This window comes from Oncorhynchus masou, chromosome 1 (genome assembly GCF_036934945.1).
Source record: "Oncorhynchus masou masou isolate Uvic2021 chromosome 1, UVic_Omas_1.1, whole genome shotgun sequence".
Lineage (NCBI taxonomy): Eukaryota > Metazoa > Chordata > Actinopteri > Salmoniformes > Salmonidae > Oncorhynchus > Oncorhynchus masou.
In genome coordinates, this window is record NC_088212.1 from 27,376,771 (window position 1) to 27,448,859 (window position 72,089).

The 72,089-nt window shown below is 46.9% G+C and overlaps 1 protein-coding gene across 1 annotated transcript; it reads left to right on the forward strand.

The window, feature by feature from the left end:
* Positions 1-16,927: 16,927 nt before the first annotated feature.
* LOC135558623 (nascent polypeptide-associated complex subunit alpha, muscle-specific form-like) lies at positions 16,928-44,325 on the forward strand. The gene is made up of 13 exons (XM_064992997.1): positions 16,928-16,957; positions 17,374-17,431; positions 17,705-17,930; positions 26,775-26,848; positions 26,931-27,047; positions 27,558-27,749; positions 28,034-28,629; positions 29,322-30,206; positions 30,315-33,728; positions 33,868-36,802; positions 37,050-37,718; positions 37,780-38,331; positions 44,060-44,325. The coding sequence occupies exons 1-13, from the start codon at positions 16,928-16,930 to the stop codon at positions 44,323-44,325; spliced, it is 10,014 nt and encodes a 3,337-aa protein (XP_064849069.1).
* Positions 44,326-72,089: the final 27,764 nt, after the last annotated feature.

Consider the following 72,089-nt stretch of genomic DNA (forward strand, 5'->3'; position numbering starts at 1 on the left):
ATGTAATTGAGGTAATATGTACATGTAGGTAGAGTTATTAAAGTGACTATGCATAGATAATAAACAGAGAGTAGCAGCAGCATAAAAGGCAGGGCAGGTGGCAATGCAAATAGTCTGGGTAGCCATTTGCTTAGATGTTTAGGAGTCTTATGGCTTGAGGGTAAAAGCTGTCTCGAAGCCTCTTGGACCTAGACCTGGCGCTCCGGTAGCAGAGAAAGCAGTCTATGACTAGGGTGGCTGTAGTCTTTGACAATTTTTAGAGCCTTCCTCTGACACGGCCTGGTATAGAGGTCCTGGATGGGAGGAAGCTTGGCCCCAGTGATGTACTGGGCCGTACACATTACACTCTGTAGTGCATTGTGGTTGGTGGCCGAGCATTTGCCATATCAAGCAGTGATGCAACCAGTAAGGATGCTCTTGATGGTGCAGCTGTAGAACCTTTTGAGGATCTGAGGACCCAAGTCAAATCTTTTCAGTCTCCTGAGAGGCAATATGTTTTGTTGTGCCCTCTTCACGACTGTCTTGGTGTGCTTGGACCATGTTAGTTTGTTGGTGATGAGGACACCGAGGAACTTGAAGCTCTCAACCTGCTCTACTACAGCCCCGTCGATAATAATGGGGGTGTGCTCGGTCCTCCTTTTCCTGTAGTCCACAATCATAATAACTCACATAATAAGTTGCATGGACTCACTTTGTGTGCAATAATAGTGTTTAACTATGACGACCTCATCTCTGTAACTACACATACAATTATCTGTAATGTCCCTCAGTCGAGCAGTGAATTTCAAACACATATTCGCCTACAAAGACCAAGGAGGTTTTCCAATGCCTCGCAAAGAAGGGCACCTACATTATTGGTAGATGGGTAATAAAAAAAAGGCCGACATTGAATATCTCTTTCAGCATGGTGAATTTATTAATTACACTTTGGATGGTGTATCAATACATCCAGTCCCTACAAAGATACAGGCGTCCTTCGTGACTCAGATGCCAGAGAGGAAGGCCAATGGTGACTTTAAAACAATTACATAGTTTAATGGCGGTGATAGGAGAGGATGGATCAACAACATTGTAGTTACTCCACAATACTAACCTAATTGACAGAGTGAATAGAAGGAAGCCTGTACAGAATACAAATATTCCAAAACATGCATCCTGTTTGCAAAAAGGCACTAAAATAATACTGCAAAATACGTGGCAAAGCAATTCACTTTTTTTGTGGTGGGGAGTTTTTCAGGATAAAAAAGGACGGAATGGAGCACAGTCAAAATCCTAGCAGAGAACCTGCTTCAGTCTGCTTTCAACCAGACACTGGGAAGTGAAGTCACGTTTAAGTAGGACAATAACCTAAAACACAAGGCAAAATCTACACTGGAGTTGCTTAACAAGAAGACAGTGAATGTTCCTGAGTGGCCGAGTTACAGTTGTGACTTACAGTGCCTTTCGGAATTTATTCAGACCCCTTGACTTTTTCCACATTTTGTTATGTTACAGCCTTATTCTAAAACTGATTAAATATATGTTTTTCCCATCAATCTACACACAATAACCCACAATGTCAAATCAAAAACAGTTTTATAGAAATGTTTGCCAATTTATTAAAATTTAAAACATAAAACACCTTCCATGTCATAGCTTGTTTTTTTTGTTTTTCTGACATGCATTGTCAACTGTGGGACCTTATATAGACAGGTGTGTGCCTTTCCAAATCATGTCCAATCAATTGTATTTACCAAAGGTGGACTCCAATCAAGTTGTAGAAATATCTCAAGGATGATCAATGAAGACAGGATGCACCTGAGCTCAATTTCAAGCCTCATAGCAAAGGGTCTGAATTCTTATGCAAATAAGGTATTTCTGTTTCTTATTTTTAATACGTTTGCAAAAATGTCTAAAAACATGTTTTCGCTTGGTCATTATGAGGTATTGTGTTAAGAGTTCTGAGGATTTTTTTTATTTAATCCATTTTATAATAAGGCTGTAATGTAACACAAAACATGTGGAAAAAGTTAAGGGGTGTGAGTACTTTAGGAAGGCACTGTAAATCTGCTTGAAAATATATGATAAGACTTGCAAATAGTTGTCTAGCAATGATCAACAACCAATTTGACAGAGCTTGAAGAATTTTGAATATAGTAATGAGCAAATATTGTACAATCCAGATGTGCAAAGCTCTTAGAGACTTTCCCAGAAAGATACACAGCTGTAATCACTGCTAAAGGTGATTCTAACATGTATTGACTCATGGGTGTGAATACTTATGTAAATTAGATATTTCTCTATTTCATTTTCAATACATTTGAAAAAAAAAACATTTAAAAAAACAGGTTTTCACTTTGTAATTATGGGGTATTGTGTGTAGATCGGTGAGAGAAATAATATATTTAATCCATTTTGAATTTAGGCTGTAACACAACAAACTGTAGAATAAGTCAAGGGGTATGAATACTTTCTGAAGGCACTGTATGAACACTATTATCTAGAGGTTATCCTCAAGCAGTAACATTCTGAAAGCAGTAGGAAGCACTGCAATAAAATACAAATAGCATTATGACCCAAATACCATAATTTCCATGCACCTTCTTTCCTTGGTAAGCCTCCCCATCTTTTAAAAGCTCATCTTCATGAAACACAGTGATAATAGGAGGCAACTGGGCCAAAAGTGGAGGAAAAGGTAAAATTATTAATTAACCTTATTAAAAGCAACCTTGTAGAATCGGACACGTGCTGGAGAGCACATAATGAGACCTGATCCTTTTGAAATGAAACCACGGTTACCCGAACACTGCGAGAAACCTGAGTAGGGTGACAATCATGGAGTGATACTGCAAACTTGTTAATAACAAGAAAATTAGAAGGGGCTCATGCAAAGAAAGCAGATTAATTTAGCTGGAGTCCAACCCACACAAATTGCAAAGTTGTGAATATGTTCTCAGATAATGAGCCTTCCTACTTGTCAGCTCACTTGTCATTTTCTATAATTAATGTTAAGGAAGACTCCTTCCTGATGGTTCGTATTACTCATGTACCAAGAAAATTTCTTTGGAGAAATAATTTACATTTATTATCATCAGTCTGTTTTTGTGGTTTATTCCACACCGGAGTAATTTATTGCAGCACCATTTCGCTTGCCTTGATTAGTCACTCGTCAGACTGAGATGTAATTTTTTTCTTCAGATGTCTGGGCCGGGGAAATGTAAAGTGTTGCAGCATCACGTGGGTTCCTAGATGCTTTATCTTCCTCCTGCTTCCCCCCTCTCTTTGGGACACACACACATATACATTGTCTTGCCACCACTCTGTGCGAATGTAGTGTTATTGTTTCTTCCAAAGACGCACTTCATTTCAGAATAGTCCCAATAATCAGTCTTGTGAAATTGTAGGTTTGCAGAATATAAATACAGCTCCGAGAGTAGATTATGAAACAAAGCTTTGCAAAGCTATCATCCCCTAATTGATCATTAACCTGCTGGAATGATTGACTCTGGATTACATGAATACTGCTAGCTATAAATAACACAGCACACTGTCAGTATAAATGACTGAGGAGAGAGAAGAGGTAAATAGGTTATGGCCAGGCACAGTTGAGCACAGGTGATGAGGCATGGCTAAGATCTACATTTAGAATACTAGTGATAATTATAACGGTCTGTTCCTTTTATAACGTTGAATAAAATCAATGTTCTGTTGTGTTACTTTCAGAATACATTTGGTCACCATGGACGGTACCTGAGGCAAATCCATAACGGACTAAATATTGGACGAACAAACACAGACATGATATGTAAAAACTAAACCAACGATTTACATTGAAGGCTAAATCACATCACATAATCATATACCACAGTAACATATTTCTATTTTTCTTTAGACTATAGTTTTAACGGGTGATTTGTAAGGGGGAATGTATCTATTCCCCTGTGTTTTACTGAGGTGCAGAAAAAAATGAGTGCTCCCACTCTGCTGTAACCATAACTCAAATAATATCCATCAGAGACATATATTTAAATCAGCCTTGCTTTGATTCTAAGCTTTGCTTTGCTTTGTGTCGTTAAATTTACAAGCCTACTTCTTAAATGTATTATTCATTGAAGCGTGTAAATAATGCATGCTTGGTTCATAGTAAATTAACCCTTTACCTTACCAGGGGTACAGGAGTCATTGTTTTGAAAGGCAATTATGTCATTTAATTAATGCTGTAATTAATACTGTAATTAGCTTAAATACCCTGAAACCGGTGCCACCACTAAGCTGTCTTAATTAAACAGATTGAAAGGTTTTATATATTTTTTTTGCACAGTCAGTTTACGTGCAGTATAGTAAATCCTTTGGTTCACTAAACATGTATGTCGACCTACAGTATGCAGTAGAGTCAATTGTACCTGTCTGTATCTCACTCTATCTTTTTACAACATGCAACCAAACTGAAACAAAGCAAAGAAATCCCCGTATTTGATTGTTCAAGCCAGGCAATTACCAGAACTGGTGTATTCAAGCCTTATTCAAGTATGAAATAATTATGCAGCTTGATGGACACCCGCAATCAATCTGATTCTAGGACTCCTTTAGGGTCACAGGCATGAGATCTATCACCACGAACTCAGTTTGTAGTTCAAAAATAATCAAGGAAAATACATCAAGTTTCAGAACTTTCAAAATAAAGGCCTGGTGCAGTATAGTAGAAGATAGTGTAGTCCAGTATTTTATTACTTGGGGGCAGCAGTGGAGCAGGGAGACAGATAATCCACTAGTGGAGGTTTTTATCCTTGCCCAACCTGACAGTGATAGAAAGTGTTTTCCCCAAACTAGAAAAATAGTTGAGAGAAGATGAAATAGCAGAGTGGTCAGTGAATACTGAAGGATTTCCAACCCACTATACTCCACTACCAGAGTTATCTTTGTATTCATAGCTTGTGAGCCTCCATAGACCTTATATTGTACACATATGTCAGAATCACATATAAGGAGCGCTCTTATAATTGCTTAGAATGTGTAGGTTCTCCCTTTTAAAACTATGCTAAATCTTTCAGACCGACTTAAATTAACATTGGGAGAATATGCTAACTCAGTAGCAGATTAGCGTTTTCATCATGAACCTTGTTCTGGAGACAGTTTTGCAGAGTGGTCACTAGCTGGCACAGCCATAAAGCCATAAAATCAGGTTTAAAATCAAACCCTAACCTTAGCCCTAACTTTAACCGCATTGCTAACCATGAAGCCCTAAGCTTAAATGATGACAAAAAATGTACAATAAAGCCAATTATGACTTTGCAGCTGGCCCATCTAGCGGAAATCACTCAGTTCTGCCTCAAGTACAAGACTCACCCCAATAAACATCAACCTGCAACTCAGTAGGCTATATCAGACTATTAAAATGGTTGTTGTCTTTTTGCCTTTTGTTGTTACTAAAGAATTTAAATTGCGTTATTACTCTGCAGATATTTGAATATCTTTAGGTCAGTCTAATATGTGCATAAACATACAGAAATAAAGCACTAAACACTGTGCTCTGGTGCACAAAAAAATACATATTATATAAACTTGTTCTGTTTACATAAAAAAAACGACTCGCCATCGCTGGGTTACCAATGCCTTCTATTTGGTTGCAAGGGATTTTATCAATGTCATTAGAACATTCATTGAACTAAGTGAGGAATCCATCAAAGCTGACAGCAAGCTGTAGACTAATGCCTGTTAGGCTATAATATTTTTTAATATGATTTTTATTTCACTTAATTTCATCTTCTCTTAACGGAGGTCCCAAGTCAGTAGAGAGCTGCTCAGAGCAGGGAGTTTATTTGTGATCTGCCCCCTACAGTTCCCAGTTACAATATGTCCCCCAACACAAAAACTCTATGTCAGGGCCTAGCCAGAGGATGGTTCTTGTTCACTTTGTACAGTGCCTTCAGAAAGTTTCACACCCCTTAACGTTTTCCACATTTTGTTGTGTTAGAGCCGGCATTTAAAATGGATTCATCTGAATGTTTTGGTCACTGGCCTACACACAATATCCCATAATTACAAATTAAACATGAAAAGCTGAAATATCTTGAGTCAATAAGTATTCAACCCCTTTGTTGTTGCAAGCCTAAATAATTCAGGAGTAAAACTTTGCTTAACAAGTCACATAATAGGTTGCATGGATTCACTCTGTGTGCAATAATAGTGTTCGACATGATGTTTGTGTGTGTACCACACACATAAAATGATCTGTAAGGTCCCTCAGTCAACACAGATTCAACTACAAAGACCAGGGAGGTTTTAAAATGCCTCGCAAAGAAGGGCACCTACAATGTACATGTAGGTGTACAGGTCGAGAGATATTTGAGTAATCAAGGTGACAGACATTGACACAATCAATGCCACCTTGCACAATCTTGCCTGCATCTAGCTGATCTATGATGTAATCATTAGTCCAATAGTTGCAAAAGAAAGACATATTAGACAAATTCAGGTAGATAGGAAAAAGAACACAGACACTGGACAGAGGAACTCTGCCTAGAAGGCCAGCATCAGTCTCAACGTCAACAGTGATGAGGTGACTCCGGGATGCTGGCATTTAAGGCAGAGTTCATCTGTCCAGTGCCCATCTTAATCTTTTCTTTTTATTGGCCAGTCTGAGATATGGCTTTTTCTTTGCAACTGCCTAGAAGGCCAGCATCCCGGTGTCACCACTTCCCTGTAGACGTTGAAACCAGTGTTTTGTGGGTACTATTTAATGAAGCTGCCAGCTGAAGAGTTGTGTGGCGTCTGTTTCTCAAACTAGACACTCTAATGTACTTGTCCTCTTGCTCAGTTGTGCACCCGGGCCTCCCACTCCTCTTTCTATTCTGGTTAGAGCCAGTCTGCACTGTTCTGTGAAGGGAGTACTACACAGCGTTTTACGAGATCTTCAGTTCCTTGGCAATTTCTCGCATGGACAAGCCTTCATTTCTCAGTACAAGAATAGACTGATGAGTTTCAGACGAAAGTTATTTGTTTCTGGCCATTTTGAGCCTGTAATCGAACCCACAAATGCTGATGCTCCAGATACTCAACTAGTCTAAATAATGCCAGTTTTATTTCTTCTTTAATCAGACAACAGTTTTCAGCTGCGCTAACATAATTGCAAAAGGGTTATCTAGTGAAAAATTTGACCTTTTAAATTCTAAACTTGGATTCGCTAACACAACATGCCATTGGAACACAGGAGTGATGGTTGCTGAAAATGGGCCTCTGTACGCCTATGTAGATATTCCATTAAAAATCAGCCGATTCTAGCTACAATAGTCATTTACAACATTAACAATGTCTACACTGTCACGAATCCCGCCGAAGATGGTGCCTCTTCCTGTTCGGGTGGCGCTCGGCGGTCGTCGTCGCCGGCCTACTAGCTGCCATCGATTCCCTTTCCTTTTGTTTCTGTTAGTTGGGTCTAATTGGTTACACCTGTTTTGAGTTTAGTTTTGTTTGTAGGCTATGTAAGGGCACTCGGCCCGCTGGGTATTGTGCGGGCTTGTTCTCTGTTTATACGGAATTACCTGCTCTCTGCGCTTGACTCCTCCACCCACCATTCACAGAAGTCATAACATACACTTTATTTCTGATCAATTTGATGTGATTTTAATGGACAAAAAATGTGCCTTTCTTAAAAAAAAACAAGGATATTTTTATGTGACCCAAACTTTTGAATGGTAGTGTATATATTTGTATATATGTATTTTTTTTAAACATAATTCCTGTTTATGTCCTTTGTTGTTTGTTAGGGTAATTGCTTGTTTGTTTGCTGTTGTGTGTCTACCAAAACCAAGTAGTGGGCTGAAGTGGGATGTCTGTGGGAGGTGTGGTGGGGAGTCTGGGGGAGGTGTGGTGGGGAATCTGGGGGAGGTGTGGTGGGGAGTCTGGGGGAGGTGTGGTGGGGAGTCTGGGGAGGTGTGGTGGAGAGTCTGGGGGAGGTGTGGTGGGGAATCTGGGGGAGGAGTGGTGGGGAGTCTGGGGGAGGTGTGGTGGAGAGTCTGGGGGAGGTGTGGTGGGGAGTCTGGGGGAGGTGTGGTGGGGAGTCTGGGGGAGGTGTGGTGGGGAATCTGGGGGAGGAGTGGTGGGGAGTCTGGGGGAGGTGTGGTGGAGAGTCTGGGGGAGGTGTGGTGGGGAGTCTGGGGGAGGTGTGGTGGGGAGTCTGGGGGAGGTGTGGTGGAGAGTCTGGGGGAGGTGTGGTGGGGAGTCTGGGGGAGGTGTGGTGGAGAGTCTGGGGGAGGTGTGGTGGGGAGTCTGGGGGAGGTGTGGTGGGGAGTCTGGGGGAGGTGTGGTGGGGAGTCTGGGGGACCATGAACCTTTATCACCCACTTTCCTATTGTAGGATGGTCCTCTGTAACGGCTGTTAATGGTATGACATGCCTACAACTTTTTTTTAAGTGACTTAAAAAATAAATAAAGGTATTTGATACAAAAGTGGTTGTAGGCTATATTCAGAAAATATATATTTGTTCAAATAATGAGGAGTTAACTTTTGTGTGGGATAGTGATGTACAAATGCTAAGCATGCAGCATACTGGGTGACAGTTTTATATCTGCTTTGGAACTGTGCTTCCTCATACACCATGCACTCTAAATTAAAAAGTACATCAGTGGGTTTCAATTTTGCGCTGACATTAACCTAAAACCTCCCTTCAGCAGTTGCCCCCGTTCTTACATTTCTTATCTCCTGAAACAACCAGACACCGTACTGAAATTGCCTGAAACATAACGAAACAAATGAAATGGAAATTAATTTCTCGCAACAGGATTATCTGCCCCTGTGACTTTTATTTTTCCTTGTTGTTTACTTGTATAAGAAGGAGAAAGATCATTTTACAATTAATAGTAGAGAGGTTTCAGGACTCCTTCTATAGTCATTAGATGACATCTTCAAGAAATACCCTTAAAATATCCTAACCTCGGGTTTCAATGATCTTGATCCTGGATATATTAATGGATGAGTTAATGGCCTGCAGAAATCCTTTAATTTATGGTAAGGTGAATTAAGAAGAATTAATGGATTTGCTTTTTAAAATGACCAGACAGGCATTTCCATTGAGCTTATTTGAGAAATCAAATGATCATATCTCTTTGAATGGGCCTTCTGAAGCCATTTTTCACACCGTCTGATGGGAATAGTTCTGGCATTCATTACATGACTCTTGCTTTATTGTGGCTTGGTAGTACATGCTATTACAAAGGAGGATAATCATTTTTGAGCCCACAGTGAAGGGGACGACCATGAATAATAACTCGGGATAAAAAACAAATCAAACATTCAGCAAGTAACCCAATGTAAATACAAATTAAATGCCATAATGGAAGGTATAATTAAAAATCCAGGACTTTTTAAGACGGGGAACCACAATTTTTCTTCCTGTAGCCCATTCCTTTTCGTGAATATAAGGATATAAACTATGCTCCCACATGTGTTGTTGATATTGATGAGAAAGAGTAAGAAACTACCACAGTATAAAATACAACAATCCATTCCAATTGAACAGCTTTCTCCTCTTTTTTTCTTTAGTAGGTAGCCAGGAGAACTGGACAGGGTGACGGTGTGATGAGAAATATGATAATTCTGTTGCACGTTAATTTCATCTCCTGTTGGTTCTGCAAAATATGACTTATTATTGGTAACTAATTAAATCCCTGTTTTACAGAGTATCACCCTGTGTATCAAATAATCATCTTCACTCCTGATCAAATTAGCTCTATTCTTACTCCCACACACTGGTTAAGTATATCATAACATTTCCTTGGAATTGTAATGGGTGTGAAATTATATGGAGATATGTATGACAGTACATAGGCTCATTTTTCAAAGTGCCCTGTGACGATGAAGTCATCCTTATATGCTTGAGGGAGACACTTTTTTTTAAAGAGACCACCTTTTCCTGCCACCTAATGTTGTACTCAACCCAGGGTTTCTTATTGGTATTATAAGTGAACTTGAGCCCCCCCTGTCAAATAGCAGTGCAACACTGGCAGTTATTTGGGGTTTGTTTGTAATTTTTCCAGGCGCTTTGTCAGGCAGGCACAGTGATATTAGTGCGAGTGCACAAAATCCCCAGATTGGTGTCAGGTACAATTAATGTCCCCAGGTAGCAACTACATTAGTCTTATGAACTCGAGTCGCAGTGGGGAATGCTAATGGTGGAGGTGCCGTAGGGCATTAGGAAAGAGTTCAGAGAAAGCCCCCACATTACCCCTTCTACTTGACCAACCCCCCCTGCCCCCCCCCAACATTGTGCGACCAAGTTCAGCATATCAGTGAGATGATGTCGAACAGCAATCAGAATGTAAGGAGTTCACATACAGTACAATGAACCGAGCATTTGTAAATTATTCAGACCCCTTCCCTTCGACCACATTTTGTTACGTTACAGCCTTATTAAAAAATGTATTAAATAATTATTGTTCCTCATCAACACACAGAGCTCTGAGACAGGATTGTGTCGAGGCAGAGATCTGGGGAAGGGTACCAAAAAATGTCTGCGGCATTGAAGGTCCCCAAGAACACAGTGACCTCCATCATTCTTAAATGGAAGAAGTTTGGAACCATCAAGACTCTTCCTAGATCTGGCTTGCTGGCTGGCCAAATTGAACAATCGTGGGAGAAGGGCCTTGGTCAGGGAGGTGACCAAGAACCCGATTGTCACTCTGACAGAGCTCCAGAGTTCCTTTGTGGAGATGGGAGAACCTTCCAGAAGGACAGCTGCAGCACTCCACCAATCACACCTTTATGGAAGAGTGGCCAGATGGGAGCCACTCCTCAGTAAAAGGCACATGAAACCTGGCACCATCCATATGGTGAAGCATGGTGTTGGCAGCATAATACTATATGGATGATTTTCAGCAGCAGGTACTGAGAGACTAGTCAGGATCAAGGGAAAGATGAACGGAGCAAAGTACAGAGAAATCCTTGATGAAAACCTGCTCCAAAATGCTCAGAACCTCACTTGGGTGAATGTTCACCTTCCAACAGGACAACGACCCTAAGCACACAGCCAAGACAACGCAGGAGTGGCTTCGGAACAAGTCTCTGAATGTCATTGAGTGGCCCAGCCAGAGCCCGAACTTGAACCCGATCGAACATCTCTGGAGAGACCTGAAAATAGCTGTGCAGTGACGCTCCCCATCCAACCTGACAGCGGTTGAGAGGATCTGCAGAGAACAATGGAGAAACTCCCAAATACAGGTGTGCCAAGCTTGTAGTGTCATACCCAAGAAGACTTGAGGCTGCAATCGCTGCCAAAGGTGCTTCAACAAAGTACCGAGTAATGGGTCTGAAAACTTGTGTAAATGTGATATTTCAATTAGTTATGTTTCATATATTTGCAAAACTTTCTAAAAACCTGTTTTTGCTTAGTCACTATGGGTATTGTGTGTAGATTGATGGGCGAAAAAAAACATACCTTTCATAGAATACATCTGTAAAGTAACAAAATGTGTGAAAGGTCAAGGGGTCTGAATACTTTCCAAATGCACTGTATATTGTGCATAATTAAAGTGGTTTTGGTGTTATCGAAGCCAATGATACAATTCAACCAATGCTTCAAATAACAGCTATTCCTCAAAATCTCACATTTTATCCAAATTTCCCCTAATCAAGTCAATAATGCCCTCATGGCCTCTCTCTTAACGCTGTATGATTTCATCCAATGGCATGTTCTTGTAAAAGCCTCAATCTATTTTCCATGCGCTTTCAGTGAGAAAGACCTTCATGCGGTTAATCAGTGTCAGGTTTCATAACATGTCAGGTTCCATCGCTATGGTTTCCAATCCCACTTGGGCACATGACTTTCCACACTGACAATTCCCACGCTGACCTTGCTCGTGTAGCCATATCCACTGGTTGACTTGATCTAACAGGCCTACAGCTGCGCTAGCTAGCCCCAAGGGTAAGGCATGTTTCCCTGCACTGTGCCCGCTCTAGCATGTATGTATTTAGGACGGCTCATAACTACATATATATCACAGCTCAATAAAATGATGTTGCCTGCAATCGTACATGTCAATTCTGTGTCACGCAGCCTATGAAGCAAAAAAAAGAGACTGAAGTGGTCTCAGATAAAGCAATTAACGTGTGAGCTGACAGAAAGCAGAGCAAAATAGTGAGGACAGTAGAAACTCAGTAGTTTGGGAGACTGAGCCACAACATCAACCTCCATTCATAGATGAAAAATGTATCCCTGCAAAGTCACTGCAAACCCAAAGAAGTCACACTGCACTTATTCAAACCCTTTATTATATTATCAATTACACATTATAAATATACTCCAGACGATTTTGTTTTCTGCGGCTTACTCCATCATGTTGTTCAGTCATCACTCAAGCTGAGGCCCACACCTTGGGCTCCCTCTCACCGTTGCTGCGTGGAACGCAGTGCCTGCTTTATAGCTAGTGGCAGTAATTGCACTTATGTTTGACAGTCCTTTGTTTGGATAAACCCCACAGCTAGCTTTATTTCAACTCCTACTGTAACCATACAATTGCAGTCAGCCAGCTTTTAACATTCTTTTAAAAAGTGGTTATGGTTGGTATGGCTTTGAGTTGCTGTGGTAGTTTGTTCCACTCTGCAAAGCCGGTATATAAAAATGTGTTCTTACCAGATAGACTCTAATATTTAATACAAAAGTGAATGTTAGCCTATCTGGTATTATGCTGGTGGACATATCAAACAAATGAAAAATATGTAGGTGTATAGGTACCTGTATATTGGGGGCTGAGTCTGTGATCATTCTGTGGACCAGACCAAGTTGAATTAAAACTACTTTTTTGTCTACAGATAGCCAGCCCAGCTGCTTAAAATGCTCGACCTCCAGATGAGTGTGAGGGGGGAGTGGAAATACAATTCTTACAAGCTTGTTTTTGCTGGTCTGTAGCTTATTCTTTAGATGTTTGGGGCTGCTGGTGAAGCATGATGTGCTGGCATAATCAAAGTGACACTGGACTAGAGCACAGGCCAGTCTTTAGGGTGTCTATAGCTAGGTTTATATCCAATTGGCAACAGATTTTCATGTGAATATTCAAAAATCTGCAAAAACACAGTATGCACATTTTCCCATCAGACTTGTGTTTCCATTAAATTGACTTGTTGTGATAAATATGTAGTGCACATAAACATTTATTTTGCAGATAAATTCCCATGTACTGAATAGAAAATACAAGTTGAATGGTTTTCCATTCCATTTTCAACTCTAGGTCTACTGATGGTTTTGTCACAAAAAGTGTTGTGTACATTAGGTACAGTATATGTCACAGTTTAGTGTGAACCCCTTTTTACTCCAGCCAACACAGGATGTATTGTTCTCCAGCACACAACCCCAGCACAGAAGACCAGGACAGGTAAGTATGCTCAAGGTAAGTTTTATTTTAAATTCATGGGTTAACATGGACTGGACACAGGTTCCCCACCTCCCACAGCAAACTGCACGATTTCCCGGAGTGTGTCGACACAATAGAGTATCCCCTCAGGTAGGTTACATTCCCCTTGACTGCCTCAGGTATATACTGCACATGCAAAAGTGACACATTGCAACACAATGCACATTGAATTATTCTGACATGGTACTGCAGCAATATGGTGAAAGGCACTACAAATCTCACTCCACTACACACTGAGAATTATTCTGATATGGCACCGCAACAAGACAGTTATTCTAAGGGAAGGCACTGCAAACAATATGGTGAAAGGCAAAAAAATGTTGCTCTGGTATTGCACACAATATAGGACCCACCCTTGGCTCTGCTCTACTCTGCCAGCCCCTCTAACAGACTCTAGTGTTATGGGACAAATAGGGAGGGGGAAAGAAAAACAAGACAACATATAGAAAGGTTGGGGATAGGTTCTCGATTTATAGGGCCTAACGAGAACCATATCCCCACAAAATAAAATAAATGTCTCTGTATGGCGATATCCAGATCCGCACAGCTCCCTGTCCAGGAACGCGAACGGTCTGAGACTCTGCTTGGCGACGTCACCGTTGGTCCCGCCTCCGGTGCTAAATGAAAGGAAGGCAGATGGCAGGGAAATCCGCCTACAATAGTGGCTTTCAATGACATGCCAAAACTGCCCAGAGAGAGAAAGAGTAGTGTAAGGGGAATACAGGAAGAATCACATACCTTACTTGGTGAAGCTAACGCTCCTAGATGTGCGTTGTACCAAAGCCTCTCTCAGTCCTCTTCTCTCAGATCACCCTTCAGCTCAACAGCCCCTGTTTATCGTTAGGGCAGCTGCCCACTTCCTCACTCGCATTTGCCAGTAAGACTTCCCACAGACACTGTCCAGCGCGATCACAGCAAACACCCAAGCAGACAAGACATGGAAACTTCCATAGGGGACAGATCCCCACGGAGAGACATTCTCTGCTCAACTCCCAGCCCCAAACACAACAAAACACAGGGTTTTTAAAGGGCATTACAGCTAATCCCCAGTTACCTGATTGATTAGCTAACTCGCCGCAGGTCCGACTGATCACACCAGCCCCTCCACCCACTTATCAACCAATCCATCTTGTTAACTCTCCCCCCTTTCTCTATAGTCGTCCCGACTATACTGAACTAGCTAACGGCATCCGGTACCTAAGTGGGCGCCGTCAGTTCTACGGACTGGCCCACCTCCCTCCCGATCTCTGGGCCCCACCACCTCACCTCTAGCATTCTGAACCCTTGGGGGAGCAGCGGGCTCTTCTCTGGCCAGAGGACTGGCAGGCTACGGTTGCCATTGGGGGATAGTTTACCCTGATCACGTCTTCAGAAGTTCTGCAGGAGCACCCGATCATCAGTCATCAATGGAAGGTCCTTCGTCCGCTTGTCCTACTGCTGTTTGTCTCACGACTGCTGATGTCGGGTCCTTGCCTCAACCTGACTGTAGGCCTGTGTTAGCTGGTCATAGTGCCTCAACCTTCCATCTAGGTACATCTGCAGCATCGGGGCCCCCACACCTGAAATCACATCAACAGGAAGATGGGCATGCCTGCCACACATTACAAAGAATGGGGTAAGCCAGGGGCTGCAATGTTCAGTGTTGTTGTATGCCTGGAGAAGCATTAGTATCTGCTCTGGCCAATGCATCTGCTCATCTTGCTACAGAGACCCAAGGAGAGAGAACAATGTTTGATTAAACCGCTTACAGGCCCTGGTTCCCTGGGGGCGGTAGGGAGTGATTCGGATCTTGCCACAACCATACAACTGGCAGAACTGGGCTACAAGTGTGGATTCAAAAGCTGCCCCCCCGATCGGACAAAATCCGCCCAGGACAACCCCAGTATTGCACTACAGCTGACCAGAGGTCTTTTACAGGGGTCTCTGCAGTCTGGTATTTTGTGGGAACAGCCCACCCATATCTAGAAAACAGATCTGTCATGATGAGCAGGTAAGGGTAAGTTTCACTAGGCCAACCCAGGGATAGATAGTCAATTGCCAAAATCTCCAATGGGTAACTGGTAGTAATTGGCTCAAGGGATGCTCTTACCTCTGGTCTCGGTTTCCTCTGCACACACTGGAGGCACTCAGTAATCCAATGTCTTACATCATCTCCTAGCCGGGGCCAGTATAATCCCTGCCTCAAAGCTAGTTTGGTAGACCGGCAAGTGTCCAATTGAGGTGTGGTATCTCTCCCACAAGTTTTTGGTTGGAGTGTTAGGCACCAGGATCTGCCACCTCCAGGTCTCCTCAACTTCATCCTGGACTCTCTGGCCAAAAATACCATCCTGTAGGGCTAAATACTCTCCACTATCGCCTCTCCTCTGGATGGGCATCCTTCCGTGCCCCTCCACTGGGCCTTTCATTTTGGTTGACCCACTCTGCTAGTGATCGAAAGTTTGGTTCCTCCTGTTGGATCCTCCCCCAATCATCTCCTTCCTCTTCCAACTCTTGGCTCAGCCAAACCTGCCCCTCCATGCTGGGTAGATGATCAGCATTCTGGTTAGAGCAACCGGGGCGGTACTTCTCCTGAAACTGGAAGCTGGCGAGCTAAACCGCCCTCAGTTTTGCTGTGTCGAGGTGGACCAGCGGGTTGTTATGATAGTCTCTGAACTTTTTGTTCACTGCCCATACAAGGGCAAGTCGTTCAAGTTTGAATTAACTATAGTTCTGATCAATCCTCTCTGGAGGACACAGGCTCCTGCTGGCATAAGCAATTACTCTCCCCTTGTCACCTTGGACTTGAGAAAGTACTGCCCCAAGGCTCCCCAAGCTGGAATCAGTGTATAAGTGTCACGGTTCCAGCCAGTAAGCAGTTAGCCATGCTGGAGAAAGAAAGAATAAAACGTCTGTAATACCCAGCAAACGAGCGTACCAGTTGTTTCTGGTTGGACCAGTTACAGAGAGAGGCTATTCTCAGGGTCTGTGGACACCCCTGCTTGACTTATCGCAAGCCCCAAGTAGATCACCTCCCTCTGCAAGAGCTGACATTTCTTAGGCTGAGTTTTCAGGCCATGCTTGGCAAGCTTCTTGAACACCTGGTCTAGGTATTCCAGATGGGTGTCAAAGTTAGGTAAGTAGATAATGACATCATCTAAGTAGATATTTTTAAATATTTTTTTCCTTTATTTAACTAGGCATGTCAGTTAAGAACAAATTCTTATTTACAATGACGGCCTACCCCGGCCAAACCCTAACCCGGATGATGCTGGGCCAATTCTGCACAGCCATATGGGACTCCCAGTCACGGCCGGTTGTGATACAGCCTGGAATCGAACACGAGTCTGTAGTGACGCCTCTAGCACTGAGATGCAGTTCCTTAGACCGCTGTGCCACTCTGGAGATCAAAAGAAAGTTATTTACCTTGTCTCCTAGATACTTCTGCATGAGCCTCTGGAAGGTGGCAGGGGCAAAGCAGTCTTCTCCATGTCCTGGGGACTGACTTCCACTTGCCAGTAGCCTCTGGCCAGATCGAGAGTTGAATACCAGACGCCTTCTTGGAGGCATGTCAGGGACTCCTCGATGCGGGGAGAGGGTATGCAACCTTGTGGGTCAGGGCATTGAGTTGGCAGTAATCTAGGCAGAACCTCCACGTTCCGCCTTTTTCTTCTTCACCTGTACCAGTGGTGCAGCCCAGGGACTCATGCTTTCTGTGATTACCCAAGACTCTAGCATCCCTGCCAGTAGGAGTCTGAGCTCCGTGTACAGGCTTGGTGGAATTGGTCTGTGTTGCTCTCGGCTAGGGGGGGCAGTACCTGTGGAAATGTGGTGTAGGACAGCATCAGACTTACCAAAATCCTCCTCATAGGCAGAGAACACACATGACCAATGGGCTAGGAGTACATTGATCCTTTGCTCCAGTCCCTCTAACGGTGGGAGGTTTACAGGGGGTTGGCGTCAGGCTGTAGTTGGAATATCTACACATCCACCTCAACTTCACCTGGTGTCTAGGTGCGTAGCTCTCCACAGATCTCCAAGACGGTCACTGCGGCCAGAGGGTGTCACTTCGGTATCTCAAAGTGGTAAGGGTTTAAGTTCAGCAGTCACAAGGGTAGCCTTCCTGCTTGCACTTTCACCACTGTGCGAGCAACTTGCCACTCAACTCCATCACCAGGATCCTCCACCATAGCATAATAGTCTTTGGAAGAGCTCCCTCCAACAACTCTGGCCCACAGCAACTTCTCACTGCTAGCTGGGATCCCATTGGGGTCCCTCAAGGACAGGCGTGCTGTACCTGGTTCCCCCTCAGGCTCATTGCTCTGCATGACTTGTCTGCTGACAGTGAAAGCACTCCTTCCTGGCAGCTTCCCCCAAGGTGGTGCTGAACCCTATGACATCCTGGGAGACTCTTTGGAACAGCTCCTTCCAGTATTGGGCTATAACGTTCATCCCAAGGATTCATTGGTCTGCCCCCAGACAGTCATCCTTCACAATCCCAACCCCCTTGGCTGGAACTTGCACTCCTCCCACAACAAAATCCACGACCGCATGGCCGACACAGGGGATGTGTAAGCCATTGGCTGCCTTCAACGTGAAAATTTATGAAAACAAAAAATAGCTTTTTGGTCTTAATGTAAGGTTTGGGTTAGCAGTGTGGTTAAGGTTAGGATTAGGTTTAAAATCTGATTGTATGATTTTGTGGCTGTGCTAGCTAGCACTCCAGAACAAAAACATCAACCCACAAAGGAAAATTATAGTTAGACTCTAATGATGACACCGATATGATCTACCGGTTCTTGTTCTGTTTCAAGCACTTTTGAGAGACCTCCCTGCGACTTTCTGTGACATTCTGTACTGTAGGTGTATAGATGTTTGCTCATTCAGTCACATACCAAAGTCTTCTACACCCAGAGAGTAAAGGAAAATGATTCCGGTGGAACCCGATGGTAAAGCAGGGATGGTGTGCTGGAGAATTATAGCTGTGGGAGAAATTAGATGTGCTTTCAGCCCCCAGGCAGAGGAAAATAAAAATTAATACTTTAAATGGAGTGTAGAATTCATATCCCTAAGTCACATCCAATATATAACTCTTAGACAATGTGTCTAGTAGACATGGTGGTTAACATTTTGTGTTCATGTTTTGTGTATTTTTGCCATGACTGATACTTTTTGTTTTGTTTGCACATTAAAGCATTCACTTGTATCACAAAATGGCTTGCTGCATCTGATGGATGTCTTTTCCCTTGATTACCATGGTAACATTTAATAATTGAAGAACACAGCCTTTACTGAATGCAACATTTAACATGCACTGGGCTTTTAGGGAGCACTTTGACTGTTATTGTTCCTCAACTACTATGGACATTGGGCCAAATGTACTGATACAATGACTACTGAGTAATTGACAGTAAAAAAAACATCAGAGGAAGAAGTGTCTGGTGTTTGTGAGCAAAGTTTGGAAAATGGTGACTCACAGAAACAAGTTCTGGCTGCTTTGTCCACTCTGACACTGTTATTTAAGATGGCCAACAACCCGGCAGCTCTTAACTATTTTCTTGTATTAAGAATGTGCCGCAGCCTTTTATGGATCAGATAGCATCCCACTGCTCACATGTTTGATTTTACGACCTCCCTATGAATGAGCCAAACAAGTGTTCCCATTGATTTGCACATTAAACATATTAGTAATAAAACAACATCCTGCAGCAAACCAATTGGAAAATCAATTGTAATTGGTACCAAAATATTATGAGTGCTTGGTCTGCAGTCTTATTGTCTCTGTAACTGACCATTAAAATCCTGGATGTTTCCACAATAAATGTGATAAATATTGATGACAACGTCAAATAAATGTATGGGTGTAATTCTGAGAGCCTAAATATAAATTGAATAAAATCTGAAAAGGCACTCGTAGATAAAACGTTGTTTTTTAAATCAACAGAGCTGGTACATTCGACATACATGTATTACAACTGATATTGATCTGAGGCAAATTAGATTTTTTTTAAAAGGGAGAAATGTTCTCCACACATTCATCATATGGGAGATTCACAAGGGTGGTGCTACACACTATAAGGGTCTAAAACCACAGTTTATTTCCTCTGCCATCAACAAGGCCCCAGCCCTTCCCCCATGACTAGACATCTGAAGCAGTGGAGGATGAGGACATGCTGGAGGGAGAGGAGGGGTTGATGAGACAGGGTATGGGGAGAAGGAGGAAAAATCTAAATGTTTGGTCTATATTGGTTCCAGTCCTCACTGCATCAGAGCGGATAATGAAAATGCATCACATTCCAAATAGTTATGATTGGGCTTTTCAAGATAATTGTCTACGTGGAGTTTCCATCTGTTCTTCTCCAAAGCTTTTTAATGTTAGGATGAGATTGGGCTCAACTGAGCTTGGCAAACCACACGTACTACCTTGGATATCCATATTGCTCTGTAATGTCTATCACAAATCAGTCAGCTCCAACTGCATGTGGCCTATGGAGCCCAAGGTAAACCAACATTATCACCACAGAGACCAATCATTGGAAACGGCCCAGGAAATAATGCAATCTTCATTTAACCCATTATTTTATCACGGAGGCTCCTCAAGAGTAACAACATACATTTGGACGATAAGGAAAACATTTTATCACCATTTAATTTAACTGTATTTTAGGCCAGTTGAGAACAAGTTCTCATTTACAACTGCGACCTGGCCAAGATAAAGCAAAGCAGTACGACTAAAAACAACAACACAGAGTTACACATAAACAAATGTACAGTCAATAACGCAATAGAAAAGAAAAATCGAAAAATCTATGTACAGTGTGTGCAAATGTAGAAGAGTAGGGAGGTAAGGCAATAAATTGGCCATAGAGGCAAAATAATTACAATTTAGCAATAATTCTGGAGTTATAGATGTGCAGATGATGATGTGCAAGTAGAGATACTGGGGTGCAAAGGAGCAAGAGGGTAAGTAATAATATGGTGATGAGGTAGTTGGGTGTGCTATTTACAGATTGGCTGTGTACAGGTACAGTGATCAGTAAGCTGCTCTGACGGCTGATGCTTTGTCACACCCTGTCCATAGTTTATTTGTATGTTTCTATGTTTTGTTTGGTCAGGGTGTGATCTGAGTGGGCATTCTATGTTGGATGTCTTGTTTGTCTATTTCTGGCCTGATATGGTTCTCAATCAGAGGCAGGTGTTAGTCATTGTCTCTGATTGGGAACCATATTTAGGTAGCCTGGGTTTCACTGTGTGTTTGTGGGTTCTTCAATATCTGCTAGTATCTTCAATACCAGATTCTTCAATATCTGCTAGTCAACCAGACTCTTCCAGATCCGCCAGTCAACCAGACTCTTCCAGATTCGTCAGTCAGCCAGGATCTGCCAGAACTGCCACCCAGCCGGGATCTGCTGGATTCAACTGCCTGGCTGAGCTTCCTCTCGGTACTGGGCTTCCTCTCAGTGCTGGGCTTCCTCTCAGCCCCGAGCTTCCCCTCAGTGCTGAGCTTCCCCTCAGTGCTGAGCTTCCCCTCAGTGCTGAGCTGCCCCTCAGTGCTGAGCTGCCCCTCAGTGCTGAGCTGCCCCTGTCCCGAGCTGCCCCTCTGTCCCGAGCTGTCCCTCTTTCCCGAGCTGCCCCTCTGTCCCGAGCTGCCCCTCTGTCCCGTGTTATTTAGTAGGGTTACCGTGGCTAAGAGGTCACGGAAGCGGACAAGGTGGGGGAGGACTACGGTGAAGGGTGGACCACGTCCAGCACCCTCCCCGGCAGGTTCAGGTTTTGCGGCCGGAGTCCGCACCTGGGGGGGGGGATACTGTCACACCCTGACCATAGTTTATTTGTATGTTTCTATGTTTTGGTTGGTCAGGGTGTGATCTGAGTGGGCATTCTATGTTGGATGTCTTGTTTGTCTATTTCTATGTCTGGCCTGATATGGTTCTCAATCAGAGGCAGGTGTTAGTCATTGTCTCTGATTGGGAACCATATTTAGGTAGCCTGGGTTTCACTGTGTGTTTGTGGGTGATTGTTCCTGTCTCTGTGTTTGTTGCACCAGATAGGGCTGTTTCGGTTTTCCACGTTTGTTGTTTATGTATTGTTCGTGTTTCATCTTTAATAAAGATGTATCTAACTAACCACGCTGCATTTTGGTCCGATCCTTGTTCCACCTCTTCGTCAGAGGAGGAGTTAGAAGAAACCCGTTACAGAATCACCCACCACAACAGGACCAAGCGGCGTGGTAAAAGGCAACAGCGGCAGCAGGAGCAACAAAGAGAGGAAAGGACTTGAGAACAGAATCTGGACTACACTACGTGGGAAGAAATAGACAGGTGGGCGGCCGACCCAGGAGGAGTGCCCGAGCCCGCCTGGGATTCGCTGGAGCAGTGCGAAGAGGGTTATAGAAAAATGGAGTTGTTGAAGCAAGCACGGCGGCGCGACAGGAAGCCCGGGAGTCAGCCCCAAAAATTTCTTGGGGGGGAGGTTCACAGGGAGTATGACGACGCTAGGTAGGAGACCTACCGGAGGGCTGGAGAGACTGGGCAGGCACCGTGTTATGCTGTGGTGCGCACGGTGTCTCCAGTGCGGGTGCATAGCCCGGTGTGTTCATTTCCAGCACCGCGTATCGGCCGGGCTAGATTGAACGTCGAGCCAAATGCCATGAAGCCGGCTCTACGCATCTGGTCCCCAGTGCGTCTCCTTGGGCCGGCTTACATGGCACCAGCCTTACGCTCGGTATCCCCATTTCGCCTGCATAGCCCAGTGCGGGCTATTCCACCGTGCCGCACTGGCAGAGCGACCGGGAGTATTCAACCATGTAAGGTTGGGCAGGCTCGGTGCTCAAGAGCTCCAGTGCGCCTGCACGGCCCGGTCTACCCAGTACCACCTCCACACCCCAGCCCTCCGGTGGCAGCTCCCCGCACCAGGCTTCCTGTGCGTGTCCTCGGCTCAGTACCACCAGTGCCAGCACCACGCATCAGGCCTACTGTGCTCCTCGCCTCTCCAGCGCTGCCGGAGCCTTCCTTCTCTCCTGCGCTGCCGGAGTCTCCCGCCTGTTTGGCGATTGCCGGAGCCTTCCGCCTCTACAGCGTTGCCGGAGTCTCCTGCCCGTTTAGCGCAGCCGGAGCTGCCAGTCTGCATGGAGCAGCCAGGGCTGTCAGTCTGCATAGAGCAGCCAGAGCTGTCAGTCTGCATGGAGCTGCCGGAGCTGCTAGTCTGCATGGAGCAGCCAGAGCTGCAGGTCTGCAAGAAGCCGCCAGAGCTGCCAGTCAGCATGGAGCAGCCAGAGCCGCCAGTCAGCATGAAGCAGCCAGAGCTGTCAGTCAGCATGGAGCAGCCAGAGGAGTCAGTCTGCCAGGATCCACCAGTCAGCCAGACTCTTCCAGATCTGCCAGTCACCCAGACTCTTCCAGATCTGCCAGTCAGCCAGTCTCTTCCAGATCTGCCAGTCAGCCAGACTCTTCCAGATCTGCCAGTCAGCTAGACTCTTCCGGATCTGCCAGTCAGCCAGACTCTTCTGGATCTGCCAGTCAACCAGACTCTTCCAGATCTGCCAGTTAACCAGACTCTCCCAGATCTGCCAGTCAACCAGACTCTTCCAGATCTGCCAGACAACCAGACTCTTCCAGATCTGCCAGTCAACAGACTCTTCCAGATCTGCCAGTCAACCAGACTCTTCCAGATCTGCCAGTCAGCCAGACTCTTCCAGATCTGCCAGTCAGCCAGACTCTTCCGGATCTGCCAGTCAGCCAGACTCTTCCGGATCTGCCAGTCAACCAGACTCTTCCGGATCTGCCAGTCAACCAGACTCTTCCGGATCTGCCAGTCAACCAGACTCTTCCGGATCTGCCGGTCAACCAGACTCTTCCAGATCTGCCGGTCAGCCAGACTCTTCCAGATCTGCCAGTCAACCAGATTCTTCAATATCTGCTAGTCAACCAGACTCTTCCAGATCCGCCAGTCAACCAGACTCTTCCAGATTCGTCAGTCAGCCAGGATCTGCCAGAACTGCCAGCCAGCCGGGATCTGCTGGATTCAACTGCCTGGCTGAGCTTCCTCTCGGTACTGGGCTTCCTCTCAGTGCTGGGCTTCCTCTCAGCCCAGAGCTTCCCCTCAGTGCTGAGCTTCCCCTCAGTGCTGAGCTGCCCCTCAGTGCTGAGCTGCCCCTGTCCCGAGCTGCCCCTCTGTCCCGAGCTGCCCCTCTGTCCTGAGCTGCCCCTCTGTCCCGAGCTGCCCCTCTGTCCCGAGCTGCCCCTCTGTCCCGTGTTATTTAGTAGGGTTGCCGCGGCTAAGAGGTCACGGAAGCGGACAAGGTGGGGGAGGACTACGGTGAAGTGGGGACCACGTCCAGCACCCTCCCCGATAGGTTCAGGTTTTGCGGCCGGAGTCCGCACCTTGGGGGGGGGGGGGGGTACTGTCACACCCTGACCATAGTTTATTTGTATGTTTCTATGTTTTGGTTGGTCAGGGTGTGATCTGAGTGGGCATTCTATGTTGGATGTCTTGTTTGTCTATTTCTATGTCTGGCCTGATATGGTTCTCAATCAGAGGCAGGTGTTAGTCATTGTCTCTGATTGGGAACCATATTTAGGTAGCCTGGGTTTCACTGTGTGTTTGTGGGTGATTGTTCCTGTCTCTGTGTTTGTTGCACCAGATAGGGCTGTTTCGGTTTTCCACGTTTGTTGTTTTTGTATTGTTCGTGTTTCATCTTCAATAAAGATGTATCTAACTAACCACACTGCATTTTGGTCCGATCCTTGTTCCACCTCTTCGTCAGAGGAGGAGTTAGAAGAAACCCATTACACGCTTAAAGTTAGAGAGGGAGATATAAGACTCCAGCTTCAGAGATTTTTTGCAATTCGTTCCAGTTATTGGCAGCAGAGAACTGGAAGGAAAGGTGGCCAAAGTAAGTGTTGGCTTTGGGGAATGACCATTGAAATATACCTGCTGGAGCACGTGCTATGCGCGCGGGGGGTGGGGGGGGTGCTATGGTGACCAGTGAGCTGAGGTAAGGCAGAGCCTTACCTAGCAAAGACTTATAGATGACCTGGAGCCAGTGATTTTGGCGACTGATATGTAGTGAGGGCCAGCCAACGAGAGAATTCCGATGGCAGTGGTGGGTAGTAAATGGGGCTTTGGTGACAAAACAGATGGCACTGTGATAGACTACATCCAGTTTGCTGAGTAGAGTGTTGGGGATATTTTGTAAATGACATGGCCGAAGTCAAGGATCGGTAGGATAGTCAGATATCCGAGTGTATATTTGGCAGCATGAGTGAAGGATGCTTTGTCTGCAAAATAGGAAGCCAATTCTAGATTTAATTTTGGACTGGAGATGCTTAATGTGAGTCTGGAAGAATAGCTTACAGTCTAATCAGACACCTAGGTATTTGTAGTTGTCCACATATTCTAAGTCAGAACTGGCCAGAGTAGTGATGCTAGTCGGGCAGGAGGGTGCGGGCAGCAATCGTTTTACTAGCATTTAAAAGCAGCTGGAGGCCACAGAAGGAGCGTTGTGTGGCGTTGAAGCTCATCTGGAGATTTGTTGGCACAGTTTCCAAAGAAGGACCCGATGTATACAGAACGGTGTCGTCTGCGTAGAGATTGATCAGAGAATCGCCAGCAGCAAGACCAACATCATTGATATATACAGAGAAAAGAGTCGGCCCGAGAATTGGACCCTGAGGCACCCCCATAGAGACTGCCAGAGGTCTGGACAACAGGCCCTCCGATTTGACACACTGAACTCTGTCTGAGAAGTAGTTGGTGAACCAGACGAGGCAGTCATTTGAGAAGCCAAGGCTTTTGAGTCTGCCGATAAGAATGCGGTGATTGACAGAGTCGAAAGCCTTGGCCAGGTCGATGAAGATGGCTGCACAGTACTGTCTTTTATCGATGGCGGTTATGATATAGTTAAGGACCTTCAGCGTGGCTGAGGTGCACCCATGACCAGCTCAGAAACCAGATTGCATAGTGGAGAAGGTACGGTGGGATTCAAAATGGTTGGTGATCTGTTTGATAACTTGACTTTCGAAGATTTTAGAAAGGCAGGGCAGGATGGACATGGTTCTATAGCAGTTTGGGTCTAGAGTGTCTCCCCCTGTGAAGAGAGGGATGACCGCGGAAGCTTTCCAATCTTTGGGGATCTCAGACGATACGAAGATATCAATAGAGATAACTGTCCACAGAGAAAGTTGTGAGAGTCTCCTGTCCCCTTGCCCTCTCTTTTCTGTGTCTGCCATGGTGTGGGATAATTTTAACCTGTGGAGCAGAGGAATAACCTGGGGCCGAGGAATAAGCTTGCTGCCCTCCTGGAGGCTTTGAGTGATTTATAACACTGTGCACAAAGGACCAGCTTCACACAGGCTAGTCATTTACAAGTGGGCAGTAGTGAAATCAAAGCCGGAGAGAGGTCTTCCACTGTCCTGCCACCACACCTGCTTCCAGGCTCAGAGAGCTCAGGGAGCCAGGCTGGCCTTTTTTGTTCTCCAAACTCCTGGGAAAGCATTCAAGCCTCTGCTGTCATTTAGGTAATTCAACGATGAGATTGAGCACATCCGACAACAATCTTTGTTTCAGACCACAAAAAGAGCAGAATGGACAATTGATACAGTCAACATAAGGCCTAAACGAGTTGGCTGCTTATAGATTACAATCCTTAGGATGCAAATTGAGCCATCACGTACGATTAAATCCTAAAATACACACTTGAAACTCTGAATTTATGCAAGTTTCCCAAAACATTATTTACCCAAATGTTTTTGAGATGAAAATGACTACAAAGAAATGTCCATTTCAAATTCTCATAACTCCGTCCAATAATGAACCACAGTGTAATTATGTCTGGAGAAACAGAGCAGCATCATTATCCAGAAGTCAATGTGTTGATTGCTTCATTATGTTTGTCTATGCGTTGGAACAGTGGACTGCACAGCGGAGCATGTGAACCCTTTAAACGAAGGACCATATATCTCCGTTTTTTAAATATTGGTGATATGGTGTATTTCTAGATGTACAGTATATTTCTAGTCATCCAAAGTCTAGCTATTCTGTACAGACTATAAATAGACAACATGTACAAGACATCCCCATGTCAGTTGACAACTCTGAACATTACAGTGAACTTATGATAAGATACAAAATCAGTAATCATCTGTATACGGTTCTTCGGTTGAAGGGTTCATGTGAGGTTAGAGGTAGGCTTGAAAAACAAAAGGTGTCTTGCCTGGATAACTACAGACCTGTAGCGATCACCTCTGTCATCATGAAACCTTCGAGCACATGGTACTGTCCCATCTTAAAACCATCACTGACACCTCCCTCCACCCACTACAGTTTGCCTATAGAGCAAACAGGACGACGCTGTCAACATCCTCAAATACCTCGGTAACCCAAAGACATCCAAGGATATTGTTTGTGGATTTCAGCTCTGAGTTCAATACCATCATCCCAAAACTGCTGCAAGGCAAACTCTCCCAGCTGAACGTGTCTAACTCCATCTGTCAGTGGATCACTGACTTCCTGACCAACTTGACGCAACATGTGAAGCTGGGAAAACACCTTTTGGACTCTTTATCCCTCAGCACTGGAGCGCCGCAAGGATGCTTGCTCTCACCTCTACTCACTCTACACCAATGACTCCACCTCCAACAACGCGTCTGTCATACTAATCAGGTTTGCAGATGACACCAACCTGGTCGGTCAGTGATGAGTTCATGTACCGTGGAGAGGTCGACCGCCTGGTGACCTGGTGCAGTCCCAACAACCTGGAACTCAACATATACAGAACCGTGGAGATGGTAGGTGACTTCAGAAAACTCCCCCACCATCTCTCCCCCTTGATATTAATGGCATAGCTGTTAGCATGGCTGAATCATTAAAAATCCTGGGGACCATTGTCTCCCACAAACTCAAGTGGGAAGTTGACATCAAAGCAGTCACCAAGAAGGTGGATGTACTTCTTGCAGCGGCTGAAATATCTCCAAATCTCCAATATGATATATATGCGATATGAGGTAAGGCAGCGCAACAGGCACGAGAGGCAGCCCCCCCCCCAAAAAAAATTGAGGGGCAGATGGGGAGATTGGCGGAGTCAGGCGAGAGACCTGAGCCAACTCCCCGTGCTTACCGGAAGCAGCGTGGTACTGGTCAGGCACCGTGTTGAAGTGCACGGTGTCTCCAGTGCGCGCTCATAAACCGGGGTGCTATAGGCCAGCCCCACTTCAAGTGCCATGCGAGAGTGGGCATCCAGCCGGTGCGGATTGTGCCAGCTCAGCGCGTTTGGTCTCCGGTGCACTGTTTCGGTCCAGGGTATCCTGTGCCGGCTCTGCGTACTGTGTCTCCGGGGCGTTGGGAGGGTTCAGTTCGCCCTATGCCTGTGCTCCGCCAGGTGCCGGGCGAAGGTGGGCATTGAGCCTAAGGGAGAGGTGCGATTGGTATGCACCAGATCTCCAGTTCTCCTCCACAGCCCAGTTCGACCTGTGCCTGCACTCTGGAGGGGCCGCGCTAAAGTGGTCATCCAGCCTGAAGGAGTGGTGCCAAGGCTGCGCACCAGAGCTCCAATGCTCCCCCACAGCCCGGTTTATCCTGCCTCCTCCACGCACCAGGCCTCCTGTAGGTCTCCCCAACCTGATGGGCCCTGTGGCAGCCCCACGCACCAGTCTGTCTCTCCGTCTCCTCCCTCAAGGTTCTCCCTCATGTCCGGCGCTGCCAGAGCCTCCCGCCCCCCTGTCCGGATCTTCCAGAGTCTCCCGCCCCTCTGTCCGGCGCCGCCAGAGTCTCCCGCCCCACTGTCCGGCACTGCCAGAGTCTCCCGCCGACCTGTCCGGCGCCGCCAGAGTCTCCCATCCCTCTGTCCTGCACCGCCAGAGTCTCCCGCCCCACTGTCCGGCACTGCCAGAGTCTCCCGCCCCACTGTCCGGCGCTGCCAGAGTCTCCCGCCCCCTGTCCGGCACTGCCAGAGTCTCCCGCCACCCTGTCCGGATCTTCCAGAGTCTCCCGCCCCCCTGTCAGGCGCTGCCAGAGTCTCCCGCCCCACTGTCCGGCACTGCCAGAGTCTCCCGCCCCACTGTCAGGCGCTGCCAGAGTCTCCCGCCCCCTGTCCGGCGCTGCCAGAGTCTCCCGCCCTCTGTCCGGAGCTGCCAGAGTCTCCCGCCCCCCCTGTCCGGCACTGCCAGAGTCTCCCGCCCCCTTGTCCGGATCTTCCAGAGTCTCCTGACCCCCTGTCCAGCGCTGCCAGAGTCTTTGGCCCCTCTGTCCGGCTGTTACGGATACCAGTATCCTGTGTGTGTATCCTGTGTGTGTGTATCCTGTGTTCTTTTCTCTCCTTCTCCCCTCACAGGTGAAAATCATCACTCCCCAATCAGTCACCAATCCAATCATCAATCAGAAGACACACCTCCTCCTGTTTCCTACCCTATCACAGTTCCTTTCCCTTGGTTTAAAAACCCTGTCAATTGTTAGCTCTCGAGCTCAATCTCTCTGTAAATGCCATGTCTGTAGGTCTCTGTGTTTCACTCTCTCTTTGTGTATTAACCTCTCTTTTGTTTGAGCATCTCCATAGCACTTTGTCCTCACCTGTGAGTATTGTTTTTGGTTATGGTGTTTGTGTTTGTTTGCTGGTGGGAAAAGGGGAAACCAAGACATGTCGCCCATGGGCATACACTACCCGGAGGTAAACTTTGTTAAATACACTAGTTAGAACTGGGCGGACCACCCACTGAATTTTTGGTTAGTTAGTTAGCTGTTGTTAAAGTAGGCTAGTCTAGCTTAGGGGTGTTTTTGAATACTTATTGTTTCTTTCCTTGGGTCCAGCTCAGCCCCTTTTCCTGCCCCCCCCATTACCGTGTGTTTATAAATAAACCTTGAGTTTGACGGTAGATTTCAGTTGTCCTGGTTATTTCGTTCACACTTTTACTTTGTCACTATTATAATTTGCATGAGTTATGTTACGGGTCTCATTACCATGCCCCTAGACTGTCGGGCCAAAAGGATTTGTAACATCGGCGCTGCCAGAGTCTCCGGCCCCCTGTCCGACGCCGCCAGAGTCTCCCGCCCCCCTGTCCGGCACTGCCAGAGTCTCCCGCCCCCCTGTCCGGCGCCGCCAGAGTCTCCCGTCCCTCTGTCCGGCGCCGCCAGAGTCTCCCGCCCCCCTGTCCGGCGCCGCAAGAGTCTCCCGCCCCCGTCCAGCGCCACCAGAGTCGCAACTCCTCAGTCCAGAGGCGCCAGAGTCTCCCGCCCCCTGTCCGGCCCTGCCAGAGTCTCCCACCCCTCTGTCCGGCGCTGCCAGAGTCTCCCGCCCCACTGTCCGGCGCTGCCAGAGTCTCCCGCCCCACTGTCCGGCGCTGCCAGAGTCTCCCGCCCTCTGTCCGGCGCTGCCAGAGTCTCCGGCCCCTCTGTCCGACACCGCCAGAGTCTCCCGCCCCCCTGTCCGGCACTGCCAGAGTCTCCCGCCCCCCTGTCTGGCGCCGCCAGAGTCTCCGCCCCCTGTCCGGCGCAGCCAGAGTCTCCCAGCCCCTCAGTCCAGAGGCGCCAGAGTCTCCTGTCCCCCTGTCCAGGGCTGCCAGAGTCTCCCACCCCCCTGTCCGGCGCAGCCAGAGTCTCCCGCCCCCCTGTCCGGCGCTGCAAGAGTCTCCCGCCCCCCTGTCCGGCGCAGCCAGAGTCGCAGCCCCTCAGTCCAGAGGCGCCAGAGTCTCCCACCCCCCTGTACGGGGCCGCCAGAGTCTTCCGCCCCCCTGTCCGGCGCCGCCAGAGTCTCCCGCCCCCCTGTCCGGCGCTGCCAGAGTCTCCCGCCCCACTGTCCGGCACTGCCAGAGTCTCCCGCCCCCCTGTCCGGCGCCGCCAGAGTCTCCCGCCCCATTGTCCGGCGCTGCCAGAGTCTCCCGCCCCTCTGTCCGGCGCTGCCAGAGTCTCCGGCCCCTCTGTCCGGCGCTGCCAGAGTCTCTGGCCCCTCGGTCCGGCGCTGCCAGAGTCTCCGGCCCCTCTGTCCGGCGCTGCCAGAGTCTCCGGCCCCTCTGTCCGGCGCTGCCAGAGTCTCCGGTTCCTCGGTCCGGCGCTGCCAGAGTCTCCGGCCCCTCTGTCCGGCGCTGCCAAAGTCTCCGGCCCCCTGTCCGGCAATGCCAGAGTCTCCCGCCCCCTGTCCGGCGCCTGCCAGAGTCTCCCGCCCCCTGTCCGGCACTGCCAGAGTCTCCCGCCCCTGTCCGGCGCTGCCAGAATCTCCCGCCCCCTGTCCGGCGCTGCCAGAGTCTCCCGGCCCCCTGTCCGGCAATGCCAGAGTCTCCCGCCCCCTGGCCGCCTGCCAGAGTCTCCCGCCCCATTGTCCGCGCCGCCAGAGTCTCCCGCCCCATTGTCCGGCGCTGCCAGAGTCTCCCGGCCCCTCTGTCCGGCGCTGCCAGAGTCTCCGGCCCCCTGTCCGGCAATGCCAGAGTCTCCCGCCCCCCTGTCCGGCGCCGCCAGAGTCTCCCGCCCCATTGTTCGGCGCTGCCAGAGTCTCCCGCCCCTCTGTCCGGCGCTGCCAGAGTCTCCCGCCCCCTGTCCGGCGCTGCCAGTGTCTCCCGCCCCACTGTCCGGCACTGCCAGAGTCTCCCGCCCCCCTGTCCGGCGCCGCCAGAGTCTCCCGCCCCATTGTCCGGCGCTGCCAGAATCTCCCGCCCCCCTGTCCGGCGCTGCAAGAGTCTCCCGCCCCCCTGTCCGGCGCAGCCAGAGTCGCAGCCCCTCAGTCCAGAGGCGCCAGAGTCTCCCACCCCCCTGTCCGGTTGCCGCCAGAGTCTTCCGCCCCCCTGTCCGGCGCCGCCAGAGTCTCCCGCCCCCCTGTCCGGCGCTGCCAGAGTCTCCCGCCCCACTGTCCGGCACTGCCAGAGTCTCCCGCCCCCCTGTCCGGCGCCGCCAGAGTCTCCCGCCCCATTGTCCGGCGCTGCCAGAATCTCCCGCCCCCTGTCCGGCGCTGCAAGAGTCTCCCACCCCCTGTCTGGCGCAGCCAGAGTCGCAGCCCCTCAGTCCAGAGGCGCCAGAGTCTCCCACCCCCTGTCCGGTTGCCGCCAGAGTCTTCCGCCCCCTGTCCGGCGCCGCCAGAGTCTCCCGCCCCTCTGTCCGGCGCTGCCAGAGCCTCCGGCCCCCTGTCCGGCATTGCCAGAGTCTCCGGCCCCCTGTCCGGCGCCGCCAGAGTCTCCCGCCCCCTGTCCGGTGCCGCCAGAAACTCCGCCCCCTGTCCGGCGCCGCCAGAGTCTCTCCCACCCTCCTCCTCGGCGCCACCAGAATCTCCCGCCCCCTGTCCGGCGCTGCAAGAGTCTCCCGCCCCCTGTCCGGCGCAGCCAGAGTCGCAGCCCCTCAGTCCAGAGGCGCCAGAGTCTCCCACCCCCTGTCCGGGGCTGCCAGAGTCTCCGCCCCCTGTCCGGCGCTGCCAGAATCTCCCGCCCCCTGTCCGGCGCTGCAAGAGTCTCCCGCCCCCTGTCCGGCGCAGCCAGAGTCGCAGCCCCTCAGTCCAGAGGCGCGCCAGAGTCTCCCACCCCCTGTCCGGGGCCGCCAGAGTCTTCCGCCCCCCTGTCCGGCGCCGCCAGAGTCTCCCGCCCCCCTGTCCGGCGCCGCCAGAGTCTCCCGCCCCACTGTCCGGCACTGCCAGAGTCTCCCGCCCCCTGTCCGGCGCAGCCAGAGTCTCCCGCCCCATTGTCCGGCGCTGCCAGAGTCTCCCGCCCCTCTGTCCGGCGCTGCCAGAGTCTCCGGCCCCTCTGTCCGGCGCTGCCAGAGTCTCTGGCCCCTCGGTCCGGCGCTGCCAGAGTCTCCGGACCCTCGGTCCGGCGCTGCCAGAGTCTCCGGCCCCTCTGTCCGGCGCTGCCAGAGTCTCCGGCCCCTCTGTCCGGCGCTGCCAGAGTCTCCGGCCCCTCTGTCCGGCGCTGCCAGAGTCTACGGTTCCTCTGTCCGGCGCTGCCAGAGTCTCCGGCCCCTCTGTCCGGCGCTGCCAAAGTCTCCGGCCCCCTGTCCGTCGCTGCCAGGTTCTCCCGCCCCCCTATCCCGCGCTGCCAGAGTCTCCCGCCCCCTGTCCGGCGCTGCCAGAGTCTCCCCCCCCCCCTGTCTGGCGCCGCCAGAGTCTCCCCCCCCTGTCCGGCAATGCCAGAGTCTCCCCGCCCCCTGGCCGGCGATGCCAGAGTCTCCCGCCCCCTGTCCGGCACTGCCAGAGTCTCCCGCCCCCTGTCCGGCGCTGCCAGAATCTCCCGCCCCCTGTCCGGCGCCGCCAGAGTCTCCCGCCCCCTGTCCGGCGCTGCCAGAGTCTCCCGCCCCACTGTCCGGCCCTGCCAGAGTCTCCCGCCCCCCTGTCCGGCGCCGCCAGAGTCTCCCGCCCCACTGTCCGGCGCAGCCAGAATCTCCCGCCCCCCTGTCCGGCGCTGCAAGAGTCTCCCGCCCCCCTGTCCGGCGCAGCCAGAGTCGCAGCCCCTCAGTCCAGAGGCGCCAGAGTCTCCCACCCCCTGTCCGGTTGCCGCCAGAGTCTTCCGCCCCCTGTCCGGCGCCGCCAGAGTCTCCCGCCCCCTGTCCGGCGCGCCAGAGTCTCCCGCCCCACTGTCCGGCACTGCCAGAGTCTCCCGCCCCCTGTCCGGCACCGCCAGAGTCTCCCGCCCCATTGTCCGGCGCTGCCCAGAATCTCCCGCCCCCTGTCCGGCGCTGCAAGAGTCTCCCACCCCCCTGTCTGGCGCAGCCAGAGTCGCAGCCCCTCAGTCCAGAGGCGCCAGAGTCTCCCACCCCCCTGTCCGGTTGCCGCCAGAGTCTTCCGCCCCCCTGTCCGGCGCCGCCAGAGTCTCCCGCCCCTCTGTCCGGCGCTGCCAGAGCCTCCGGCCCCCTGTCCGGCATTGCCAGAGTCTCCGGCCCCCCTGTCCGGCGCCGCCAGAGTCTCCCGCCCACCTGTCCGGTGCTGCCAGAGACTCCCGCCCCCCTGTCCGGCGCCGCCAGATTCTCCCACCCTCCTCCTCGGCGCCACCAGAATCTCCCGCCCCCCTGTCCGGCGCTGCAAGAGTCTCCCGCCCCCCTGTCCGGCGCAGCCAGAGTCGCAGCCCCTCAGTCCAGAGGCGCCAGAGTCTCCCACCCCCCTGTCCGGGGCTGCCAGAGTCTCCCGCCCCCTGTCCGGCGCTGCCAGAATCTCCCGCCCCACTGTCCGGCGCTGCAAGAGTCTCCCGCCCCCCTGTCCGGCGCAGCCAGAGTCGCAGCCCCTCAGTCCAGAGGCGCCAGAGTCTCCCACCCCCCTGTCCGGGGCCGCCAGAGTCTTCCGCCCCCCTGTCCGGCGCCGCCAGAGTCTCCCGCCCCCTGTCCGGCGCCGCCAGAGTCTCCCGCCCCACTGTCCGGCACTGCCAGAGTCTCCCGCCCCCCTGTCCGGCGCCGCCAGAGTCTCCCGCCCCACTGTCCGGCGCTGCCAGAGTCTCCCGCCCCTCTGTCCGGCGCTGCCAGAGTCTCCGGCCCCTCTGTCCGGCGCTGCCAGAGTCTCCGGCCCCTCTGTCCGGCGCTGCCAGAGTCTCCGGACCCTCTGTCCGGCGCTGCCAGAGTCTCCGGCCCCTCTGTCCGGCGCTGCCAAAGTCTCCGGCCCCCTGTCCGTCGCTGCCAGGTTCTCCCGCCCCCTATCCCGCGCTGCCAGAGTCTCCCGCCCCCCTGTCCGACGCCCCCAGAGTCTCCCGCCCCCCTGTCTGGCGCCGCCAGAATCACCCGCCCCTGTCCGGCGCTGCCAGAGTCTCCCGCCCCCTGTCCGGCAATGCCAGAGTCTCCCGCCCCCTGGCCGGCGATGCCAGAGTCTCCCGCCCCCTGTCCGGCACTGCCAGAGTCTCCCCCCCTGTCCGGCGCTGCCAGAATCTCCCGCCCCCTGTCCGGCGCCGCCAGAGTCTCCCGCCCCCTGTCCGGCGCTGCCAGAGTCTCCCGCCCCACTGTCCGGCACTGCCAGAGTCTCCCGCCCCCCTGTCCGGCGCCGCCAGAGTCTCCCGCCCTCCTCCACGGCGCCACCAGAATCTCCCGCCCCCTGTCCGGCGCTGCAAGAGTCTCCCGCCCCCCTTTCCTGCGCAGCCAGAGTCGCAGCCCCTCAGTCCAGAGGCGCCAGAGTCTCCCACCCCCTGTCCGGGGCTGCCAGAGTCTCCCGCCCCCTCTCCGGCGCTGCCAGAATCTCCCGCCCCCCTGTCCGGCGCTGCAAGAGTCTCCCGCCCCCCTGTCCGGCGCAGCCAGAGTCGCAGCCCCTCAGTCCAGAGGCGCCAGAGTCTCCCGCCCCCCTGTCCGGGGCCGCCAGAGTCTTCCGCCCCCCTGTCTGGCGCCGCCAGAGTCTCCCGCCCCCCTGTCCGGCAATGCCAGAGTCTCCCGCCCCCCCTGGCCGGCACTGCCAGAGTCTCCCGCCCCCTGTCCGGCGCTGCCAGAATCTCCCGCCCCCCTGTCCGGCGCTGCAAGAGTCTCCCGCCCCCCTGTCCGGCGCAGCCAGAGTCGCAGCCCCTCAGTCCAGAGGCGCCAGAGTCTCACACCCCCTGTCCGGGGTTGCCAGAGTCTCCCGCCCCCTGTCCGGCGCTGCCAGAGTCTTCCGCCCCCCTGTCCGGCGCCGCCAGAGTCTCCCGCCCCCCTGTCTGGCGCCGCCAGAGTCTCCCGCCCCCCCTGGCCGGCGATGCCAGAGTCTCCCGCCCCCCTGTCCGGCACTGCCAGAGTCTCCCGCCCCCTGTCCGGCGCTGCCAGAATCTCCCGCCCCCCTGTCCGGCGCTGCAAGAGTCTCCCGCCCCCCTGTCCGGCGCAGCCAGAGTCGCAGCCCCTCAGTCCAGAGGCGCCAGAGTCTCCCACCCCCCTGTCCGGGGCTGCCAGAGTCTCCCGCCCCCTGTCCGGCGCTGCCAGAATCTCCCGCCCCCTGTCCGGCGCTGCAAGAGTCTCCCGCCCCCTGTCCGGCGCAGCCAGAGTCGCAGCCCCTCAGTCCAGAGGCGCCAAAGTCTCCCGCCCCCCTGTCCGGCGCAGCCAGAGTCGCAGCCCCTCAGTCCAGAGGCGCCAAAGTCTCCCCCCCCTGTCCGGGGCCGCCAGAGTCTTGCGCCCCCTGTCCGGCACCGCCAGAGTCTCCCGCCCCCTGTCTGGCGCCGCCAGAGTCTCCCGCCCCCTGGCCGGCGATGCCAGAGTCTCCCGCCCCCCTGTCCGGCACTGCCAGAGTCTCCCGCCCCTGTCCGGCGCTGCCAGAATCTCCCGCCCCCCTGTCCGGCGCTGCAAGAGTCTCCCGCCACCTGTCCGGCGCAGCCAGAGTCGCAGCCCCTCAGTCCAGAGGCGCCAGAGTCTCCCACCCCCCTGTCCGGGGCTGCCAGAGTCTCCCGCCCCCTGTCCGGCGCTGCCAGAATCTCCCGCCCCCTGTCCGGCGCTGCAAGAGTCTCCCGCCCCCCTGTCCGGCGCAGCCAGAGTCGCAGCCCCTCAGTCCAGAGGCGCCAAAGTCTCCCACCCCCCTGTCCGGGGCCGCCAGAGTCTTCCGCCCCCCTGTCCGGCGCCGCCAGAGTCTCCCGCCCCCCTGTCCGGCGCTGCCAGAGTCTCCCGCCCCACTGTCCGGCACTAACAGAGTCTCCCGCCCCCCTGTCCGGCGCCGCCAGAGTCTCCCGCCCCATTGTCCGGCGCTGCCAGAGTCTCCCGCCCCTCTGTCCGGCGCTGCCAGAGTCTCCGGCCCCTCTGTCCGGCGCTGCCAGAGTCTCTGGCCCTCGGTCCGGCGCTGCCAGAGTCTCCGGACCCTCGGTCCGGCGCTGCCAGAGTCTCCGGCCCCTCTGTCCGGCGCTGCCAGAGTCTCCGGCCCCTCTGTCCGGCGCTGCCAGAGTCTCCGGCCCTTCTTTCCGGCGCTGCCAGAGTCTCCGGTTCCTCTGTCCGGCGCTGCCAGAGTCTCCGGCCCCTCTGTCCGGCGCTGCCAAAGTCTCCGGCCCCCTGTCCGTCGCTGCCAGATTCTCCCGCCCCCTCTCCCGCGCTGCCAGAGTCTCCCGCCCCCCTGTCCGGCGCCCCCAGAGTCTCCCGCCCCCCTGTCTGGCGCCGCCAGAATCACCCGCCCCCTGTCCGGCGCTGCCAGAGTCTCCCGCCCCCCTGTCTGGCGCCGCCAGAGTCTCCCGCCCCCCTGTCCGGCAATGCCAGAGTCTCCCGCCCCCCCTGGCCGGCGATGCCAGAGTCTCCCGCCCCCCTGTCCGGCACTGCCAGAGTCTCCCGCCCCCCTGTCCGGCGCAGCCAGAGTCTCCGGCCCCTCTGTCCGGCGCTGCCAGAGTCTCCTGTTCCTCTGTCCGGCGCTGCCAGAGTCTCCCGCCCCCTTGTCCGGCGCTGCCAGAGTCTCCCGCCCCCCTGTCCGGCGCTGCCAAAGTCTCCCACCCCCTGTCCGGGGCCGCCAGAGTCTTCCGCCCCCCTGTCCGGCGCCGCCAGAGTCTCCCGCCCCCCTGTCCGGCGCTGCCAGAGTCTCCCGCCCCACTGTCCGGCACTGCCAGAGTCTCCCGCCCCCCTGTCCGGCGCCGCCAGAGTCTCCCGCCCCATTGTCCGGCGCTGCCAGAGTCTCCCGCCCCTCTGTCCGGCGCTGCCAGAGTCTCCGGCCCCTCTGTCCGGCGCTGCCAGAGTCTCTGGCCCCTCGGTCCGGCGCTGCCAGAGTCTCCGGACCCTCGGTCCGGCGCTGCCAGAGTCTCCGGCCCCTCTGTCCGGCGCTGCCAGAGTCTCCGGCCCCTCTGTCCGGCGCTGCCAGAGTCTCCGGCCCCTCTGTCCGGCGCTGCCAGAGTCTCCGGTTCCTCTGTCCGGCGCTGCCAGAGTCTCCGGCCCCTCTGTCCGGCGCTGCCAAAGTCTCCGGCCCCCTGTCCGTCGCTGCCAGATTCTCCCGCCCCCCTATCCCGCGCTGCCAGAGTCTCCCGCCCCCCTGTCCGGCGCCCCCAGAGTCTCCCCGCCCCCTGTCTGGCGCCGCCAGAATCACCCGCCCTGTCCGGCGCTGCCAGAGTCTCCCCCCTGTCTGGCGCCGCCAGAGTCTCCCGCCCCCCTGTCCGGCAATGCCAGAGTCTCCCGCCCCCTGGCCGGCGATGCCAGAGTCTCCCGCCCCCTGTCCGGCACTGCCAGAGTCTCCGCCCCCTGTCCGGCGCAGCCAGAGTCTCCGGCCCCTCTGTCCGGCGCTGCCAGAGTCTCCTGTTCCTCTGTCCGGCGCTGCCAGAGTCTCCCGCCCCCTTGTCCGGCGCTGCCAGAGTCTCCCGCCCCCTGTCCGGCGCTGCCAAAGTCTCCCACCCCCTGTCCGGGGCCGCCAGAGTCTTCCGCCCCCCTGTCCGGCGCCGCCAGAGTCTCCCGCCCCCCTGTCCGGCGCTGCCAGAGTCTCCCGCCCCACTGTCCGGCACTGCCAGAGTCTCCCGCCCCCCTGTCCGGCGCCGCCAGAGTCTCCCGCCCCATTGTCCGGCGCTGCCAGAGTCTCCCGCCCCTCTGTCCGGCGCTGCCAGAGTCTCCGGCCCCTCTGTCCGGCGCTGCCAGAGTCTCTGGCCCCTCGGTCCGGCGCTGCCAGAGTCTCCGGACCCTCGGTCCGGCGCTGCCATAGTCTCCGGCCCCTCTGTCCGGCGCTGCCAGAGTCTCCGGCCCCTCTGTCCGGCGCTGCCAGAGTCTCCGGCCCCTCTGTCCGGCGCTGCCAGAGTCTCCGGTTCCTCTGTCCGGCGCTGCCAGAGTCTCCGGCCCCTCTGTCCGGCGCTGCCAAAGTCTCCGGCCCCCTGTCCGTCGCTGCCAGATTCTCCCGCCCCCTATCCCGCGCTGCCAGAGTCTCCCGCCCCCCTGTCCGGCGCCCCCAGAGTCTCCCGCCCCCCTGTCTGGCGCCGCCAGAATCACCCGCCCCCTGTCCGGCGCTGCCAGAGTCTCCCCCTGTCTGGCGCCGCCAGAGTCTCCCGCCCCCCTGTCCGGCAATGCCAGAGTCTCCCGCCCCCCCTGGCCGGCGATGCCAGAGTCTCCCGCCCCCCTGTCCGGCACTGCCAGAGTCTCCCGCCCCCCTGTCCGGCGCAGCCAGAGTCTCCGGCCCCTCTGTCCGGCGCTGCCAGAGTCTCCTGTTCCTCTGTCCGGCGCTGCCAGAGTCTCCCGCCCCCTTGTCCGGCGCTGCCAGAGTCTCCCGCCCCCCTGTCCGGCGCTGCCAGAGTCTCCCGCCACCCCCTATTTCTATGTTTCGGCCGGGTGTGGCTCTCAATCAGGGACAGCTGTCTTTCGTTGTCTCTGATTGGGAATCATACTTAGGTAGCCTGTTTTGCCACCTTAGGTTGTGGGTAGTTAATTTCTGTTTAGTGTTATTCACCTTGCAGGACTGTTTCGGTTTTCTTTTTTGTTGTTTTGTTTATTCAGTGTTCAGTGCAATTATTAAAGATGAACACATACCCTGCTGCATTTTGGTCCGATCATTCCTCTTCTTCTAATGAAAGCCATTACATTGAGATTCTTCAATGTAGCCACCATTGCCTTAATGACAGCTTGGCACACTCTTGGCAACCAGATTCACCTGGAATGCTTTTCCAACAGTCTTGAAGTTCCCACATATGCTGAGCACTTGTTGGCTGCTTTCCCTTCACTCTGCGGTCCAAACTCATCCCAAACCATCTCAATTGGGTTGAGGTCGGGTGATTGTGGAGGCCAGGTCAACTGATTCAGCACTCTGTCACTCTCCTTCTTGGTCAAATAGACCTTACACAGCCTGGAGGTGCTTTGGATCATTGTCCTGTTGAAAAACAAATGATAGTCCCACTACCAGCAAATTCCTACTTCTTACTGGTGTCCTATAGTAGTGGTTTCTTTACAGCAATTGGGCGATGAAGGCCTGATTCATGCAGTCTCCTCTGAACAGTTGATTTTGAGATGTCTGTCTCTTGAACTCTGTTAAGCATTTGTTTGGGCTGCAATTTCTGAGGCTAGCAACTAATGAACTTATCCTCTGCAGCAGAGGTAACTGGGTCTTCCTTTCCTGTGGTGGTCCTCATGAGAGCCAGTTTCACCATAGCATTTGATGGTTTTTGCGACTGCACTTCAAGAAACTTTCAAAGTTCTTGACATTTTCCTTATTGACTGACCTTCATGTCTTAAAGTAATGATGGAATGTCATCACTTTGCTTATTTCGGCTGTTCTTGCCATAATATGGACTAATAGAGCTACTTATATTCTGTATACCACCCCTACCGTGTCACGTCACAACAAATCCTCCAGTTGACTACCTCATGAAGCTGGTTGAGAAAATGCCAAGAGTGTGCGAAGCTGTCATCAAGGCAAAAGGTGGCTACTTTGAAGAATCTCAAATTCAAAATATATTTTGATTTGCTTCACACTTTTTGTGTTTCTACATGATTCCATATGTGTTATTTCATGGTTTTGATGTCTTTATTATTAGTCTACAATGTAGAAAATAGTCAATATAAAGAAAACCCTTAAATGAGTAGGTGTGTACAAACTTTTGACTGGTACTGTATGTCAACTTTCTTGAAACTCCGCTGTCTGTATTATGTCTCTAAATGTTGTCAATCACTAGCAGCAGCATATCATCAAGTAAAATTCAGAGTATAAAGGTGATTTTGATCAGTATTAGATAGTATCAGTGTAAAATCATATTATCTGAAGCGTTTTAAAGCCCATAGCTTTCACAAATGTTGGTGCTTAGTTTTATTGGCAATGTCAAGTATGCCATCATATTATATCAACTGTAAATCAAAGTGGTACACACTTCTTGTTCCTTAAAATGACACCAGAGGATGTGAGGCAACATTTACTTTACCTCAACCAGCCTCAAACACCCATCCTGCTATTTGCTCCATGTGCAATGTTGATGGAGATAGATACATCACAGTCTCAACTGGACTAAATGTTGATGGATGTCAGCCGGGGGACTGGTAGATTGGAGAATGAGACCGGATGTGTGACATTTACTTACATGGAGCGCTCGCCAGCAAGCAGCAGTGTTAATTAAATAGCACACCTGTCTGCCCATCGACATCCCAGGTTTATGGAAAAATCTTCCTTTCATTTGTAATATCAGCACACCATTTTGTACCATCTGTGGTATTATTTGTTCAGCTGACTGAAAAAAAGAACGGACTTATGTTTTGGTTGATATTATATCAAACTGATTTTGCCCATTGATTCTCTTAAAATGATATAATACACTGTACGTTAGGAAATAGACTCGACTCACATATGACAATCATAACTACCTTGGGTCTTTATAGCACAGATCTTATTGGTGGCATATCTCAATCAGACTCCAGCTCCCAGAGACACTATTGATTTCCATCAGTACGTCACTATGTCATTGGAGCATGCCAACAAAACTGTACCAGATAAAACAAGACACGCTGTACCTTATAACCATTCCCCCTTTCAGTCACTGGTTTTTCCAATATACTGTGCCATGGCAGTCAAGCAACATGGATTTTTTTTCCCCTAAAAGGAATGGTGAAAAATGAGAAAGAGCAGGTAGGAGAAGGAGGTGATGGATTGCAAGACCATCAATTTGGAAGAGCAGTCTCTTCTCAGCCAAGCAAGTCACTGAAATGTACATTATTAGTCTTATGTAGTAATCTACGGCATAGACAAAAGCTGGGCAAACCTTTTGGAAATTGTAATCCTCTCTTCTCCAAACACATGCAGGTGGATATGAATATCTTATGTAAATAACAGCCTCTCCTCACTTTAATTGCTCTTAGGTTAAAATGTCCCGCTTCTGCCTCTGTAATGATATTAGTTTCATCAGGTCCTGCAGAAATGTGTTGATGAAAATCCATTGTGCCCGCTAACAATGAAAAATGTATATATGTATTTCTTTACATCTCTCTTCTCTCTTGCTCTCTCTTCTCCTACTCTCACCCTATCTCTCTCTCTCTCTCTCCCTCTCTCTCACTATTTTTTATTCTGTGACATATTTAAATGTTAATAACCATTCATTCTTGACACCATATCTACCAAGCTCCAAGTTTAACAGAAAATATTTAATCTGAAGAATTTCATTACATGATCATGGCAGAAGCTGAAGGCTGATGGAACTAGATAGAGGGGAAGGAGAGAGAGAGAGAGAGAGAGAGAGAGAGAGAGAGAGAGAGAGAGAGAGAGAGAGAGAGAGAGAGAGAGAGAGAGAGAGAGAGAGAGAAAGAATTGGCAAGGAGAGGATACATGAAAAAATGAATTCAGAGAAGGAGATTGTTTGATTGAATCGTTGTGCATTGAGCAACGTAAAGGGAGAGAGTTGGAGGGAAGGCAGAGAGAGAGAGAAAGAAAGAATGGGCAAGGAGATGATACATGAAAAAATGTATTCAGAGAAGGAGATTCCTTTATTGAATCGTTGTGCATTGAGCAACGTAAAGGAGGCATATAGACTCTTGCCTCTTCCTCTTTTTGAGTAGAAAATGATTCAATGTTTTATATTGTGCAGCTGAAAGGAGAGAGTAGAAACCCCTCACACCCTCAGTGCTTTTGACTGCATTCCAAATATTAACTCCTTTTTAAGGCCATTAAAAGATTATCTCTGATTTAACGAATTGTCTGTTCAGAGCATTAGCAACCGACTGTTCCCAAAACCCCCAGAACACCATTCTCCCTTCCTGGCCCTATTATCTCATCCACCAGCCCTATTTCATTTCATTCCCATGAATATGCAATAAATGTAATTTTGAACACTATTTTCATCTGCTCCTGTAATCACAAAAAATGCCAGTGTAATTTGTTTCTAATTACTTGCTTTAATTGTTGTAGTAATCATTTTAATTACCCAAATGCGCAGACATTAGACGCTAAAAGGAAAATAATCTGCTTGTACCTCCTACTGTGTCTCTCATTCTCCAGAGTTTGATATCTAGATTTTGACATGGTCTGCCTCACACACAAAGACGGGGCGACAGGGGGTGCAGTGTGTGGACGTTTGATGACACATGAGAGGGGCTGTGAGTATAGGGAGACAGAGGGAAAGAGACAAACAGACGGGACATGGCTTACATTGTAGCATCTCTGCAATCTGCTGTGTGGAAATGTGCATGCCCGAAAAGCCATTAAGTTAAAATATACCCTTATTGTACCTTTCTGGGACTGGCGCCATACAAATGCTTATTGCATGTGCTTATAGCTCAGTCTAGCAGATGGTAAATCATGAAATGTTATGAAATGATTGTGCCAGTGAGGTGTTTTGAAAAGGACCAGCTGTGAGGGAGATGGGACATTATAAACACTCACAGGTGTTCTGTCTTTCCCCACCGCCAGCCACACCATAAAAAATTAAATTACAAATAAACCAGCAAATGTTGTAATCTCCTTCATAGACACAGTACTTACAGGAGAAACTACTTAAACTAAGCAAAGAATTACATTTTAATTTGCATCAAATATTTATCGAGGCTAAGAAAATTCATAGTGGGGCCCACTCATCTGCCAAGTTTTGGAAATTGCGGAAATGTACATAGCACTGGCATCTCGGTTATATGGATGAAGATCCATCAGGGATAGCACTAATGGGCACTTCACCCAAGCACATATGGACAAGTACACCTAATAAGAGGGACGTGGTCAGTGCCAAACACCACAACAAGCTTGTGTTTCTCATTAAGATTTTATTCCTACCGTAGTATTTAATTAACCACGCCAGCAGAGGGACCAAGGAATATGGACCCACTGTTGCTGTTGCCATCTTCCAAGTCTACAGAATATAATATAAACTGGAAGCCTCCTGGTACTTTCTCTTACAAGCTGAACATTATCCCTGCACTTGTTGCTCTGAAACCTGTACGTTCTAGGCAACGCTGAGACATACTTATAGCCCTGCAGCTGCCCTATGGTCAAAACTAATGTCAAACGCTGGAACTCGAGGTAGATTCTGTGAGAGGGTAATGGTATTCCATGCAAGCTATTAAAGGTTTAGATTTCTAGTTTACACTGATTGATCAATAGTCAGGTCTATCTTATTCAATGAATGTTGTCCTCCCAGCTAATATTCAAAGAAGTATTTTGAAGGGGCACTTGGGTAACACCTTAATGAACCCTGTCATAAAACATTAGCATGACAGCTGGGAAAAATCACTTGGATCTTCAAGCACAAGCAGGGAATGTTAAAAAACCAACTATAATGTGATAGTATGACCTGTAGGCCTGTATGTACATTATGCACAGTTGGAGGAACAGGGGAAAACTAAAACAGCTCTAGAAAAAATGTCATGTGGCCAAATGGAAGAAGAAATTTGTTGATCTGAGAGTAATATCTGTGGTGCTATGAGCGAAGACTGACTTTGTGCTGATGTGTGACATTCAGCTTTGCTGCAGAGAAGATTGTAATGGTGTAATTGATAAGAATACAAGGTGTACCACAGGGCGTGTTTGCAACCCTTGTAAATATAGTAAGGACACCATAAACATCTGCTTCAAAGTGTGCCCTAACAACTGGATGTCATTTGGAATTTATATGTTGCAGGATTCTTCCCCCTTCCAGTTTGTCAAATTAAAATGTCCCTTTTATGGGTATGTATTAGTTGTGTATGACAGGATTCTGTGCTAACATATTCAAATGAGATGCATGTGTATTCTGTTTCTGAGAATGTCGGTGCTTGAACACGGGGGCTGTGCTGCAAGGGAGGCTGGGATAGTCATGCATATTCAAATCCACTGCTGGACATGGCTGCCCTAAATATGCGAGGAGCGTGCAGTGGTTTGTTTTCCATGTTTATCCAGCACCTCCAGCACATTCTGATAAAGCCCCTCCAAGGCATGTATTTCATGTTAGCTGTAGCCCCCCCCCCCACCCCCCGCCTGGTATTGTAGCCCTAGTGGAGTGGTGCCAGGAAAATAACCTCTCCCTCAACCTCAACAAAATGAATGAGCTGATCGTGGACTCCAGGAGACAACAGAGGGAGCACGCCCCCATCCACATCAACAGGGCCGCCCTCCAGGACATCTACAGCGCCTGGTGTTACAGGAAGGCCAAGAAAATCATCAAGGACCTCAGCCACCTGAACCACGGACTGTTTACCCTTTTAGAAGGAGGAGACAGTAGTACACGTGCCTCAAAGCTGGGACCGAGAGACTGAAAAACAGCTCCAGGCCATCTCCAGGCCATCAGACTGTTAAATAGTCACCGCTACCTTAGCCTCCGCCCACACTCCTGCCCTGACCTTTAGTCACTGTTACTAGCCAGCTACTCAACCCTGCACTTTAGAGACTGCTGCCCTATGTACATAGAGTCATTGAACCCTGGTCACTTTAATAATGTTTACATACTACTGTATTTTACCTTATATGTGTATATTGTATTCTAGTCAAGGCTCATCCTATATAACTACTGCTGCACACGTTTGCCATTCATATACTGTCCATAATATCTATACACACAATCATATACATAAATATATATATTTATATTCTAATATGTCTATATTTCTTAATTAATTTTTGTTTTTCTTCTGGATTTGTGTGTATTGTTTTGTATTGTTAGGTATCACTGCACTGTGTGAGTTAGCAACATAAGCATTTCGCTACACCCTCATCAACATCTTCAAAACATGCATCCGCTACCAATACATTTGATTTGATTAGCAAACCACGAAGACAGCATTATCAATGGATTGTATCCCAAATTAGGTTTAATTGCAGCAATATATCATGCACTCTCTCGCCGGCATCTACAAGCACAGGACCAATAGAAAAACTCAGATTCTAGCTGCCATCTGAAATCAAGGCAAGAATTAAACAAAGACCAACAACAGAGGACATTCTTAAAGTAACACACAAACAAGGAAGTTATGGTTAATTTAATTGCATCCACCTATTTTTATTATGAAAGGGAAAACAAGGATGTGTTTATTATTTCAATAAATATACAGGGCTTAAATTAGAAATACTATAAAAGACTGTGTGGTTTATCCTGCTGAAGAGAAAAGTATGTCCTGCTGCTTGTTTATGGCGCTCTAAACCCAAGCTGCTTCTCCATCTCTACAATGCCTCACCAGGAGAATCTCATTATGACCTGTAATGACAAATTCACCCTTTCCAATTATTTGCTGCCATTTCAATGCTATCTTGTGGGGAGAGAGTGTTGTTTGTGCATGACTGACTATAAAATATAAAACAGGCAAGGTAGTGCAGTGATGGTGATATTCTCTGGTAATGGCGGCATTGCAGACAAATGAAACCAGGCACACAGGAGAACTACACTGACCTTACATACGCTGTTGCAGGTATTTTCTAATATGTCCTCTGTATGGGTCAGAGATAGTTTGATGTTCTGAAACTGGTTACTTAAAATGTGTAGCAAAAGGAATGGAACGTTTTTGCTTATGAATCCGTACTAAAAAGACTAACAAGAGGAACTAACTGAATATGATATTCAAGCATGCAGAATATGGTAATCAAATGTGCTTGAAAATTACCTCAAACTCATCAACAAGCGCATTTTAATGAAATAACATCCTTAGATGAACACTGGGAGAGAGTAAAACGTGAGCAATGGCTTTTCAGGGTAGTTTGAATTTTTAATTGCCTGTCGGGAGAATATTAGATAAAGCTTGATTAGAAATAAATTGAAGATCTCTGCTGAATGCATCTGCTGATCAAATTATTCAAAGAGACTATGAGGGAGGGCCATCCATAAAATAGACCCAGAAGAGAAGGACATTTGATTGATTCAACATAAATGATTTCTTTTAACTCGTTCATACAGTGAGAGTTAATATATTGTATTTTAAATGGTATTTTCAAGTATACACTGCATTCGGAAAGTATTTAGACCCCATGCATTTTCCACATTTTGTTACGTTACAGCCTTATTCTAAATAAAATATAAATCCTCAGCAATCCGCAAACAATACACAATAATGACAACGCAAAAACAGGTTTTTAGAGTATTGAAAATGTTTAAAACATAAAACATAGAAATACCTTATTTACATAAGTCTTCAGACCCTTTGCTATGAGACTCGAAATTGAGCTCAGGTGCATCTTGTTTCCATTGATCATCCTTGAGATGCTTCTACAACTGGATTAGAGTCCACCTGTGGTAAATTCAATTGACTGGAAATTATTTGGAAAGGCACACACCTGTCTATATAAAGTCCCAAAGTTGACAGTGCATGTCAGAGCAAAAACCAAGCCATGAGGTTGAAGGAATTGTCCGTAGACCTCCGAGACAGGATTGTGTCGAGGCACATATCTGGGGAAGGGTACCAAAAAAGATCTGCAGCATTGAAGGTCCCTAAGAACACAGTGCCCTTCATCATTCTTAAATGGAGTAAGTTTGGAACCACTAAGACTGTTCCTAGAGCTGGCCGTCCGGCCAAGCTGAGCAATCGGGGGAGAAGGGGTTTGGTCAGGGTGGAACACAATGGTCACGCTGACAGAGCTCTAGAGTTTCTCTGTGGAGATGGGAGAACGTTCCAGAAGGATAACAATCTCTGCAGCATTCCACCAATTGGGCCTTTATGGTAGAGTGGCCAGATGGAATTCACTTCTCAGTAAAAGGCACATGACAGCCTGCTTGGATCATGCCTAAAGGAATCTAAAGACTCTCAGACCATGAGAAACAAGATTCTCTGGTCTGATGAAACCAAGACTCTTGAACTCTTAGGTCTGAATACAAGTGTCACATCTGAAAGAAACCTGTCACCATTCCTACGGTGAAGCATGATGGTGGCGGCATCATGCTGTGGGGAACTTTTTCAGGGGCAGGGACTGAGAGACTAGCCAGGATTGAGACAAAGATGAACGGAGCAAAGTACAGAGAGATCCGTAATCAAAACCTACTCCAGAGCGCTCAGGACCTCAGACTGGGGTGAAGGTTCATCTTCCAACAGGAAAACGACCCTAAGCACACAGCCAAGACAACGCAGCCAAGACAATGTCCTTATTTGGCCCAGCCAGAGTCCGGACTTGAACCAGATCATCTCTGGAGAGACTTGAAAATAGCTGTGCAGCAATGCTCCCCATCCAACCTGACAGGGCTTGAGAGGATCTGCAGAGAAGAATGTGAGAAACTTCCAAAATACAGGTGTGCCAAGCTTGTCATACCCAAGAAGACTCGAGGCTGTAATTGTTTTGAAAAAACAGTTTTTGCTTTGTCATTATGAGGTATTGTGTGTCGATTGATGAGGGGGGAAAAATTATTTAATCAATTTAACATGTGGAAAAAGTCAAGGGGTCTGAATCCTTTCCTGAAGTCACTGTACGGAATGTGTTTTACAAAAGTTCTTTTCTTTTGACAAACAAACACATATAAAGAGACAGACAGACAGACAGACAGACAGACAGACAGACAGACAGACAGACAGACAGACAGACAGACAGACAGACAGACAGACAGACTTCAAGACGTGAACATCTGTCAAAGTGCAGGAGCTAGCCTGCTGGTACTCCCTTCTTATGTCTCCCTCATGTATGATTTTGACCTCTGACTCTTCCTCCTGATTTATTTTACGTGTCTGTTGTCATCATTGGTTCCTTGGCGCCGTTAGCACCCAATTAAACTTAAAGGTCTACAGGAGGAATTGGATAGAAAAATTATTTGAGCCCCTAATTATGTAATTTCCACCTCTGCCTCACATAAATTCAAGCTACATTTTTAATGGCCTTTATTACTTGTTCAGCAATTTATACATTTCCCTGGAAAAATTAGTGAGTCACCCTGCTTTTTCTCCAAATCCCCCCATTCTGGAGCAGTCTAATGTTTCCAGGTGACCTTTGGACTGCAGGTCTGATTTATTAGCCAACAGCGTTTTTGACTGCTGGAAACATCCCAGTACATAGAACACTTTCCTTCGTGTAACGTTACTGTGTATGCAATTTCTTGTATTTTATGATACACCACCACCGTACCAACCTCACATTATAAGGAGGCATCATTGATGTGGATCAGCTCTGATTGCGTTGGAATGATCGTCAATCCCAACATCATCCAACTTCCCCAAACAAGCTAAAACACAAAAACACACTCCACCCCTTTAAGGAGCCTTAACTTATTTATATCAGAATAGGTATGGCTTTATATAAAATATTTAAATAAAAGCCAAAAGGAACAAAAGGTCATCTATGTGAAATAACTAGTTCTAGATAACATCACCGTGACAGGCAGGTCAAGGGTCGGCAGACGGCAGAGCATGTTCAGTGGGGTGTGTAAAATAGAGGACACGGGACGCTGAGCTCAGCTCAACTGACCAGACACAGAGAAGGCTCCCTTCTAACCGGACAGAGTCCACAGGAAACAAAACATTTAAACAATGCAGAAATAAAGCACAACCAGACAGAGTAAACTATTTCTATCCACAAGTTGAGTTGATAGCTGGTGAGAGACACAGGGGAAGTGTTATTAAACACTGCATTTAAGGCAGCTTATGAATGACATGTGTGCTAATAATTGTGGGTGCAAAGCTGTGACATAAGCACTTGAATATACAGTACCAGTAAAACAATAAGTATAGGCCAACGTATGTGCATGTGTGAACAAGAGATATTGTTTCTGTGCGTCAGACTTTTTTGTGCTAACATAGATTAGACAAACAAAAAAACACAACATTGGGGCAAGACAACACAGTGCACAGATGCTGATATTCTATCACAGTGGACACATATTGACTGGGACTCTGAAAGTAGTCACTCACTCATCAGTGTACGGCAGGCTGATTGAGTTGCCAGCAGCCAGTAAATGAGGCTTCCATCCACTGTGGGTCGAAATGAACTGCACTCTTTTCAGACCTTGTTGTTTGGCCAGCAGAAATACATTTTAAACCCAGGAGGATTCCAAATAAGTTTATTGAAAGAGAGAGAGAGAGAGGGAGAGAGAACAAAAGAATGAACTGGCACAAAGAGAACAGACATGGCTAAAGTATAGGCCTGTTCTCCCCATGCAGACAGTAGACTGTATGTTTTATAGGGGTATTATATGTTGATTAGGTCTATTACTACAATAGTATTCAACAATACTACACATTTTGAAATCCACCCACAACATTGTTTAAGAGCAATAGGACAATGTTGTATTGGAATAGGACAATGTTGTATTGGTCCCGGTGGGATCATGGAAATATATAACCAGGTATGTGGACACCCCATCAAATTAGTGGATTCGGCTATTTCAGCCACACACGTTGCTGACAGGTGTATAAAATCGAGCACAGAGCCATGCAGTCTACATAGACAAACATTGAAAGTAGAATGGCCTTACTGAAGAGCTCAGTGAAATTCAACGTGGCACTGGCATAGATCAAGTCAGTTTGTGAAATTTAAAAAATTGAATTGCTGTTATTGTGAGTTGGACACATCTAGGAGCAACAACGGCTCAGCTGTAAAGTGGTAGAACACACAAGAACAGGACTGCCGAGTGCTAAAGCGCATAGCACGTAAAAATCTTCTGTCCTCAGTTGCAACACTCACTACCGAGTTCCAAACTGCCTCTGAAAGCAACTTCAGCACAAGAACTGTTCGTCAGGAGCTTCAAGAAATGGGTTTCATGGCCGAGCAGCCGCACAAAAGCTTAAGTTCACCATGCGCAATGCCAAGTGTAAGCTGGAGTGGTGTAAAGCTTGCCGCTAATGTACTCTGGAACAGCGGAAATGCATTCTCTGGAGTGATGAATCGTAATTCACCATATGGCAGTCCGACGGATGAATCTGGGTTTGGCAGATGCCAGGAGAAAGCTACCTTCCCGAATGCATAGTGTCAACTGCAAAGTTTGGTGGATGAGGAATAATTGTCTGGGGCTGATTTTCATCATTCGGGCTAGGCCCTTTAGTTCCAGTAAAGGGAAATCTTAACACTTCAGCGTATAATTACATTCTAGACAATTCTGTGCTTCCAACGTTTTTGCAAAAGTTTGGGGAAGCCCCTTTCCTGTTCCAGCATGACAATGCCTTTGTGCACAAAGCGAGGTCCATACAGAAATGGTTTGTCAAGATTGGTGTGGAAGAACTTGACTGGCCTGCACAGAGCCCTGACCTCAACCCCATCGAACACCTTTGGGATGAATTGGAACGCCGACTGCGAGCCAGGCCTAATCGCCCAACATCAGTGCCTGACATCTCTAATGCTCTTGTGGCTGAACGGAAGCAAACAATGTTCCAACATCTAGTGGAAAGCCTTCTCAGAAGAGTGGAGGCTGTTAAAATAGCAAAGGGGGGACCAACTCCATATTAATGCCCATGATTTTGGAATGAGATGTTCGACGAGCAGGTGTCCACATACTTTTAGTAATTTATTGTATCTCTTCACGTATCTCTTCAAAGATCCAAATGCCAGTTTAATATCACTCCTTTTTGGTGTGAAAGTGTATTATGATGTTATCAATGTTATCACCATGCAGCCTGGTTGAGTATCCAACATTTTTACATTCCCGTCCAAGCCTCTCCTCCTCAATACAGACTTATATGCTGATGGTCGAAGAAGGACAGAAAGCATGCAGTTAATTATGGCTAATGAAAGCTCGTTTGAGCGGAGAAGGAGGGGTGTACATTAGGGGAGGGAGTCAAGCAGCTTGAACCAGGTTCCACGCACAATTTGTTTGAACCTGGGTCCTCCTCACACTCTGCATGTTAATTTACCTTGGGGCTGCACCGCCTGTTTTTAAATATCCTTAATTGACTTAAGAGCTCATCAGCGTGCTTCGTCTTCATTAGGTTAATGAAAAGGCCCCATGTTTATCTTTTTATAACAGATTGTGGAAATGGCATAATCTAATTGGTTACTTCCACTTTCTGAAGAATTGAGTTTCCCTGACACGTGCCATTGCAACCATTCGAATGCTATGTGTTTGTGTATGTCTGTCTGTGTCAGGGGAGAGATGGGGTTAGGAATTAGAATAAGCCCATTTAGCCTTTGGCATGAAAGTATGTTACACTTCTCTAATTGACAGTGTGAACTAACAAGAACATAATGGTAGCTGTGTGGGTTGTTGGGGATGTGTCGGGATGGGGAGGGTGTGCCCCTGAAAATGGGAGGAGGGAGTGTGGATTTATCTCTTTAAACCTAACGGAGAGAAATAAATCAGTTACAATCTTGAAGCGGCCGTGACCCTGACCCTGACCCTGACCCATTAGCCTTATAAAAATCTGACAAGCAGCATAATAACTAAAGAACAAAAGGCTATGTAAACTGTCTACATATAGGACACTATATAAAGGAATATTACTGAAAACTGGACTTTAGACCACAAATCATATATCTGACAATACACTCTTTTCTTTTAGAGCAAATCCATTTTCCTGCCCACGTTCAGCTGTTTCAAATTTACTATATCAGTTTCTATTAGCAACAGAATTAACAGGAGAAAGACAAACCAATACTGACATAAGCAACTTCATTAAGAAGTTGAGAGATAATTGTCACATGCCCAGAATTCCTGTGACTCCTGTCACCTTATTCTAATGCATCCAGTGATACGATCTGAATTTAAATTTAGCTACAGATCCTGAATTTTAAGCTTGGTAGATAAAAACATGAGTTTCCCCAAATTGTCAACCCTTAGTTAAGAATTGTTAGCTAGCTATGTGATTCCACAGGCAGACACATTTATCCTTATTTGCATTCTTCTCTTACATCCTAAAAAGGCATGAACCTTGTATGGATAAATACAGAGAGCCAGGAGGAGCAGACAGTGAGTCCATTTGTCTGAGTTGCCGTAATGCTTGCTAGGGAAAGCTGTGCACTTATAGTGCTGTCTGATATTCCTCCTGAGGATGGTAACATTTGAGGCAGGTTCTCATGGTGTGGCCCATAAAGAGGGACGTGATGTGGTGGTCAAATAAATCAGGCCTCCTTTCCCCCTTTTTAACTGTCTGAGCTGGGCTGGCTACCCATTGGAAGGCAGCAACAGCTCATCAGTGAGCTCTTGAGAATCCTCCTAGGGGCTGTTCTGGGTTCAGTTCAGCCTCTATACACCATAAACGGTGCTCCCTGCAGTTAGGTTCATCACTAACTGTTTTCCTCCCCTTTTCCTCACTGTCCATCCATGCACTCCCTCTCTGTAGGACCCAACAGCAGACGTTTCCAATTAATAATTTTGCAGCCCCCTCCTCTCGGTCCATGTCTGTCACCTCATGTCTGTCCCCGAGATGATGCGTTGTGCTGAAGTCGCTTAAATAAAAAGATCGCAGTGGGAGACTAAATGTGTTAAAGTAATATGATGGTCTCCGGCAGGTCACAGCCCCACTCCCTGCTCCAGTGCTCTTGCTGAGGCTCTTTGAGATAATGGGCAGTGGTCAGTGCACTGGTAGGCCATAAAGGCTGCACTCCACCACACAAACTCACTCCAGACTGTGAATCCTCAAAAAGCCACTAACTGGCCCATCTAGATAACAGCACACCCAGCACTATTTTCACAGCGCATCTGACACTCTGTGTACCTGTAAATCACTTGTATTTATCATCTCTTGTTTTACCTCTTCTCGCTGTCTGCCACTACAACTGCCCATCAATGTCATCTCTCGGTAGCTTTCATAGCCAGCTCGTTTCCTGAATTGCCATCATGAGTCCTTTTGGAAGCTTTTTTCCATCTGAATTCCTTTGTTTGGTTTCCTACCACAACAGTTTTGGGACGCAAGTGAATCATGAACGATCCCTTTTTCTAAGCATTTTCTATTTGCATTGTTTTGCTTTAGCCTACATTTCAACAGTGTTGGGGTGTAGTGAACTACATTTAGTTCAAATAGTAATGTAATTGCATGTTGCAGTAACTTGGTGGTAGTTGAACTAAATTCAAATATTGGTAGCGTTTTCAGTAGTTATTGTAATAACTTTTTTGCCATGTAGTGGTATACTGTAGCTAACTACTAGAACTACACACTACTTTTTTTCTCAAAAATAAAATACAGGTGAAGTAGGCCAGAATTTACTTTCTTTTTTTGCATCAGACCTGCCTAATTCTCACTTGAAATACTTTTATTCGACACACTACACATTCTGTTAACATCTGACTCCAGAGTGATCTGTTCTTGCAATTTGTAGTCATCTCAGATTTAGATATGATAATTTTTCACAAAGTAGTTTGGATGTATTCAAGCAATTTAATTTAAGTATGCTTTGTTTTCTTAAGGGTAGTTTTAGTGTAGCTTAACTTCTTCCAGTGTGAAGTAATTGGTAGCTTGGTGAACTATATGTGACTCGATTTTTTGTCAAAATGCATTTTTTGGACAGAAACGCCTTCTCAAACATGTGAACTTTCATGTGCCTTAATAACAAACTTGTATGCCATCTGTAAATACGAATAAAAATGTTTAATTACGAGCCTTGTTGGTTAAGCCACAGAAAAGCCAGCAACCTTCCCACTAGCCATGATTGGCTAAAATAATGAGTGGGCTGGACATGCCGAGAGAGGAGTTCGGATTGGTCTGCCATATAGAAGTATTCTGTCTATTTGATCTGGTCAATCTGTGTTGGTAATCATGTCGAACAAGTCTTTTTTTTAAATGTATTGTGTAGTGGAGCTGCATAAGTGTTGTTCGCCACTTTCTGGAGGATCATGTTTTGAGTATGATAGCTAAAGAGATGGAGAAAACACCTCTCCGAATTACATCTTCAAACTAAGGGCAACTGTGGCATGGCATTCGTGACTGGATGCATTATGACATATACAGGTAAGATAGCCTAGCATTAGCTAGCTCCATTTTCAGATATGACTAGTTTCTAATTTTGACAGAAAGTGGTTTAATTTCAAGCTAAATTGTACTGTTAGCTAGCTAGCTAACATTAGCTGGCTGGCTGCCTAGCTGACGTTATTATTCATATCCCAGAGCCATTTGCTTTTCTAGTTAAAGCATTGAATAACATTGAACCTTGTTGGTAAGCTCCCAGCATATTCATGCAGGGTAGTAACGACATGATTTGTCACTGTGTTCATTGTTGTTAAACTAGCTAACGTTAGCTGGCTGGCTCGTTAGCTAACGTTACGTGACATGTGTGATCTTACACGTTGTTTACCTAGCTAGGTTAATTGTTTATCTAGCTAGCTACATGTCTTAAGCTAAAATGTACAACACCCGTTGAATACGGCTGGTGTCAGTAAACATCTGCAAAAAGCATAACGAAGTTGTTGCCAGCAAAGCTGGTTAGGTTGTTTTCATGTTATCCATAGGTTAACAAATCATCGGCCAGAGCGTTAAGTGGGCACTCTGAACACTCCAAGAGCTAAACAAGATGGGTTGGGCTAAAGCTTAAGAGGGTGTGAACGATGCTGAATGGGTGTAGACAAAGAATAGTTCTTCACAAGATACCGAAACATTCAAAGGACATTTTCTCAAAACTGAGTTTACAAGTTTATCAACGTTCAAAACAGAATAACTTTCCCATTGTTCCTCAAAAATGCAGTGTGTGATATACCATTTTGTAGCTCTGAGTCTCTGCTTTTATCCAATGTAAAAAATATTTTTAAAAATAATACATTTTGCTGCATAAGACCGAATCCAGGTGGTGAGTCACATATTTACAGAGTAGCTTCCCCAACACTGCATTTCAAGTCCATATCAACTGATAGGTCAATCTATTTATGACTGTTTTCAAGCAAACACATCGTCACCACGGTTAACAAAACATTGTGTCAGCTTAGGAAGTAGACAGACAGCTTACATGTTACAGTATACCTCCTGGAATTAGAGCAGACTACTTTCACACCAGTGGAGACCACAAATCAGACATAGTACATTTGCAATCGATCTGAGACCACCTCATACTGGTGAAGATGTGCTCTATGGTACACACTCAGATGCGGAAACTACATTTGCGTCTGTCAAAACAAAGTCAAAATAATCACATCCTGATCCAAAACAACCCTTCCAATGAACCAGGTTTGACAGCCACCTGAAACCCAGTCGCAGATTGGTCTTCAATGCTTGGCTAATTTCACAGAGTTCCATTCTGATGGCTGAACTGGGGATGCGGCATTGAGAAGTGGAAAGGAGAGAAGAGGAGGGAGTGACCGTTAATGAATGTAGCTTGAGGGATTAATGAGAAGAAGCAGAGGACGTGTCATGGAGAAGTGTTTTCCCCTCATGATGACGGGACCGCAGCCCTGTGCCTCTTCACTTACAGTGATTACAAGTGAACCCCTGTCACAGGATATAAGTGGTTTTATGAAATTGTATTAAATTCCATTGTTAATGCTTCACTTTTCACTTGGTGTTCATCTGCCTTCCGTTTTGGTTTGTTGTTTTTTGACGCCTGTACGTTTAACATGGTACATGTTCTTTTCACTTTAGTATGCTAACACAAATTAGCCTTTTTTTCTTTTGCCAGATTCATGCTACCTTTCATTTCAATTTAAAGTTTTTAGTCCATTGAAATACTTCTGCATGTGTGGCTTGGATGGCTCTCACCAGTAACTGTGTGGAACTGGCTGAAGCAGCAGGTGAATTTACCACTGTGAAACCTTTACTAATAGAGTTTCTGTTCAGTTAAGCCTGAAAAACTATCCAATTGTAAGCTTCCTGGTGACAAGCTCTGAAGCCGAGACAGAATGAAGACCTACACTGATATATCTAATGTGAGACACAGTCCAGCCTCACCAGTGGGCTGCCAGAGTAATAACCGTCTAATATAAGGCTGGGAACAACAAAAGGCATTTACACCACATCTCTCTGTTCCAAATAGCTTAGCCATAGCCCACAGTGTTAGACAAAAACCTTCCTCTCATAACTTAAGTCATAGTATATTTCAGGACAGATAGATGATAAACTAAGACAGATGGGAGAGACAGTTGTGATCTGCCTTTGTCTACGCACTCATAACGTTGTTTGTTGATATACAATGGAAATGTCATGCATTTTATGCCAGTAAATGTGGTGAAATAATCTCAGATTGACTGTCTTTGTTCGACTCAATAGCAAAAACGAATACATTCATTGATTTGTGCATTTCATCATCAAATGCTTAATTGTTGATATTCATTGAACATAATCAGTGCTCGTCGGCATGTCATCCGTGGAGTAGGTGGAACTGTCATCTTGAGAAAAGAAACCAATATGTCCATAATGACACATTGCCATCGACCTGTATCTCCTCTGTATGGAGCTCATGTACTTCATCACTGTGCTCTCAAATTGATCTGGAACAATCAAACCATGAGCTGTGCAATTTAAACTTCTCACCTTTAAAACCATGTCATCCTTTTTCCAGACCCATCGTTTGTGTAGAGAGTGGAGTCATGTTGCTCATCTTACTTTTAAAAATCCAGTCTCTACAAGAGTATCTCTTGCTCTCGCTCTCGCACTCGCTCTCTCGCTCTCTCTCTCACATACACACACACAAACACACATGCACATACTCACACGCACTCCTTGGCACACTGTCCTCTTTCCGGGATGGCTATAATAACCTCCCAATGTTGGGGCTGACTCTCTGAGAGATATCCTTGAGCCTCACCTCCATCTCTCTAACAGGTCACGCCGAGGCGAGATTCAGGAGATAGTGAGCTATAGTTAAGGTCCAGATCTACTATCTGGACTTGAATGATGGAGGAAACCATGCAGGGACATGTTTATTGTCACCCAGATGGTCCACAATGCAGTTGCCTGGCGAGCCACATCCATCCCTGATATAATTAATGGGGTGACACCATTGTAAGGTGACTGATAAGGCCTTCACTTTGGCCTGTGCTGGTCACTTGTCTCAAGGAGACTCCAAAGAAACTTCACTCTGTACAAATGGTGGCCAAAATATCTCATCCCACATAGGGTTGCACTTTTAGTGCTAAAAACGGTGGAGAGGTTACAGCATTGAGAAAGACCATTTATAACCAGAGAATTCTCCATTTACCATTTTGGTTCCTACAAAGGTATCTTTTAGAAAACATCGTACTGTTGTTTCAACAGAGGGTATACTATAACCAAGTAAAATGTGTGGACCCCTCTCAGGAGAGTGTTATGAGCATTGATCATGCAAATCAGAGATGATCAAACTTGTGTAGATCACAAACTTGTGTTGACTCCTCATATCTGTTTTCCATCAAACAGTGAAGGGTCTTGCTCTCCAGAGAACACCCCCTGACAAGGAAAATGCATTACAGCATTACAAGCAGTTTAGTAATCTGTTCCAGTAATTACAAGTGGCATGCAGACTTGTAGCTTATGTGATAATCATGAACCATTGTGTAATGTTTCACTTTTATCTTTGGGAAAATGAAAGGTTGGTCTTGATTGTGGAACATGAATCCTCAAGGACCATGGCCAGGAGCTTTATTGTGTATGCAGTGTGTGGCCAGGTTCAAATTGGCAATCAATTATCCAATTAAGACTGACAGAAATGTACATCAGGAATTCCAGCCCATCAGTCCAGGCTTCTGATTGGAACACGATTAGAGGGACTTAATTAAACCCTAGGTGCTGGGTGTTTAAACATCATTTGTGTGGCGTCAGAGGGGTTACAAAATAGAAATCTGGACTCTTTGGATTCTCTACACACACATGCTATGTCTGGGGGGAAAAGTCACTCCCATCCTGTTGTAAATCTTGTAGATGTATGTAACTGTGTATTTAACAGTACAGGGAGCATTGCATTTCAGAGTAAAAAAAAAAACGTACCCTCGGGTGTAGATAAGAAGCAAGAGATAAACATTGAGTAAAAAAACCTCACAATTCCCCACAATAACAATACTGTCAATGATATTGCTTTGCATTAGTCTTAGAGCATTTCCCATTGTTTTCTTGGTTTGAATAATTCAAGGGCATCGTCCTGTATCCATAATACCATACTATGAAAACCACTACCCACTGGACAAAAACTGGTCGAATCAACGTTGTTTCCACATCATTTCAACCCCCCAAAATAAATGTGATAACTTTGAATCAACGTGGGAAACGAATTGGATTTGTGAAAAGTAATCAACGTAAGGGCATTTAGTCTTTTTTTCACCCAACTTTTAACCTAAATCCAATGACAAAGTGATTTGTTTGTTGATGTCACGTTGAATTCACGTTAGTTGACAACTCAACCAAATGTAAATCAAAACTAGACGTTGAACTGACTTCTGTGCCCAGTGGGTATGTGGGACATATGGAACAAAAATGCACCATAACTCTTATATTCTTACAGATATTTTCAAATGGTGTGCACTTGCCTCACCTCCCTTCTCCTGAGTCGTTGTTTGGTGTCCATATTGATTTCTGAGCTGTGTCTTCCCGTATGTCAGACAGTGTGAAATGGAAGGCACTGCATTTTAATTTGGGATTGTGAATTAATCATTTCCCCTGATAGCACATCTCAGCTCGGTCCCTGTAGGAGAACACCTTATCACAGCAAATAGGATTCAAAGGAAGGGGGGGGGGGGTATATAATCCACAGATAATTGGATGAAATGGCTCTGCACTTTCCCTCCTTCCAGTGGCTGGCGTCCACACAGCCTCATCCACAGGGACCTTGGAGCCACTGAAGAGGTTATTACAGTGTGTCCTTAGGGAGTATTAATACCTCAGCCCTTGTTCAGACATGCAAATCATCTAATTCAAGGTCTACCTAATTATCCACTCAGCTACAGTAAAGATAAAGAGGCTCAATAATAAGAATGGGCTTCTTTTTTGGAGGGACATATACCACCACCTCCTTGAGTTGCACCATAGTCACAATAACAAAGATGAGGCTATGAATAACCCATACGTAATGATATTATAACTGCATCTTTAATAAAGAACAGTTGCATGAACAACAACAAAATATTAATATAAAAAATCAATCAATCAATGGCACAATGCCAACCATGTATGGTTGTCTTTATTGATTCATTTCTCCATTATGTATTAGCCCTGTAAGAGTAGCATGGTCAAACACTACTGAAAATCTATAGAGCGGAAATGTTGTTACTCTTGGGATTTACTTATATATAACTATAAACTAGTTGACGTCTCTTTTCAGTCAAAGATTTGATTTCTATGTGTTAATTGTTTTGACACCTAGCATGCTTAGGACTAATAAGAGTTTCTCCTTGAGTGGTCATGGAGCATCCTGTGGCCACTCATTTGATTAGCCTCTGTAGGCTGTCTCATAATGCACAAGGAAAACGGAACATGTTTTAAGGCATCTCCGTCTTTTCCCGGGTAAAATGTTAATCCAGCTTTAGCAAGGTTGCATGGTCAAGGTTGCCAAATTACCGACAGGCACTAATCACACTTGCCTCGGAGCGAGTCTGGCTCAGAAGCAAACCCTTTGGAACCAGCCCCCTCTGCAATGTCTCGCCAATCTACCAGCCACACTCCTTTCCTGTTTCTGAAATTGTGATTTACTACCTCAATTTACATCTGCCAATATCCAAAAACCTTTCCTTAAATACTTGTAGTTTCTGGTCGGAAGAGTGGTGAGTTTTTCCTTTGAGGAGATTTCTCTGAGATGTGCATTAAGCCATATACATATTGAAGCTGTATCACAATCAGACTTGATAAACATCAACATGATAATGGACCTTTGAAAATACAAGGATTGACCATTACCATTGTCAGAAAAGAATCAACAACGAACAATGAAGGAATATTCCACAGTATATGAACAAAAAGTATAATAATGAAATGAATTAGTTTATTTATTGTTGATTCTATATTAAATACTTCATGTAACCTGGCCTGACATTTTACTCATCTGGAATAAAATATTTGACATTTAGGAGGGGAGAAGTAAGGGCAAACATGTTTGAGTAAACTGACCACTGATCTCATGACTTATGATGCATAACGTGACTAATGGTTTCTGAGTGCAAATAAAGAGTTCTGAAACACTATAGTGTACAGAGTATGTTGCAAGAGCATGGTATTGTTTTACAGAACCGAAGAGAGTGTTTTATGTGTTTACTGGTCTGGTTGGGGTGAGTGGAGTTAGGGCACAGAAGACAAATTACTAAAACAGACGGCCGTTAAATTGTTTTCCTCTCATCCATGATAGTTTTAAGAGAGTAAGAAAGGCATTTGTATGTACAGTTGTGTTTTTCACTCAAGTTAAATATTTCGAACAAACTGAGAGCATTCAAAAAACTGTACTGTACAGACAACAAAGAGAGTCACACAACATGGTACATATAGTCTGGCTAGGCTTAAACTGCTGTAGACGAGGACAGGGAGAGTTTGAAGTCCCCCCCCCCCCGACCTCACATCAATCTGTTTGAACACCTCAGCATGCCACTTTGCATCTCTCTTAGCAAAACTCATTACATAAGGGTGGAGAGAGCATGCAACATTTTTCTTAATGATGGTTTAACATAAAATATGGTATACTAAGTCTTAGGGTTCAATCACTCTTTTTAATAGCTTCATGGAGGCCAGAAAATAAACTATTCATGAAGATTGAGGAAGATGATCCAGTGAACTTCAATTTAATTGGTGCAAATTAAAACAATCCATCTTTTCCAGCTGTCCATCTCTCTGCTATCACCACTTCATTGCTCGTCCTGCACCTTGATTACAATTATCTTTTAATAGCAAAACTTGTCAGCAATTTCTTCCCCTTCTGATTTACACCACCTCAACAGAGTGTGGATTCGCAAACATAATTCATGTTTTGCTGTTAGAATAAACCTCCACTGGGCAGACACAAGATATATTGACACCATCACCTCATGTACCATGACAAATGACAACACGGCACTCTACAGTCTTACCGGGAATCCTTACCCATTCAAACACAGTGAGCGAGGGGACTTTTGCGTGCTTGGGACTCTGTCTCTATGGAGTGAAGCCCTTCTACAGATGAAGAAATAACTGTACATGCGGACACGGTTTTCTTCAGTGTCCAATAATGGTTCCAGGCAATTAGAGCAGAGGATGAAATGCTGACTTTTAAATTGGGACAAAGTGATCTCTCTCTCTCTCTCTCTCTCATAACCATCTCTCTTTCATCCTCCCTTGCCTCCCACCTGAAATGCTGAGGTAACAATTTTGGAAAGATACATCTTCTTTATTTTATCATGAGATGGGATCTTGCTATTTCTTCTCTTCATCCTGACAGTAAGTTAAAATGCTCATTGTAAGTGACTGTAGATTGGGTAGATGACGCTACATGTAGCTCTGGGATTGGAACACATCAATAGATGTTGAGCTAAGCAGAAAGCATCCACATAACTCATTTAAAAAGGTTTGCAGTCAAAAAAATATTAAAGTTCAGTTTAAAAAAGTATTTTGATTATGGCAAAAAAGAAACAATTATTTTGAGAGCATACACACTTGAAATTCAATTTCATATAGACGTTATGCATGTTTGTTTCGAAGTATCAACAACAGACTCATATTGCTGCACCTATAAAATGGATTCAACTACCAAGTAAACAATACTAGAAACAAGGCATATTGCTAAATGAGCCGTATTTCGGTCATTCATTATCACAGCAGAGTAGCAGAACAATCATGGGAAAACTACACCAGAATTGATATGGAGATTTTCCCTTATTATAGACAGTATATTCAACTTCTATGAGATGAACAGTGCATGGCCCTAGTCTAGAACATGAATTAATCTACATTAAAACATACTTCCAATTCTGCTCTAACATGTCCACGTCTCACCAACAACAGGTCAACCCTCATGGCGAAAGCTGATGTATCTTTGTCACAGTGCCTACACTAGGTTATGGGCTGCTTGGTTGCAAGTGATCTCCTCGGATGGACGACATTTTTGTCTATCATCTAAATTACATTTGAAAAAATTCGGTCTGTCAGACCACCCAGTATGAATTGTGTCGGCATTCCTGGCAAAAAATATTTAATTTTTTCAGGACCAATCAATCAATGTAAATGAAGTTGTGCTAATCTATGTCTAAATGGTGAAATTCTAAACAAGCCCTTCTGCTGTAGTGGTCTTTTTCAAAAAGCCTATAGGTGCTTTGGGGAACGGGTCCGACCATTTTCACTCTGTCCCAAATATACGTGGATCTTCTCCATCCATCAGGTGACTACATAGAGAGCTGACCTGTCATAAATTCATTCTGTGGGGATGATGACAGGGCCGGAGCCAATCTTCATGAAAAAAATAAAATAAAATGGCACTGGCTCTGTCCTTCCTTCCCCCATTCCCTAAGCCCCATCCCCTGCTCCCTAACCCCAGCTCACCCTTTACCCTCAACTAGAGCTCCATCTCCCCCTCTCTTTTTCCTCTGTCTCTATCTCTCCCTTTCCCCATCTTCCCCCTTCCTCTCTCCCTCTCTCTCTCTCACTCGCTCTCTCTCTCACTCGCTCTCTCCCCTTTTCCCTCCATGGGTAAGCAGGTAATCATGAGCTGTCACAGAAAGGTGACCCATTAATGTGATGGATACGGTGTGAAAAACAAATGGTGTGAAACGTGTGGATTGCTGTCCTTACTGCACCTTGGCCTTTTGTTCTGTCATATCAATATCCACACAGGGCCTCATTACACCGCTGCACTACACAATGAGTGGAGCGCCAGGGTCAGGCCTGCGCCACGCTCCCTTTGACTGGCTCCGACTGGGCTTTTCAGCTAAACCTTGCCCCATAGGACTCCCAGGTAAACAGGAAGAGGGGAGTCCCTGGAGCTGCAGACAGAACACATCAACACAGGCTGAATGGGAACCACAAAACAGCCATATTTTTGGAGAGGAGCCTTCAGTGTTGCCAAAGGGCTCCCTGTCTCAAAACAAAACCAGTATGTCCGAGATAAGCAGATGCAATGGATTCTTTGTTGATGTTGGACACTTGTGTTTCCCCTTTTGTTTGGGTTGAATTGAATTCAACAGGAACAGAGAGCATTTCTCAGAGAGATTGGAGCATGTCTTTGTGGTCATTGTGTATGTGTGTGTGTTCAGGCTTATACGTACACATTTTAACTTCTGTGCCAGTGTGTGTTTATTTCACGACAGCAAAAATGGTGTTTGTCACAAATTATTGAATACCGTAAATATTATTTTACATTATCTGGTGTTAGGAGCTCCTAGCTTACACTGCAATCACCCCAGCCCCCTGGACATCTTATCCACTACATACAACAACAGTAAACCTCCCACACATGTTCTGCATAAGAGGGGAGCGCTTGCTACAATTGATGAATAGTTATATAATACCATTATGAAACACACACACTTCATAATTAAGCATTAAGGCCCAGGAGGTGTGGTATATGGCCAATATACCATGGCTAAGGGCTATTCTTGCGCACAATTCAATGTGGAGTGCATGAATACAGCCATGAGCCGTGGTATATTGGCCATATACCACAAACCCCCGAGATGCCTTAATGATATTATAAACTGGTTACCAACATAAATATAACAGTAAACAAGTATTTTTCCATCATAAACGTGGTATATTATCTGATATACCACGGCTTTCAGCCAATCAGAATCCAGGACCCTAAATACCCACTTCATAATATTTCATAATGGTTTTAGTCAACAGGTTCTCCATGCTCGAATCACAGAGGACCATGCAAATATTGTACCAATTCAACACTTTATACATAAATGTAGGCTGTATCTGTACCATTTCTAAACTATGTTCTTAACATGTTGGTGCATTTTGAAGGGATCAATGAACCAGCCATATCCTGTACTATAATACTGTATGAACAGCTATTGTTCCTGGCTCACTGCAGGATGTGCAGTTTTTAAAGAGACATCCTGCCACTCAAGGTCACGAGGACAGGCAGAGAGGAGCTATTCCAGTCCTGGGCTAACAGTCCACTGTTCATGACTCTTCTCCACTGGATGGTCAAGCTCTTATTAAAGACCAGGGCTAAGTTTGCAGCCAGGACATGTGATCCACAAAGTAACTGCTAATCACCAATTAAGAAATACTATGGATATAAGATCTGTGAAGTCACCTGGAGGGATATTGTTAAGGGATTTTTTATCAATAATGACTAATTATGTATACATTTCAATCAGGACTGACTCATCAGAATACTATTATGTTACTGTATAGATGTATGAATTTTCTTTTAATCCTAGTACTGAATATAGTGTGTGTAAATATAATCAAGAATTAGAACAATGACTGTCTGTTCCTTGGTAGAAATGAATGAACTTATAGCCAGACTGGCTAGAATGCTTATCTACACAGGCAGACCTTGGCTCGGGTCATAAATGATCTTAGTAGGGAGAGACGATGTGGGAAGGCTTGAGAACTATACTGCCATACTGGAGTGGAGATGAGACGGGGTAGTACGAAAACTAATGATGTCATTTTCAGTTTAGAACCTGTGGTAAAATGTATCATGTTCAGTACTCTCGAGAATAAACGCTGCTGGTTGATTTTGAGGCTGGTCTCTGTCCATTTTATGCAAATAAGAGTCTTACAAATTCTTAGCAATTGACAGAGTGTTTAATTTTAAAACATTAAAACATTGAGGAATTTAATTCCTGTAACAGATATATTGTTCTGTGCAAGGCTCAACTCTTTTACATGCCAGTTAGTCTCACACTTGATGACAGAGGTGGGACCAAGTCATTGTTTTAAAAGTCTCAAGTCTTAGCACTCAAGTCCCAAGTCAAGTCTCAAATCAAGACAGGCAAGTCCGAGTCAAATCTCAAGTCAAGACGTCAAGTATCAAGGCAAGACTCAAGTCCTAAAAGTCCAAAACAAGTCATAATGTGCTCTTCACCAAATGTAATACCATTTCATATTTTTAACATGAGTAATAGTTAGTATATTACATTTAAGAAAATCATGAATGGATTTAAAAATATCTATATATTTATTACTTTCCAAATAAATGTTATATTTCCATGGAAATACAAGGGTAACCATGAGAAAGACCCCCCAATAGTGATCGACTATCTAGGATCGCTATGGGGCACAATCGGGCGATTTAGGCTTGTACACAATCACTCAACCTTAACACACACACACACACACACACACACACACACACAGTAGGCTAACATATGTCAATGGTTTTAGGAACAGCAGTAACATCAGGCAGGATTTAGGCTACCAACTGCCTAGCCAGTTGTGGCTCAATCTTGGGTGCAATGATCATGTTCCCGCACTGCCTAACTGTGTGGAGGTTCATTGATTTAACGTTACGTTTGCCTACATGATACACTAGTAAAGTAATAAAATATATAGCTGTCGGCTATATTAACCACAACTTACCGTTCTTTGTGCAGATTCAAATGTTGAACAAAGTTGGAAAATGTTGCGCCTCTGTCTGTAATGTTCTTCCAGCATGTTTTGCAAGTTGCAATCCATTTATTGTTGATACAATGTCATCTTTATATCGAAAATAATAATTTTGGTTATCATCTTTCCAACGTCCATCTGAATTCACCCGCCAACATTCCTCTGCATTGCCACGCACAACTTTTCTCAGCTGGCACAATTTCATTGGCTGCTGTCCGATTCAAACTGTAATTCGTTAAATGAAGAGTTGATGCGCTGCACACTTTTTTTTTAAAGGATAATTTTTAATATTTGGGTTTGGGGAGGGTAGTCAGGTCGAGTCATAAGGCTCAAGTCCAAGTCAAGTCACAAGTCATTGGTGTTAAAGTCAAAGTCGAGTTGCAAGTCATCATATTTGTGTCTCGAGTCTGACTCGAGTCCAAGTAATGTGACTCGAGTCCACACCTCTGCTTGATGACCCATGAAACGGCACTGACGTCGGAAAATGCTTATGACAGCATCTTCCAAATGTCCAGAGAAAAAGGTTACTTTTTTTTCTTCTAAAAAAAGACAACTGTAAATGACCATAGTTCCTTGACTTTGATCACAGACAGTAAGTGCTAGACTATCCTGTAACAGTGCCTCCCCACCAGTGAGCACAACTCATGTCAATACACGCAGCCGTGTTCCCCAAGGTCTCCAGTGGTGGTCTCGTGGACACCTCACATGAAACGGGGGAGACTCTATTAAGGACAGTGGTTACAGGCCACAGACTAATCTAGTATGACAAACTGGAGGTGTCCTGTTATTTCCAGACCGGGTGATGAATAGATAGACGTAGTCCCCGATGCTGTCAAGTGAGGGTGGAACTGAAACAGATTGAGAGGGTCCGGACAGACAGCAGATTGATGCTCTGGGGCCCCTCTCTCTCTCTTCTAAAACCCACAGAATCAGTCCATTAACCCTCCTCCTATTTGCCTATCATTTTACACTGTTGGCTGCCAACACATTTAAATGTATCACTGAGATTTTCTAAGAGCAAGCATAAAAACAGACCAATCCCTGCTCTTGTCCTTTAATGTGGCAAGAGTGCCTTAATGTAGATGAACTATATGATAGTAGGACTACTTGTTAGCAATACAAAATGTAGTGTACAGTAATAGTTTTGCAAATGATTTGCAACCTTTAATCATTGAATATTTTTTTAGTGACCTGAGAATGTTTTTTCCTCTAGAAGAAGATTGGCAGCCATGTTTCTGAAATTCACATTCAGTCATATTCATAATGAACCCATATTGACCTGCACAATTGATTGTTATAGATTTGGTTATACATATGGATTAGATGATGAGCTTTAATAATCTATGTTTGACTGTTCCTCTCTGATGAAGCACTTAAAATACTGTAGCTAACCCAGGCCTCATAGGTCCAGTGGTTTTATATTTTAACCTGTTGCTATTATAAATTAGCCATGCAAGGACAGACCTTAATTTAACTGGTCAAACAACACTACCTCCACCCTTATTCACTATTTGATCAATCAAGACCATTGAGTGAACAGCAGCTATTTCACAGTTGAATTCATAGCATGTTTGACATACATTACATTACTACAGTATTAACACTGGTGCTCCAGAGCACCCATGGCCAGCAGGTAAACCTTAGCATCTCTCTGTAGCCATGAGCAGCACTCATGGGGGAATGATGACAATGACATCTCTCCCTGTACTCGGTGGGCCCCGGGGTGTCTGTCTGGTATGTACTCCCCCATGTACACTCACTCTCCCCTCACCACCCCTCCCTGCAAAGAACACGTGTGTGTGTGTGTGTGTGTGTGTGTGTGTGTGTGTGTGTGTGTGTGTGTGTGTGTGTGTGTGTGTGTGTGTGTGTGTGTGTGTGTGTGTGTGTGTGTGTGTGTGTGTGTGTGTGTGTGTGTGTGTGTGTGTGTGTGAGTGTGTGTGTGTGAAGGACATCCCGGCAGGGTGGTAGGGCTATCACAGACACAATCTCACAGCACTTTAATAACTTTGAGAGCGGTCAGCACCCTGCGCTTTAATAACACTCCCTGTCAGCTCGCCCTGCACACCGCAAAATTGTCTCGTTGGAATTCTTTATGGTGGAGACCAGAGAACTGTGGTGATGGGGATGGAATATAGCCACACTCAAGCCATTCTGTCTCCAGATGGGTTTCCAAGAGCACACTTTTATCTGTGGGTCAAAACAAAACAGGAGAAAATAAATGTACTTGCTCCGTGATGCAGCAATAAGCTTCTAAAATCAGTGTTGTCATCTTTGAAGGAGGACCAAGTGATTTTCTGAGAGCTTCTCCTTAAGCTCAGTACACTTGCCCATGTGATAAAATGACACAGTTGACAAAAGGCCCCTAAGTACATACACAGATTAGATGCATTCTAATATCTGTATCTGTTGTTCAGACTGAACTATGAGGGTGCCCCTAGGCCTTTCCTCATCATATGCAAACATTTAATGTGTCTGTTAGGGAAGATTAGAGACAGTGGATTTAAAATGCATCATGTTTTTTCCCATAAAGAGAGATCACATCACATCAAATCAAATCAAATTTTATTTGTCACATACACATATTTAGCAGATGTTATTGCGGGTGTAGCGAAATGCTTGTGTGCCTAGCTCCAACAGTGCAGTAATATCTAACAATTCAAAACAATACCCACAAATCTAAAAGTAAAATAATGGAATTAAGAAATACATTAATATTAGGACGAGCATATAAATATTAGGAATTAGTCTGAAAAAATGAAGGTTAAATCAGCTTGCGGCCTCCCGGGTGGCGCAGTGGTTAAGGGCGCTGTACTGCAGCGCCAGCTGTGCCACCAGAGACTCGGGTTCGCGCCCAGGCTCTGTCATAACCGGCCGCGACCGGGTGGTCCGTGGGGCAATGCACAATTGGCCTAGCGTCGTCCGGGTTGGGGATGGCTTGGCCAGTAGGGATATCCTTGTCTCATCGCGCACCAGCGACTCCTGTGGCGGGCTGGGCGCAGTGCGTGCCAACCAAGGTTGTCAGGTGCACGGTGTTTCCTCCGACACATTGGTACAGCTGGCTTCCGGGTTGGATCGCGCTGTGCTAAGAAGCAGTGTGGCTTGGTTGGGTTGTGTATCGGAGGACGCATGACTTGCAATCTTCGTCTCTCCCGAGCCGTACGGGAGTTGTAGCAATGAGACAAGATAGTAGTTACTAAAAACAATTGGACACCACAAAATTGGGGAGAAAAAGGGGTAAAATCAGCTTGCTTGGCCAAACAAATTCTGTGTTTCAGGGCTAATGATGGGTTTGGGGTGTGTCTGTGATTTTAGTCTATCCAGCATCAGTAGTGGTACACTCCTGGTCATCACTGCCTCCTAGTATTACTTATTAACATAATCAGCCAGCGTTAGTTATTCATGTGATGTGCAGAAGTGCTCTGGGGGTCAATTCTTTGTTTCGTCTAATAACCTGTGTTAAATTTGAAAGAACACGGCCTGACTGATTTACATGCCTCTCATTCTGCATTTTAGGGAACTGACTTCAGGCCTGTTCCAAATCAAAATCAAAACAAATCCAATTTTATTTGTAACATGTAAATCTCTGAACCAATGTGATATACTATAATACGCTGAAAATGCATTGCTTTGAAGAGTATATTGAAATTAAATATTCATAGACCATGATCATGTACATTTGATAATAATGGATAACATATGTGAATGTTTCCATGTCCAATCACTGACCGGTCACTGCCTCACAGCAGACAGACGATCAGTGTATTGGGTAAGAGGCCTGTGTACTGTACGTGTATGAGGCTTTTCCACTTGGCTTCATCTGCCTGTCTGAGAATAAGGAGCCCACTGGGCATGCATGGCTCTCTGCGTCCTTATGCCCCCGGGTCCTGATTAAGGACAATGAACGTAGAGGCTTGCCAAGCGTTGAGCTGGGGAGGATGCGGTGGAGAGGGGGAGACCCAGGGCCAGAAAGAAGGAGGCTGCTGCTGTGAACCCTGAGGAGGTCATTAGCAGACCAGTGACCTCACTGGTACAGTGCTTTGACAAGCCACCCACTGGCATGATGTCATACTTCACATGTCATCACTCATCACGGCCACACACTGAAGGACCCCAAAATTATATTTCATATCTCGTATCTTTACCTTTGTTACTATTAAAACGATACACGATTTTCCCCTAAAAAAGACTCTTACTTTATATTCTCCATACAACAGAAAATTACATAAACTGATTCAGCAGCAATGCAATATAATGTAGCATTAGGTTTCCAAACCTGGTACCATATTGGCATAAGATATAAGTATACAGTACACCGAGTATACACAACATTAAGAACACCTGCTCTTTCCATGACATAGACTGACCAGGTGAATCCAGGTGAAAGCCATGATCCCTTATTTCACTATGTCACGTGTTAAATCCACTTCCATCAGTGTAGATGAAAGGGAGGAGACAGGTTAAATAATGATTTTTAAGCCAAGAGATAATTGGGTATGTGTGCCATTCAGAGGGTTAATGGGCAAGACAAAAAATGTAAGTGCCTTTGAACGGGGTATGGTAGTAGGTGCCAGGTGCACCGGTTTGTGTCAAGAACGGCATTGCTGCTGGATTTTTTCCTGTGTGTATCAAGAATGATCCACCACCCAAAGGACATCTAGCCAGTTTGACACAACTGTGGGAGCATTGGAGTCCATACCCCGATGAATTGAGGCTTTTTCTGGGGGAAAAAGAGAGGGGGTGCAACGCAATATTAGGAAGGTGTTCCTTATGTTTGATATGCTCTGTGTAATCTACTGAACCGTAAAAAGAGCAAAGAGGAGGGTCCTCATTAACAACTTTAAGTCTGAATTTGAACGGATGCACTATTTATCACATATATTCCCCACACCCTGTAGGACCAGGAAGGCCAAGCATGTAGACTAATGACCTGGAAACAGTCCTCGAGGCTTCCCTCTGTAATGATGCAGCTACTTGGGATTTATTTTTTAATTTGGTCCTTAAGAAAATAACAGTCCTCCTTGGTGCTGCTCATTACTGTATTGCCGCGATGACCATTAGGAAACGGAAATAACCTTGTTCATTTATAGAAAGCAAAGCATTTTAGCCAAAGGCCTCAAGGCCAAGAGTTTGAGTAAAGAATTACATTTCCAAATATACCAATACAGCTCTAAGGTAACTAGTCTCCAATGTGAAGAAATGTACTTCTGCATCTTTCAAAGTCGGATCTTCTGGCCAAATTCATTCCTGAATGTTTGGACATATAAATAAATTGTTTGTGTTATTTATCAGTGAATAAGAGATGTGGTAGTCTATCAAAAACCAGAGATAAAATGAAATATTTCATGATCTTATGAATTACTAATAATGCTTTCTATGAATCATTTCTGTAATGAATAACGGACACTGCATTACTGTAGCTATATACAATATTATTTTATGAGGCTTTACAAGCTGTTATGGAGGCTTATAGCACGTCTTAAAGGCACGATTTATAATAGTTTTTCATACAGGTGGTTCATAGAAAGTGTCACCCAGATGTTGCCATTATCATAAAGAGTTGTGATCTCTTCAGAATCATCACTCTGAAATCATATCTTTAAACTTGTTTGATTTTTGAAAGCTTTTTTTCTATTGGGTTATTGACTGTACATTTGTTTATGTGTAACTCTGTGTTGTTGTTTTTGACGCACTGCTTTGCTTTATCTTGGCCAGGTCGCAGTTGTAAATGAGAACTTGTTCTCAACTAGCTTACCTGGTTAAATAAAGGTGAAATAATGATATATATCTTTTTTTAATCTACAGTCAAACAATAACTTTCACAGAAATTGCTCTGAAAGTAAAAAGCAGAGGGTAATTTTTTCATAACAGACAAACTATTGTACACATATTTCAAATATATAGTTTCACAACAGCGTATAATCCAAATATAAATGCACTAGAATGGTACCCAAAAGTAATTGGGTGAGACCAATATCCAGTGGTCGCTAGATGGATGGGCTACAACATTGCATCGAGTACACCCTCAGATCCAAGGTGGACTGTTTAAATCAAGCAGTGGTCACACTTGGTGTGTACATCACCACTCAGGCATGGTGAGCAATGAGACACTTGTACAAGGCCCCTGCCTGCCCATTGCAGGGCTGGCCTGCTGAGGCCCGTGGGCTGCCTAATCAAATCTGAAACCATCACATTCACTTGGCTTTCAGGCAGCTATGCATGCAAAAGAAAAACATAGCCTAAGCTACATAACCAATCACACCCCGATGGCCCTTAAAGACAGCCATTAGAGAAGGATTATAAACAATACATGGATGGATCATATATTACCATATTTATTTTAGTTTCCCTCTATTACCATAGGAACCATGCTTGCAGGTACTATTGAGCTGAGGGAGGTTAGAAAATTTCAAATGCTGACTCATCTGAACAGTTAAAGAAAAAGCTCATGCTGATGTACAACAAAACAAAACCATGTGTTACATGACTGTGGAGCAACTATAGTCTCCAACTATATTATATGCCACAAACCCTGAACATAATATTGATAATAATAATACCAATAGTGCTGATTTTGCTCAACCAACCTAAAATGGAACTGTTATTGCCATCTCTGAAGGGGAAAGATGTAAGCCTCTCGTGCATTACCTTGCAAGATAATGGTTTCCTTTGATGGAGATGTGGGCCGTCCAAACTTAATTAGGCAAGCTTGAGCACTGATCACAATAAAGTGCAGAGTACTAATTAAAACACTACAGCGTTACAGCGTTTTAAACATGACAATA

What these genes read in the sequence shown, in the direction of transcription:
- LOC135558623 (XM_064992997.1), top strand. Translation starts at nt 16,928, where the DNA reads ATGTCAGGGACTCCTCGATGCGGGGAGAGG. An exon ending in AGATGACACCAACCTGGTCG is followed by an intron (nt 27,048 to 27,557) that starts GTCAGTGATGAG and finishes GGGGTGCTATAG; the next exon opens with GCCAGCCCCACTTCAAGTGC. An exon ending in CCAGAGTCTCCCGCCCCATT is followed by an intron (nt 30,207 to 30,314) that starts GTCCGGCGCTGC and finishes CGGCGCTGCCAG; the next exon opens with AGTCTCCGGCCCCTCTGTCC.